Below are 69990 nucleotides of genomic sequence, written 5' to 3' on the forward strand. Positions count from 1 at the left end.
TAGTCTCATTTAGTTTAGAAAGGAACAAAACCTATTGCTGTTAGTTCTCAATCTGTATAACTCCCAAGAATTGTTGGAATTACAGGACTAAATAGCACTACTCCTATTTAAAGGACACTGGGATCTTTTTGATGAATGGGTGAGACTGAGCGGACAGACAGTATAGTAGTTAAGATTTTTGTTCCCTTCCTGATTTCCTATAGACTGTGGCCCTAAGCTTTAAACAAGACATCCTGATAGTCTTAAACTCTCAGGTTTTATAGAGCTCTGACAGCTCATCTCAGAGAAAATAGGCCATTTGTGGACATCATGTGCCACGTAAGTCATAGATGGGGTGTCGAGAGGCACTTCAGGCTGGCTACACAGGCCTATTCCCTGCCTGCCCTATTCCCTGCTAGATGCTCACTTTTTCTTTAATACTTACCAAGAGTTTTCTAGGCCCTCACCTTACCCTGGGAAAGCGAGTGGCTCTTTGCCATTATCTACAGTAGCCAGACCTATCTCCAGAGATATACCCTTTCCCACCCTCTCATTTCCCAGCTGCCCTAAATCAATACCGTGGCATGAAGTCCTGTTGTGAGGCCAGACTCATACTTCTGCCTCTTAGTGCCCTTGTGGCCTGGGGTAAATTAGAAACGGTAGCTACATGCAGAGTGGTGCTTTTGGTGATGAACATTCTTCTGGGACAGTTCTTTGGCTTCTCAGCTTTTCTTTGTCACTTAAAATTGAGAGTAAACTAAGCTCCTGAGTGTTAGTCTATTCCTTTTTCCCTCACATTATCATGGATTAAGCATATGCCCCCTCAAACAGATTCTAATAATTCTTACATTGTAGAAGCAAGTTTTATATTTGAAGTGCCATTCTATTAGCTTGCCTTCATGAATGTACCTTTAATACAGAAGGTGGGTATTGCTTTGCAATTTTTAAAATGTTTCCAAAGATTCACAAACTCATCCTAGTAAGTTAAAGATTCCTGAACAGCATTATAGCTGTGATGTTGATTCTGCACCTGTTGGAACACACCAGCTGCTGGAATTAAACGAGATCTTTAATTTGGTGGACTGTTAGGACTGCATCCTGGTAATAATGAAGTAATGGTAATGCCAAGTTTAGACTGGATCTAGCTGAAGAAGGCAGCTAGTAGCAGTCACAATGAGCATGTGACTCAGGGCAGGCAGATATTCCAAACGACATGGTCTCTTAGTTTGCTTACACAGTGGCCATCCTATAGTTTGTTTACTGATCCCAAGGTAAATTAAGAAACGAGGTAGGTTACCTAGACTCTTAATAGGTCAAGTTATACAGATATAGGAAGTGACTTCCATGAATTAAGAACAGAGAGAGCAGCTGACCTCTTTTTTTTTTTTTTTTTTAGCAGCTGACCTCTTGATCTGAGCACTGTTCACCTTAGCCATGGCCAAAGAAGTGCATTTATCTTTTAAAGCTCTTTTTTAAAAAAAAAAAAAAAAAAAAAAAAAAAAAAAGATTTTATTTATTCATTAGAGACACAGGCAGAGGGAGAAGCAGGCTTTATGCAGGGAGCCTGATGCAGGACTCGATCCCAGGACCCTGGGATCATAGCCTGAGCCGAAGGCAGACGCTCAACTGCTGAGCCACCCAGGCGTCCCTTAAAGCATAACTTCTGCCACTTCTTGTGAGAAGAAACTAATTTGGTTTCAGAAGTCATTTTGGTTTTGGTTGGGAATGGAGGAATGCCAAGGTGAGGGGGGAAGCAGTTCTCAGTCTGGAACTGCCAGCAAAAAGTTGAGTATCAGTCGGTTGGCTATAGAATATAGGCTGGAATGAAATAGTGCTGGATTAGTGATAGAATTTTAGTGATGGTCCAGGAAGAGAGTTCATCAATCCCATGTCAGGCAGTGCAGTTCTTGAATGGTTGAACGAAAACATTTTTTAGTATTCTGCTAAAGGACTGTGATAGGGGGTTTTATAGTTGGAGTTCTAATTGATGCTTTTGTTTACTCTTGTTAAAAATCACTCTCTAGGAGTGCCTGGGTGGCTCAATTGGTTAAGTGTCTACCTTAGGCTCAGATCATGATTCTGGGGTCCTGGGATTGAGCCCCTTGTAGGGCACCCTGCTCAGCAAGGAGTCTGCTTCTCACTCACTCTCTGTCAAAGAAATAAAATAGAAAATCTTTTAAAAAAAGAAATCACTCTAAAAGGCAGAATGAGTAAGAGAACTGGATGTGCATATCAAGACAAATGATGTGAGAAGTTTAGAACATATCCTTTGGCCCAGCATTGAACCTTTTGGCCACCTAAGCAGAATGGACTGAATGCTGTCCTTACTTTTGAGTGGTCAGTGGATATGAACATTATTGTTGGCATAAAGGTGTTGGTTAGGGTGCTCTCGTTTGATCGATTTCCATTGTGGGACTTGAGTGATAGTTTAACTCATGGATGACATACATACTTGCTGCCTTGTGGCATCTTACACTGTTGGCTACATCTGGTCTGCATGCCAATACCGAGAGGCATTTTGTGGGAGGAATATAGAATATAGTTGCTTACAACAATATCTGTCTGTACATTCTGTGGTTCTCATGACCTTCTGACACTGCTTAACTTGAAATTTTCAGAAGTATTTACTAGGCACTTGACCTATATGCCAGTTCCCTCTTCTTTCTCTCTGAGGATCAGTCTAGTCCATAAAAGTGCTCTCAATTTCAGCACTTATCTCATATATTGTACAAATTAACATTTGTCATTGTGCTGAGTGTGCTCTTTTACAACTTCTCTTACCTACTTCACATGCTTTGCAGATACTTCTGCTCCAGGAGTCTTATAGGATGGGTGGGACTACAGAGCAGCATGGTCAGAAAACTGCGTTCAAGAGGAGTTTCCAGAAGTCTTCGCTGGCTTCCTTTCTTTGTTCCTTTGACCTAATTCCTCCTCCTCCATTTTTCTCCCCTTTCTATCCCCTGCCTATTGACCACATACTTTTTTTTTTTTTTTTAATTTTTATTTACTTATGATAGTCACAGAGAGAGAGGCAGAGACATAGGCAGAGGGAGAAGCAGCCTCCATGCACCGGGAGCCCGATGTGGGACTCGATCCCGGGTCTCCAGGATCGCGCCCTGGGCCAAAGGCAGGCGCCAAACCGCTGTGCCACCCAGGGATCCCTGACCACATACTTTAAATAAGTCTTCAGATAAAGGAAAGAACACCTGAATGAAAAAAGGAAGATCTGTTCCAAAGCCCCAGGTGAACTTAAAAGAAGTATCAGCTTGAACTAATAACTATTTCTTAATGTAATTTATAGCTGATGAAATACCTCTTACCTTGTCTGACTGAACTCCTGAGAACTGCTAGAGATAGGATAGTTCTACCACTAGGACAGAATGTGCTTTGTCTTATTACATCTGTGCCTGATTTCACATTGTTGTTAACTTTGAAATCTCTCGTGAGGTGAGCTGAGCTAGGCTTTTATTCTGGCCAACAGACTGGGAATGTCCCCATCTATGCCTCCTGCTGTTTAAGTTAGGACTGGTCTCAGACCCCTATGGCCCATTGTGGGCAGGTAGACAAAGATCCATTAGCTGCTCTGGGCCAGTAGAGAGCCCAAGAGCCTGAGTTAGAGATCTGGGACACAGGGGATTGGAATAATTGGCATTGAGGGAGCCTAGGAACCAGGGTTTGCTTGAGTGGTCAGCTGTCTTTCAGGGGCCCTTGGTGAACTTTTTTTTTTTTTTTTTTAAAGATTTTATTTATTCATGAGAGACACACAGAGGCAGACACACAGGCAGAGGGAGAAGCAGGCTCCATGCCGGGAGCCCGATGTGGAACTCAATCTCGGGTCCCCAGGATCACACCCCGGGCTGAAGGCAGCGCTAAACTACGGAGCCACCTGGGTTGCCCACCCTTGGTGAACTCTTAAAGCTCTGTGTAGAAAGTAATGATAAAGTAGGCTTTGTAACTTCAAAGCCCAAATCAGCTTTTTTATATAAGGAATTGTTCTTGTCCTCAAATCTTCTACTTTGACAAGTCTTGATTACCCTTGCCCTTTCTAGGCTGTTTTTCTAAAAATGTGTGCAGAAACCTATTTCATTTCTTTTTTGGAAAAATAAAAAGAATCAGCCTGTTTCCTGGCACCTGTGGCCTTCCTTGCCAGACTTAAACCGTACACTCAGTAGAAGCTGGGCAGCAGTGCTTTGGGGCAGCAGTGCTTTGGGGCAGCAGTGCTTTGGGGACATTCCTATTTTGTGAAAAATAGTCACAGCTAGAAAAGAGGTTAGCCACAGGGCTTCTTACATAAAAAGGGGAAACATGTTCAAACTGAGAGACTTGGCAGGCCTTGCCAGCTGGTGAGCTGCGTCCTCACCATATTTCTAAGCCCAGGAGGAGCAGCTGCAACACGGATGCCAAGTCAGTTTGCCTGTTTTCTGGGAATGTGGAAGGGAGGTTGGGATATCTTGTCTCATGAGGTCTTAGAAACAGGGCTAGATCTTGGCTTGTAGTAAGGTGGGACTGGTGTGCTATTTGAAGTTGAATTTGGGCCTTCACTCAAGTCACCTGTGGCCTGAGGAATGTGCAGGTTTGACCTGGGAGGATTCGAGTTTCATCTTTGAAGTTACCTTTTTAAGAGGCTGGTTGAATTTTAACGAAGTTGCCAGAGCCCCCCTCTTTACCCTCACATACACAAAGGGTGCATTGTTCCTGTACCCAGTGTGCTCTGAATTAGACACCAAATCAGATGCAGCAACCCATTCTTGCATGAGCCTTAAAGTGTAGTTTTTGAAACATCTAGGCCAGTAGCCAGAGTGGAATTCTTTAAATGGGACAGATGTCGAGAGAATGGTCTCCTCTTGTACCCTTCCAGAAAAAAAGCAAGTCTAGGATTACAGCTTGCAGTGGCCTACTTTAAATAGGCACTACTCTGGAAGATGACTTTATTTATAAATATTTTCCAACATAAAATCCCAAAAATATAACTCAGTGAAAATTACAGTGCATGATGGTGAGTGACCCAGTGGCTGGCTGTTGTAATTTTTTTCTTGCCCAGCATTTGTATCTAATGTTTGACCTATTGAAGTGGCCTTACACCTTTTACATTCATGATGGGTTTGAGGAGTTAACGCTATTAAACATGATGGAAACCCCTGTGTAAAAAGTAGCCTGCAGACTGAACTGGAGAGGATTTACATAAAAATAATGAAGATACTTCACCTAATTAATTAGCTTTTGGGAGGAAAGAGCACTATTAAAATGCCCTTTCGAATTTTCTGACACCACATACCAAAAAACTCCAGTTTGCTCGTTTTTTTCAAAATAGGATGTACACCAGAGTGTTTGGTCTTTTCTCTCTGTGGAAGGATAGTGGAGGGGAAGATGGAGCCTAGTGGTCTTGTGCCCATTCTCATATGCAGGCAGCCTAGCCCTGCATCAGTTGTGAGGTCCCACAATTTGGGACTTAGGTGCAAAGCTTGGAATGGGAGTTTACACATAGAATGAGCTTAGTTCTTGTGGTTGGAGCAAGGCCTAAGCCCCCCTGTGGGAAAAGTGAGGAAAGTAATCTTTGGCTTCTGTAGATTGAGTCTCAGGAATGTGTCCCATGATAGAGAATAAGCCCCAAGTTCTAAGCTGTGGATAAGAAAAGGAGAGTGTAATGCTCCATTACTGAAACAGCTTATTCCTCAGGGTCAAGTTTTAAAAAAGAAACCCAGTAAAAAGTATCTTTATTCTCATGTTAAAAAAAGTTTTTGTATGATGATGCATTAACAATACAAAAATATTTTGAATACTACAATAGTCTTTTCTTTCTCTCAAGACTTCTTGCAACACTAAACTAGAATATATGTTCTTTGGATTCTGAGAAGCCAGTGGCTAAAGTAGGAACTAAAGGCTTTTGTTGTTGAGGGGTACATGGGTACATGGGTATAGGAACAGCCTTTTTTCTTTGGAGTTAGGCAATGTACAGTGAGGAATAGGCAAAAAAAATTTTTTTTAAATAAAAAAAAGTTTGTTTTTTAAGGCTCAGGGTTGAAGCTTGGCTCAGAAATGGGTTAAAATAGGCTGTGGTGAAAACCCACTGACTACCACTGGAGGTTCTCTGGACTCCTTGCTTTGATGGTGATGGTACCTTCCTGCAGCCCCATCAGGGAAAGGAAGCTGACCTGTTTCATGCTGGAAGGTAGGCACTGGCTGTTGTGAGGTTTGGGCTCCCTCTCACAACTGCCCAAGGGCTGCCTAGACTGATACGGCTAAGCAGGAAATGGAGCTGTGGCAAAGGCTCTGGGACTGGGGAGGGATGCACACCAGGTTTGGGGACATCGTTTCTCTCAGCTGTTAAGTTCAGCCACTAGAGACAGACTTGGGACCTTGGTATCACCTTTTGGGAAGGTTGGGTTTCTCTTGGAAACAATTCTAAGTAATGTGAACTAGAGCCAGGTACCTCTCACTGCCCATTCTTGCCTGATAAGGTAGTGTCAGGTTATTCCTGTTACCTACGGTGATAGGCCTAGATTTAGCCTGTTCCATTCCCTCCTTATCTTACAAGCTCTTGAGAACATGGTAAGAGGCTTTCTTCTGGTCTAGTTTATGAATAGTTATTGCATTCTATCAACAGGGCTTCTCCAGCCCCTTTTGAGAGCATGTGGTTGTGACCATGCTCACATGTTGTTTCATAAACTAGCTCATTCTTGGTCCATGAAGTGTCTGGTATGGGGAGGGCATGGCAGTGGTGGGGCTAGGGAGGTGTAGGGTAGGGCAGGCAGCTGGGCTGAGTCCAGCCCCTCTGTGACCTATAGCAGAAAAGCAAGGGAGGCCGGGACATCTGGCCAGCAAGACAGGTGGTAAAAAGAGTCAATGCAGGCTGCTGTAGGCACAAGGGATGCCCTTAATCAGACACAACACAGATCTGAGTCCCACCACTTGGAGCGCTTGGAATTGATGGCTCCAGGTTCAGGCAGAAGTTGTACAGCCTCGGAAGTCTCCCGGGCCTGGTCCCTGAGCGGGAGGTAATGGGGCCCCTGGCCAGTTTCCACGTGCTTTGGGGCTCTGTCGCTTCCTTTCAGAGGATGGGCCCCTGGAGGTAGCCAGGTGTCCCGTGCATGCTAGGTTGCCTGTCTCTGAGATTGCTGTTGTTGCACTTGTGTACTCTGCAGGGCGCTGGGGGGGATCTGGGGGGGTCCAGGGGGCTGGGAGGCTGAGAGTGGCTGAAAGACCTGGTGATGTAGGCGCCGGCTCCGCGGGGCTGGCAAGCAGTTCTGTGGGGAAGTGGGGCAGCAGGAGGTATGAGGGCGAGTCCTGGGGGGCTGGGGACCCGGGGCAGCCTAGAGCACTGTCATCGGAAGGAACGGGGCTGGGGCAGCGGCCTTCTCCGGGTAAGTACCGAATGCATTTCTTTTTCCTCCTAGGAATAGTGAAGAGAGTTATCTGTAAACAGAGGGTGAATTCATAGTCATACACCACAACCAGAAAATGCTGTCCTTGTACAGGCCTAGCTGACCTCTTGTTCCCTTCTCCCCAGGACTTGAGTGGTGGGCCTGTGCCCTCAAACCTAGCCTTGCAATTCTGCTGGGCCGGCCCAGACCTGGATCAGGTGCAGTTCCCCGCACAGCCAGCGGGTGGCACAGGAACCGCTTGCAGGCTAGCCCTGTGGGCCACCTCGTTTTCCAGAGGGGCCATCTCCTAATTTGGGCCTCTGAGCCGGTTTCATGTGTTTGGGGAGGGGCTCCTATTTGCTTTAAGGCGAAGGGCTGCAATGCCTGTGGCTTGGCCAAGAGGTGCTTGGGCAGAGTAACATGAATATGCTCTCCCCACGTGTATGCACACACTTACATGCTACCCAAATGCCCTTGTCCTTGGAGAGGGAACATGGTGGACACTCTTTATGGGCTGGACAGTATTCCTTAGAGTCTGAGTTACTGCCTGAAGTTAGTTACTGCCTTCTCCTCACATACACATTTCTCTGTTGTACAGGGAGACGCACCAGTTTAGTGCCATAGAGCCTAAGTATGGCCCTTTCGCTAGGACAGCTCAGGGATACCACCGGTTCCTGTCTACCTCTGCAGTCTCCTGGTCTCAGGTACAAGATAAGATACATGGACACTTGGCATCGAGGTTATTCTCTACCCTAGGGCACCTTGGTTTTAGATTCAAAGGTTCAGGATAATACAGGTAGGGATCCTAACTTGAAGTGAGTGAACTGGTGGATCATCATGAGTTCTAGGCCTGGTAGCAGGGGCTCAGGCCACTGACTGGGATGCACAAAGACTGGTCGGCTGAGAGTCTGCTAACCTTAACATCAGACTATCCTTAACAGAGGACCCTAGGCACCAGAACTACCTTATTTTGAGTCTGCTTTTCTTCCTTTCTAGAACATCCTTCCTCCACTTCATTCTTAGGAGGCATGGGCTCCCTGATCTGTGGGTATGCTATGGGGCTGGGAGACCAGAGGAGGGCTACAGGCCCAGCAGAACATGTGCAGAGTCAGGGAAGCAGCTTGAAGCAAAGGGAGGATGGTGGTGGGGACAAACCCACCTGCACGGACCACACCAATCCGTCTGCTGGTTGAGGCCAAAGCGAGCACGGCATTTCTTAGGCGAGCCAGGGTCTGCTCACAGCCATGCCAGAGGGGCAGAGCAGGGCAGAGGGCGAGCAGGCAGGCAGCAGGGCAGAGCAGGGCCCAGAAAGAAGAGGTAATGTCAGTGTCAGCCAGTCACAGATACCCCATAGGCCCCATAGGCAGAGGGCCTTTCTGTGGCACAGCCAGCCCCACTGGAGCCCCAGGACCCAGAGCCAAGTTCTCAGGAAAGGCGGGCACCTAGCTAGCAGGAGAGGCAGTGGGAAAGAGTGGGGGACGGAGGAAGGGAGGGGATCCCATCATGTTACGTCCTCCATCGGGTTGCCCCACGGAGCTGTGGGGCCCACAGGGATCCAGCCCACTTCATCCAGTTTTTCTTCTTTTGCCAGTGCCCAATCTGCCTGACCCCTAACCCCATCATGCTGTAGCTTAAACCAGGTAGACGGTGGAGTCCACACTTCAACCTCAGAAAAAGGGCTAAGGATTCTGCTCGGCCTCAGTCCCAGCCTCAAGATTTGGGGGGGGGTGGGGGGCAACGTGGCTGAGATGGTCATGGACGTGGAGTCTGAAGTATCAGACGTGGAGGCAAGAATTCACCTACAGGAAGGAGACCTGAAGCGGTGTGGCTTTCTCGGGTCCTCCATCCGAGCACTCTGCACTACTGAGCTAAGGGGGCGGGGGTGACTGAGGGATGGTCAGGCAGCAGCCAGCAGGCTACATGACTTCGGGCCGAGGTGGCCCCACCTGCAGGGCCCATGTGCCTGTCTCCACGCAGCACCTGGCTGGCTACATGACTTCGGGCCGAGGTGGCCCCACCTGCAGGGCCCATGTGCCTGTCTTCACGCAGCACAGGGGCAGCTTCCCTGGCAGAGGCTGAGCTCGGGGAGGGCACAGGAGGCAGCACACCAACACAGTGTTACACTGTGGACACTTGCAGCACCATGTGAACGCGACTTAGGAGGGCCAAGCCCCAAGGTCCTGGGGCTGAGGGTTCTACCCTCCCTTGGGGCCAGAGCAACGTGCTCATGACCACTGCTGAGAAGGCCTCACCTGTGGTAGATTCCTGGTGCTTTTCCCGTGACCGCCTTTTCTTTTTCCCCTGCAGGGAACAAAGGGAGGGAGGCTCAGATCTGGGATGTGGCCCCTTGGTTAATTCCAGTGACTGAATGGTTGGGAGACCTGCAGCCTAGCCTGGCTGTTGCTGAGATTCTGGGTACACTGTTCCCTCCTCCTCCCAAGGCCTAGTGTTTCCTGATGGCAGTTTTTGCCAGAGTACCTACCACGGGGCAGTTTGAATGGAGGAGATGTACAAGGCCCCGCACTCCCTTTCCACTTAGGTGGCCAAATATCAGGCGCCAACCCTGAGGGGGGAGCACATCTCAGGTGGAAAAGAGGACGTGGGCCTACCGTGGGGGCAGATTCCCTTGCTTAGCTCTCTCCAGGCTAGCCCTGTGAGGCCTTGGGCCCTTCATGCCACCACCTGGCCACCTCATTTCTGCCTTCAGGATGGTGGTCTGGGGCATGGCATCTTAAAGGTTCCCCTACTCGTCCCTACTGTGTCATTGGCAACTCACATAGTTGTCCCGCGCCGACCAGCCTGGGTACAGCTGCATGTGCAACTGCCTCTCTTTTCGGGCCAGCTCGTAATACTTGGCCTGCTCTTCCCGAGATAGGGCATGCCACTGCAGTGGGGAAGAAGGGATAGATGGGGGGCATCGGGGAGTCAACAAGCACCACTGGGGTGAAGCTGGCCAGGGACCCCCCCACACACACCAGCCCACCTGCCCCTGGCCTCACCCTACGGCCCAGGATCTGGTTGATAGCAGCACTCTCCTTGAGTGTGCACTCTGCAATGACCTTGGCTCTCATCTCCTTCATATACAGCATGAAGGCGTTGAGGGGCTTCTTGATGGTTGGCTTCTTGGCCTCCTTCTCCACCTTGGATTCTGCCTGTGTCTTCCTGCGGGGCACAAATCCAGGTCACTCAGTAGCCCTCCAGTATGCACCTAATGCTACTACCTTCTAGTGTGTTTGCAGTGGGTGTGTAAATGCATGGAAACTAGGGTTTTATAAATGGTATCTTCTTAAGCTGGCTGGCTCAGCTGGAGGAGGGTACAGCTTTTGATGATGTTGGGGTTGTGAGTTCGAGCCCCACACTGGGTGAAGAGATTGCTTAAATAAGGAAAAAAATAGAATAAAACACCGGTCAGTCAGTGGCAAGAATCACAAGATGGCTTGACCGGAGGCTGCCCCTGGTAGTCCCTTGAGTTTCTAGGCAGCAGGGGTAGAGCCTGAGGGGAGGAATGCAGATCTGGCTGAGGGGATCCTGAGGTCTCCTCACTGGTTCCCCTCCCTCTTCCACATTGTGTGCCCTTTCACTCACAGGCTGCGATCATATGGCTGCAGCTCCTGCTTCCCCGAGGGAGGTACGATGGCCGGGTGGGGGATGGCTGCGGGGTGACCAGGTACACCAGAGCCCAGCATCAGGGATGGATGGGTGAACCTGAAGGCAGAAGGAGAGTTAACATTGAGCCAGGAAGGTACAGGCCAAAGCCCTGGACACGTGGAGGCTCCAGCACAGTACACGAAGACAGGTGAGGACAGCCCACCCCCAGTGGTTTGCACACAGGTACACAGATACACACAAATACCTGCACCCAACATACTACACAGACACACTGCAAAAATCTACATCCATGTCCCTCAGGTGCTACTAACTCAAATAGCTTTTGTTTTTGTCTTTAAAGATTTTGTTTATTCATGAGAGACACAGAGAGAGAGGCAGAGGGAGAAACAGGCTCCATGCACAGAGTACGACGCGGGACTCGATCCCAGGACCCCAGGACCACACCCTGGGTCAAAGGCAGGCGTTAAAAGGCTGAGCCACCCAGGGATATAACAGCTTTTGAATCTGTCCCCTTACCTTATGCTTTTATCAGCTCAGCCTCCTGAGCCTGTGCCTCTGCCCTGGGAGCTTCCTTCCTCTCCTGCTTGAGCCCTTCAGGCCTCTCTCCACACAACACCCAGAGGGACATTTTAAAAACTCCTGAGTGCTCTTGGCCACTCCTGCTGAAATTCCCCCAGAGCCCACAGAATAAAACCCAGGCTCCTCCATGGGACTTGCCCCACCCTGCAGGAACATCCCTGCTGATTCCATATTTTCCCCTGTGCTCCATCACTTGACCCCCCTAGCCGTTTCCAACTAGTGCTGCTCCCCTTTACTCTGGACATGTTTCTCTTTTTGGGAAGTTCTCCCTGGCCAAGATCTGATTAGGGCTTTCCCATCACCCCAGATAGCCCATTGGCCTGTTAGTGTTTTGTCCATACCTCCCACCCTGGGCTGTGAACTCCAGTTGGGCTGGAAATGTCTGCTGAGGTCCTTCTTCCATCCCTGGCTTGGGTCTGTCCCCTCTGAGGGCGTGAGTGAAGGGAAGGGACACAAACGTAATACACACACCCGTCACTTCGCTTTTCTGTTCTGTGGAAACCACCATGCCCTTGCTCCTTTCTCTGAGCAGGCAGTCCCCAAGGGTCCAAGGTTGGAGACGCATGTAAAGGGATGATGCCTCAGCTTGGGCAGAGCTCACGGGATGCCCAGGCAAGCGAGTATGCCTGACTCACCCTTCGGCAGGGATGCACAACAGAGGCGAGTACACACACACCTGCATGTGCACAGGCAGGAGCACAAGCATGCGTGTGCATGCGCTGTCCCTGGCTGCTCTAGGGTACTTGGCTGCACGGTATGGCCTGGGCCTCTCGTTCTCCCACTGGCTTCATTCTCAGGCACAGAGCAGCAAGGGGCTGCAGAATGACAGACGGACGGATGGACAAACAACTAGCACAGGGCAAGCACTGGCCTGGGCAAGGCCTCGTGTGGGCACTGAAGCCTGGGCAACAGGAAGCAGGAGCCTGGCTGCAGGGTATGGGACTCACCTGGGGTAGGGGGCGCCAGGGGCTGCAGTGGGGGCAGGGAAGTGCTGTCTATATCCGCAGGAAGGGGACAAGGGGTAGAGAGGAGGACTGGGCCTGTGGTTGGGAGAGACAGCCGTTAGCAGTCTGGCTACTGGCCAGATGTGGGGAAGGACTTCCCCACCTTGCTTGGGCCTGACCCATAGTGTGCAGGGTATCAGCCTCTGCTAGGACGCCTTCAGTGTCTGTACTCGGCCTCCGCCACCAGAGGGCAACCTGTGCTGCTCCTATTTCCCTCTGCAGCCTTCTGGCACTTCAGGAGCAGAAATAGCAGCATTCTCCTAGGACTCAGCTTAGGAAGCCCCAGCCCATCCCGCTCACTCCAGCCTGAAATTCCTGAAATTTCCTGGTCAATACAGGCTGGACACCTCTCTTAGGGCTTCTGCATACACTGTCAGGAAGACTGGGTGGTTCTGTTCCTTTTCATTCTTCGTCTTCCTTCAGGCCTTGCTTGGCTACACCACCTTTTCTCATGGAAGCCCTTGAAATCCCAAGCAGGACGAGGCACCCCTCTGAATCTGTACAGTACCCAGTGCTAACGCTGTCCTGTGCCTGTCAGGCCTCTGGCCTGGGGAGCACACCAGGTGGATCAGGTCCCGAGAGGGCGGTGGCCTGAGGGCTGGCCAGCGTCAGCAGTGCCATGCCACTCTGCTGTCCAGAACCCTGCCTACCCAACTTCAAACCTGAGGGCATTAAGAGGTACAGCCCTGACTGGTATTCAGAATGGTGCACTGCCCAGGGAGAATCTGGAAATGGAGGCATGAGTTGAACGTGGCTAAAGAGCACGTAGAAGAGGGCAGGCCTCTGGGCTTCCCTGCTGGGGGGTGACTGCCCCAGCTCAGAGGCCACACACCTGTCCAGATCACACTGTGGCTGATGGGCCAAGGGCCGACTAGCCCGCTGCGACCTAGCTCCAGCTGAAGATGGGCCCTCCGGCCTACAGTTGGGCCTACTGACTTCACGTTCAGGCTGGCTCTTGCTGGCCCAGCCTTCACAGACTTGCAGCAGGCAGCGGGCCAGGGGCCTGAGCTCAAGCAGGCATGGAGGGGGCACAGAACTCTGCTCCTCGGGGAGCGCAGCCAAGGGACTAGTCAGCAGTAGGCACTGCGAGGAGCAGGAAGTGTTCCCCTGCCTACCATGTGGCCGGGAGGCAAATAGCCATTCACACATACTGTCCCCTCCCTGCTCAGGCAGGTCTAGCTCTTCCTTACACGCTCATGACCCTGGGCAGCTCGGTGTCCCCCACCCCCAAGCCATCCAGATCTCTCACACTGGGGCAGAGTTCAGGTGCCGTGGGGCTAAGGCCAGGAGCCAAGGGGAGCGTGATGGGCTGGCTACCTGGGGAACGGACCGAGCTGCTGGGCGGCCCGTGGGACTGACACGGCTGGCGGCAGAATGCTGAGCAGAGTAGGCTGGAGTGCAAAGTGCCACGGCAGGTATGGGTCTCATGAGCGCAAGGTGCCCTCTTCCCAAGGGGCCCACACTCACCAGCTCACGGTGTGGGGGAGTTGTCCCATACTGCCTGAGGTCAGAGAGTAGAAGCCGGAGAGGTCAGGGGTCTGCAGAGGCCTGTGAACGCCTACAGGAGAGGGGGCTGCGTGAGGGATCCAGCCTGACCTGGAAGCCACTGCGGCTGGTTACTGCATCCTAGCGCCTCCTGTGGGGCCTCTTCGACCTCACCTCCATCAGCTAGAGGACCAGACATACTGGTTTGTTCAGGACCGTGCCAGCGTAAGAACAGTGCCCCACTTCCAGGCTAGGAAACCGAGGGCAGAGAGGCTGGGTAGGACAGCCTTAAGGATACCTGCTGGCCAAGGGCAGAGGTGGAGTCATTCAAGATGGGGAAGGCCGGCCCCACCATGCCCGGGTCCACCACCAGTCTTCAGCTGGGGTCTCTCAGCTGGGGGTTCTGGCCTGGCCTGGGCAGCCCGGGTTCCACCCACCCCCTCTGCCTCCCCACGGTTGAGTCAGCAGGTTTCCCACAGCCGATAATGGCTGATTTCAGAATGACTTTCCCTGAGGCTGAGGTGAATCAGCCATCACAACCACCACTTTCCATTTTCTCACTGGGGGGAGGGAAAGGATACAAGTTTTATTGTCCTCAGCTTTACACAGATGCCTGCTCCCACATACTGGCCCTGGGAGGCCATTCAGGAGTAGGGTCCGGCCTCGACCTGAAGCCTTCCAATCTGACCTGGCACCACCTGCCCTCAGGCTCCCCATCCACCCTTCTGGCATTGTCTTTGGGGTTGGATTTTGCGCAGCCCCAGGTTCTCCGGCTGCGAAAAGGGCCTAGCCCCCTGGACTCAGAACCCCTCTGGGGCTGTCAGGTCCCTCCCCTTCCCCCGATCCATACCTTGCTTCTGGCTGATGTCGGCTGGTGCAGATGTAGGGTGTGGGCTGCTGAAATGTTCATAGAGAGGAGAGAGTTGTGGGACACTGTGGGCTGGCTGACTGGCTTTGTTGTGCTGAAAAATGAGGGGTGGGGTGTGAATGTGGGGAGACCCGAAGGAGGAAGGCCCGGGGCTAGGGGCATACATGAAGACAGAGCCTCTTTTAGCTGTGTGGGTAGCCCAAATGTCAAAGCGAAGTGGGGGTGGTTAAAAACCACAGGCCTCTGGGAGGGGGCACTACTCGACCATCCTATGTGCAGTCAGCGGCCCTGCCCACAGCCTCCCAGACTTGGCTCAAGCAGCCCTACCGCCTCGAGAGCCTCTTGGTTTCTGTACACTCAATTCCAGGAGGCACCTCTCCCTCCCCTGTCCAGGAAATTCTTTCTGCCTCTGGATCTGAGACACTCCTGCCCCCTCCTCCCGGATTTCTCTGTGGCCTCTGTGGAGGCCCTGTGGCTTGTCTGGGGGGGGGGGGGGCTGGTCAAGGCTTCCAGCCGTGGACAGCAGGTAATGGTCAGAAGACCAGGCTTACTCCAGGACAGCCTAGAGTTTTCTTTCCTCCTCCAGCCCCCAGACTCAGGGTCCTGCATCTGACCCACTATTTCACCTCAGACTTTACAGGATTTGTGGGGACAGGGAAAGTTCCCATCAGCCCTTTAACTCAGAGCAGGTGGGCTAGATGGGGCCAGGGTTTCTCTAGGGCCAACCCACCCAGTGCCCCCACTTCCTGTTTCCTCAGCAACACAGGACTCTTACTTTTCACACTGGTCACATGGATCTGTCATGAGATGACTCATGCTGGGAAGGGGGCTCCCCATATGACCCGGCCACAGGGAGGTGCTGCTTGGGGCCAAGGCACAGCTCTGCACATCCCCAGCGCACACCTGCACAGGCCAGGATCCTGGGAACACCATCTACCACTGAGGTTCAGCTTCCACTTGGGAAGTTCACCTGTGGGGATTCTGATGCTAGGAGCACAGATAAGTGACTTTTGACTCATGCACAGAAGAAATAGGACATTCTTTGGAGGACAGCAATGAGAGGTGGTGACTTGGGTTCCATCCCACCCTGTGGGTGAAATTTCCCACTGGGTGAATTGAGCCAGACTCCCTAACATCTCTGGGCTTCAGTTTCCTCTCTTGTGTAATAGGTGGGGTTCATGATTCCTTCATCACCAGGCCTGGGGAAGCTCAGGGTAGCTCATGGTGAGGCCTGGCACAGGTCCCTTGGGATTGGCTGTTTGGGGTCCAGGGTGAGCCGAGAGGGAAGGCCAGGTAGGAGCTGCTACTTAGCCACAGTGTGAGGCTCACAGCAGCAGCCCTTGCTGCCCTCTGCCCCACACTCCTGCCTCCAGAGGGGCTTGAGGCTGGGCTATTAGCTGCAGCACCTTCCCCGGGGGTGTGGGGCAGGTGCTGACACTGCCACCTGTCCAGTCCCCTGCCCATTCATCTGCCCACTGGGAAGAATCTCACAGACCAGGACTCATGAGCCTTCCCTCAGGCAGACGAGGTTCATGTCCCAGTGGCAGTGGCTCCTTTGTGGCTAGCATGGATTTGTGAGCACCTCTAACCGGAGCCCTCCCTTGGCCTCCTGGGGCAGCCCAGAGGGTGCTCTTCTGTGAACCCGACGAGGAGTTGGCTGGCCCGTTCAGGTCCTGATTCTGACGTGTGTGGCCTCTAAGAACTACTACAGGATCTGAGCATCTGTTTCCTTGTCAAATGGAGAGGACAATGGGGTTGTTGTAAGGGTACAGCCACACAGCACCCAAGAGCTCAAGGACTCAGGTGTTGAGTTGGGAAGAAGGGACATGCAGAAAGGCCCTCCCGTGCACCGAGGCAATGCTATCGGAGTCCCCGCCTGGCAATGGACTTGCCGCAGAGGATTTGCCTAGACGGGGAAGACCCATGTCCGGCAGCCCACTGGCAACATCAGCCCAGAAGGCTGGTGACCGGGCCATGGTGTCTCCAAGCCTTGGGTGCTGCTGACTTTCCCGCTGCTGTTCTGAGGCCAGGCTTTGTGAGCAAGCTGGGGGCCCATGCTGCACTCTGGCTTTCTCTACCCCCAGACTGACCCCAGACACCTCTGGGACAGAATCAGGGTGCGTGTGGGAACGAAGGATAGAATGTAGGATCCTCAGGCTTGCAGAGGAAGTGGGGTGGGACAGCCATGGGGGGTGTGGACACCTGTGGAATCCTTCACGTACTGAGCGCCTGCCGTGGGCCCAGCCGCGTCTCCAGCAGGGAACCAGTAGGCTGCCATTTCTCCCCCTTATAATCCTCCTCGGCCACCACCTCTTGTCTCTCTCAACTCCCCTTTGCTGCACACCTCAGCAGAGCCGTCCTTGCTACCATTACTTCGCCAGATGGCCCTGCTCAAGGTCCCCGGTGCCTGCCACACCACAGAGCTCAAAGCTTAGGCAGGAGTGGACACAACTCATTCCTCCGTCCACCTGGAAATAGTTTCTTCGCTTTGCTTCCAGAATGCCACACTGGCCTGGTCTGCCTCCAGGCTCACAGGCCGCTCTGTCGGCCTACCTTCTGGTGCTCATCTTCCTGACCTGACCCAAAACGGGCCACTGGCTTTCCACCTGCCCTCACGCCCAGAGTGCTCCCATCTGGGGGCACAGCTCTCCATGTCTTGATCTGATGACTGCCATTTGTTTCCACGTCAGCCCCTGCTTCCTCTGGGAAACTCCACTCCCCCAGTGTATATTCACCATGTCTACCCAGAAGTCTGAAATGCTGCCCAAACTCAACACGTCCAAAGCAGAGCCTCTGGTTTTCTGCCCCAAATGCTCTTCTCTTTCAGTTGCTCAAATACCTTGGAGTAACCCTAGACTCTTCTCTCATATCCCACCTCCAATTTATCAGGCTCTACTTTCAAAATGATCTAGAGGGCGCTCCACCGCTTCTTTCTCCCTGTCCCTGACTCCGTCCAAGCCACAGTCGCCTCTCACCTGGACAACTCCAGGGGCCCCCCTGTTCCTCCACCAGGCCTCCAGCCAGCAAGAGTGTAAATCAGATCACAGCTCTCCTCTGCTTGGAGCTGCCAACACCCTTAGAGAGCCTGCAAAGCACTGTGTGGTCAGGCCCCACTCCCCCCACTGCTGCCCCCCTCTCCCCGCCCCCTGCTGCCCCCCTCTCCCCCTCTCCTCCCAGCTCACAGCCAGCACCTCCCATGTGTGTCTGGCCTCCTCCTCCAGGTAGTCTAGTGGGAACTTTCAAGTGTGCCACTGTGAAGCAGGCTTGGAAGCCCAGCTCCAAGGCTCTCTGACCTTTACATGAACCTTCTCATTACAGGATGCTGGGCCAGTTTGCCCCTTGAATAAAGAGGATGAGAAAAGCAGCCCTGACTACCTCAATGATCACAGATCCAAAAATTCTGCCTCATGTCAGAGTTTTGGGGAGCAGTGGCTGACGGCCTAGGAAGCTTCCTGGAGGTCTCTGGGGCCTTTTTATTCTGATAGATCCCCAAAACAGTGAAAGGCAGACATCAGCCCTGACCAGGCCTTGTGACAGGGCCACGGCCTCAAGAACCTGGGACTCTGGTGGAAAGCATCCCACCATTTGCCACCTAAGGGTACAAATGCTTGGAGCCCTTGCCCAGTGGGTGGAATGAGCACCCTCCACAGGTCCCTCCAGCCTAGGGACTTTTGAATGTAAACCCCCGCTTCAGAGAAGGCCTTGCCATCTGAGCCCTGACTCTGGCTCTTGGGCCCCTAAGACTATAAGCCTGGCTGGCGGGGCAGGGGGGGATACCCTTGGAAGGAAGTCTTAGAACCAGAGCCTGGGCTCCAATGTGCCAGGTACAGGAAGATGGTCTCAGAGTCCTACTCTGCCCAGGAAGGGGGTAGGGTGGGTTTGCTCTGAGGGAAGGGAGGGTGGCTCCACAGTATATTTCCCAGCAAACCTCCCATCCCTGCAAAGGGCTAGCTTTGGCCCTTTGGGAACCAGGGAGAACCCTCTGACCTGATGGGAGGACCAGAGCTGACTGTCGTAGGCCAGGCTGGCGCTAAGCCCCAGGGTATAGCAAAGCCAGGCCCAGGAAGCCCCAGAACCAGCTCGGCCTACAGCCCGTGGCCTGGGATGCATGTGTGGAACAAGGTATTGAGGGGGTGGGAGGTAGAAGGCACCACCCGGTGGTCAGAGGGCTCATCCTGTCCACCAGCCCTCCCTGGGAAATGGAGGAAAGCCTCTAATTAAACCGGAATCTGCAGCCAAACCACAGGAGAGGTGCCAGGTGGGCAGGGGTGGGACAGAGAGCCCGCCGTTCACTGGAGGCCCTGGGTGGCCAGGGCTCCAGGGCAGGGCACTGAGGACTTGGCCAGTCCTTCCCACGTTTTATGCAGGCTGCCCCTCAGCCTCGTGCCCCTGCCCCCCTCCACGTCTGCGATGGTAGCCAGGGGGAACCGTCTGGCGGAGGGCCCAGTGCCCCACACGCCCCTCAGCCAGGGGAACGTCCCGCTCCACGGCCTCAGCACAAGGCTGTCCCAGGGCCAGGCTGCCCAGACAGCAAGCTGGGGTTGCCTGGGGCCTGGCATGTGTACGGGGAGCCCAGTGACTGGAGCTACCCCTCTCCTCTCCTCTGATGATGACCGCCGGCCTCCAAGGCAAGGGGCAGGCCTGGGTTGACCGTCCTCATCAGGCTCTCAGGATCTCCACGGCACATCCGTGATCGCCTCTCCTACCTGGGGGCAGAGTGCCAAGCACAGAGCTGGGCCCTGCGTTCCCGGCGTGGTGGAACGCACACAATCAGAAGGCTCAACAGCAGTCCATACTCTTCGGTCAGGACACCCCAGGATCCCGTCCCTCTGCCTCCGCCCGGATGCCCCCCGCCCCGGGGCTACAGCACCAGAGGCAGGGCCAGGACTCAGAGACCCTGGGGCCGGGAGGCCATCCTTCCTGCCGGTGCATGGCTTTTACTGCTCTTCACCTTCCGACTCAAAATGCCCCATCCCAGAGGTGGTCGGTGGCCTTCCGGACACTTTCGTTAGCCTACGGCCAGAAACTGCTCACTGAGCTGCCCTAGCACCGCTCCTCTCCTCCGGAGCCTGGAGCCAGTAGAAGGTGGTGGAAATGAGGGGCTCCGGGGCAGGTCTCCTCTGCTCCTAGGCTGGGCCCGGCAGGGCTGGGCTGCCCTCCCTCACCCCCTCGCCCCCCTACTTCCTGCGGGCTCCGGTGAAAAATAAACACCGTCTGCATTTTCCCTGCAGACCGCAGCAGGCCTGTGGGTCCGCTCACAGGCCCTGTGCGCCCTCAGAGCCCTCGCCGCCACCGGCAGACAAAACTCCCTCGCCTCTGACGGTTGACTGAAAACCCCCACACGCGCTAGCCTCTCACAACACTTTCCCAGCGAAGAAAGTTGCCGCTTCCTCTGGCCTCACACGTGGGGGTGGGGGGAGTGCGTGAGGCCAGGCCAGGCCCCCCCAAAGCGGCCTCCCTGTGGCAGGGGCTGTGCCAGGAAGGACATGTCCCTGGCGCCCCCAGTCCCCGGCCCCCACATCCAGATTCTCTGTTGATCACCAGCGACAGACATGGTCAGTCAGCTTGGGTCACTGAGCGCCTGGGTGCCAGGCCAAAATGTTTCGAGGGGAGAGAAAAGCATTTCCTAATGATAAGTGGGGGGTTACCATGTGTCAGGCCCAGTTCTGAGTACCTTCCAGAGGGTAACTCCTATGCTCCTCAGCGAGAGGCAGAAATACTCTCTCCATCTGATAGAAGAGCAGACGGGCACGCAGAGGTGGTACTGCTTGCGCAAAACACACAGTAAGTAGCTGAGCTGTGATGCTACCCACTCTTCCCGAGGCCTATGGTGGTCATGGATGGAACCAGAGGGTGCATGTGAGGGGATACCTGTCCACCCCAGCTTCCCTTCCTCACACTGGTGGCTCAGGTATCCAAGCCAGCACTTCCCTGACTCTAAAAATGCTTCAGCAGGTTCCAGGGCCCCTAGGATTGGGGTTCTGGCCACACCAGCTGCCTGCCTGCCTGATGGCCCCACCACACAGGCCCACCCCTCTTCCTTCCCTCACCTGCCTCAGTGCCTAGCTCTTCTGGAGCCTAGCTTTTCTCAGCCTCAGCACCTTTGCCCACCCCTCCTCTGTCCTCTCAGAACTTTCCCTGCTTCCTCTTGCTCTTTGCATGCCTTGTTCCTTCTCATTCTGACCTCAGTCTAAGGGTCACTTCCCAGGAAGGGACTGTGACCTGACTGGGGCTCCCCAGCCCAGCAAGCACAGGTGCCCACCTGGTGCAGAGGTCAGCCTGGGGATCCTAGAGAGCACAACGGGCTTGTAGTCCTCTAGGCCTGGCTGGGTTCTGTACTCGGCACATTCACAAAGACTTGCTAAGGGGAGACCTCCAGAATCCCTGGTGCCCCAGAACCTCTGCACACCCCACTCCCTCATCCACCATGGATCGGACTCCCGTCTCTGCTTCCTGGCTCCCCTGTTCCCTCTGGCCTGTGCCGAAGCTGGAGAGAGCCCCATGGGGACGAGCAGATCCATACCCCGAGCCTCATGTTTCTTCCAGGGCAGGAAGGTGGGCTATTGGCACAGTTACTGTTTGCTGCTGGCAGGTGCAAAGAGGGGATGCAAAGTACTTACTGTAAAAGTCACCTGTGACAACCCATTTGAGAAAAGCATTCTCCCCACTTTGCACACGAGGCAGATGAGGCTGAGGTTGAGAAGATTGCCTGTGGCCATGCAGCCCTCTAACAGGTCCGTGCTGGGACCCCTTGGTGGGCTCTCTGGGTCTTTGGTGACACCGGACAGCCACATCTCTTCTCCCCTCCTCTCCCGCTATGCTCCAGCCATGGGAGGGCCCACTAAATCTACCTCTAGAAATCCCCCCCTACCTGGCTTGGCCAATTTCCATCCATCTCCCAGGCATCATCATAAATGAGACTTCGCCCTGGAAGCCCTTCCTACCCTCCCCATGTGAGCAGGGGTCCCCTACTGTGGCCCATCGACCGCAGCACGCAGACCGACCCTACTGCACTGAAGTGTCTGTTCACTTGTCTGTCTTCTCTCCCTCCCTGAGATCTGGGATTGCACCCTGCACGGTTTCTGTTGCCTGAGTGAAAGCTGGGCCCTCCAAGTTGGGTCTCTAGCAGGAATGAGGAGGGATCCCAGCATGAGACAGTGTTTAGGGAGAATGTGGCAGTGCTGGACAAAGCACCCTGGCTGGAGCTGGACCTAAGGTCACAGCAGCACTCGGGAAGCTGGAAAGAGCAGGGGCCACTGCCTAGAGTCAGGGACATCCTGCCTGACATCTGAGACCCCACGTCGCCTCCGACCCACCCTCCCCCCAAGTCTCTTCCTGTCTGCAGTACTTTGGCAGTCAGAATAACCAGAAAGCCAAAGCCAGGGCTGCTGCTAATTCATATGGAGCCTTTGTACTAATTAGAAGAAGTACATCTTTCTGTGGACAGACATCTGGACCCACACAAGGGCACACAGCTTGGGCTGCATGAGTATGGGCTGAGCTTCAGCTCCCAGGCTCAGCACCCCCACATAACCCCCCATATTGGCCATGCTCAACAGTCCCCTCTGGTTCTCACTTCTCTTCTCCCCACTCTTGCCAAGAGCCAGGCTCCATGCACGGACTGGTCCTGAGCATCCACTCTGGCCTGGATCAGTCCCTTGTGGTTCCTCTCCCACCTCTAGGGCCCACCAGGTAGCCCCACAGCTCCCCCAGACCTGTGTCCAGAACTGGGACCCACTGTCCAGCAACAGTGGTTGCTTAAGCACCAAGGAGTCTGGCCAGTTGCTGAGTGGGAAGCTGCCCCAAGGCCTGGGACGCCAGGGAGGAGTTTCCGAGAAGAAAGCAAGCCCTCCAAAGCCCTTCCAATTGGGACTTGACTGCGTATCAAATGGGCCTAGATTTGGCGATCCTGGCGGACCCTACCTCTGCAGACATACCCTAGCAGGGCTTGTGCCATATTATCCTCAGCCCCCGCTCTGGGCCCTACTGCCCAGGACACGGTGCTCTCCAGAGGACGGCCCGAGAGCACCCCACCCACAGCGTGCCGGACGCCTTGTGCCCGCCACCCACCGCAGAGCACGGAGCCGTGGCTGTGTGGCTGGCCGAGCTGGAGGCCTGGGGGATGGCTGGGCCACACCCTGTGGACCAGGAGGCTTCGGTCCCACCTGCCAGCAGAGGACTGTTGCCGTGGTTGCACAGAGCCCTGCCAGGTGCGTGTGGCCAGTCTACCAGCTGCCTGGCCTCAACATCAGATAACGGGGCCCTGCCACAGCAGAGGTGAGGACCAGACCCCCTGCAGGAGGCCTTGGCAAACCACAGGCCTGCTCTAGACCCAGCCTGGCCCCAAGGCACCCTCCGAGCTAGCTGAACCTCACTGAGCTGAGTGGCCTGGCCCACAGCCTCCAGTGGTTTCTGTGCATTCGTTTACTTGTGTTTTCCTTCCTCCTCTTTGAGGTGAACGCCCCTCAGGACAGGATGTTTTTAGAGGAAAATAGAAGCTTCCGGGAGCTGCTGCAGCTGAGCTGCTAGTTGATGCTGCTGACACACCGGGTGGGGATTCTGCAGCAGCCCTGTGGCAGGGCACCCCTGCCCCCTCCACCTTCCCAGCACAGGTGGTCTTGGTTGGCTCCTCCTCGGTGCCCGGCCGTTCAGGAGCCTGCCGTAAGCCGAGTAGGCCAGGACGGCTTCGGAGCTCAGCCTGTCTTTGGCAGGAGGGAGAGCAGGCTCTGCAGATGGGGGGATTCAGGGAAGTTCAGAGATTTGGTTCCCCAGAGGAAAGACAACAGGCTCTGTAGGAAAGGCAGGAAGAGCCGGCAGCCTGGGCTGCTAACAGCCCGCTGTGTCCCCAGGCACGCACGGCAGACCACCCCCTGCCAGGATCTGACCAGTCTTCCCCTGTCACCTGATGACCTGTGCAGACTTTGCAGACAGGGAATGGGAAACCCAGAGAGATTAAATAGTGTGCCCAAGGGCTCATGGCAAGTAGCAACAGATTGGGATTGGAATCCAGCCCTGTGGGGGTCCTGGCCAGAGATCTTCACCACTCAGGGACAGACCTCAGACCAGCATGGAGATCATGCATGCGAAGCCAGGGCTTCCCAGGTTCCCCTTCCCTCTCTCTGAGCCTCCCCACTCAGACCTCCAGCTCGCCAGGGACCCAGAACCCCTGACTTGACCAATGACCCCTGTTGAGCACCTTTCTGACTGACCAGCAGTGTGCCTTCGCCCTGTCCTCACAAGTGACTCAGTTTCTCCGTCATCAATGACTAAAGGAAACGTGATGGGTCATCCTTCCCATGGGTTCTGGCCTGTGCTCACCCCTTCACAGGCGACGAGGGCTCGGGACAGCAGCTGGCAACAGGGGTGGCTTTCACTGGGGCCTGTCTAGACGAGTAAGCAGGCTGCCTAGGAAGGAGAGCCCAGAGAGCCCAGGCAGAGCCTAGAAAGGCAGGGGGCTGATGGGACTCCTGGGGCCGGGTGGGGGACACCTGAAGATCTCAGCACTGCACTTCAACCCTGATCAATCCGAGCCAACTTCTGAGAAGCAAAGACAAGACGGGTGTCTCTGGTAAGGTGTCTGTACTAGACCCAGAAGGACCGTCCCTCCCTGGGGCCGTGGTCAGGAAACTCACTTGGGTCTCACCTTCATAGTTCCCACCACTTGAGGCCCTTGGGGCTCTGCGTGGACTGAGCCCAGCAGTTTACACCAAGGCAGACAGGGCACAGAGCGGAAAGGAGCCGACCCAGGCTTCAGCGCCCTCACCAAGCCTTTCAGACCCGATGTCCACAGAGAGAGGAGCGCAGGGCTGCTCCACCTGCTACAGGGGCCCTCCAAAGAGAGCCCCCTGAGGAAGCTGAGTTAGGGGGTTCCAAAAACCACACCAGACAGCTGTTGCAGACAGATACTCACCTAGGTTTACCAGTATAAAAACACAAGGGAGAGGGGGAAATCCCAAACTCTTGGGGGGTAAGGAGTGGGGACGGAGGTGTAAGGGGTTCCCAGGGGGACCCAGCTGGGGCTACAAAACCCACGTTTTTAATAAGGAGTATATAGGCATGTTGTCTGAGGCAAGGAAGCTTGGTGGTAAGGGCAGAAAACACAGAGGCCTGGGTTCAAACCACTCCTCCAGCATTTGGAAGGTATAGGTCTCCCCAAGCCTTGTTGGGCTCCCAATCCAGGTATGACTGTCATATCTCAGGAGGTTGATGTTGGGGTTAAATTAATGAAGAACAAAATAAAGGGGAAAAAAGAAGACAAAAGCAAGCCCGTCCCTAAACCAGGCTTTTCAGGAAAGCCGGATTTTGGGTCAGGCTAGGTCCACTGGCCCTTGATTTTTCCTTTGGACTCCTGCCTGACTGCTATCAGGCCCGACGGCCAAGCTCTTGACTGGCCTTCAGTGACCAGAGCCAGAGGATGGGAGGCAAAGGAGGGCAGCTGTATAAGGAAACACTGCTCTCAAAATGCCCCAGCCGGACTTGCCCACAGGGGAGGGGAGCGACACAATGCCAACAGACATGATACACCATGCCTGGGGACACGGCCATTCCCAGTGACTCGGGGCGTAGGACAACCTCCAGCCCAGCCCCACAGCACACAGAGGAGGGCACCTGCTCCAGAGAGGCCCCACACTGAGCTCCAAGCCAAACCACGACCAGAGCTAGAAAGAGCAAAGGGTCCACTAACAGACTGTGCTTCCGTCAGCCGCCAGCCCTGATCTATCTTAAACGTTATTTGGAAACATGTTCCAGGGCAACATTTATTCTGGAAACCCTGAGCTCCTGCTTCCAACCACAAAACACAACCCTGACTTGTCAGATGTCCAGGGAGGAAAGTATCCAGCCCTAACCTAGGCCCAGAGCTGTGAGGTCATGCCCAGGAGGGGCACTGAGGGTCAAGAGTGTCCTCGGGCCCAGAGCACCCAGCTGGTTCCAGCTCACGAACTCAACAGGCATGAGGGTACCACTCAGCATTAAGGCCTGCAAACACTTAAGAACAAAGGGGCAGAGCCACAAGGAGCATGATCTTGGGACAAAAGAAACCTCAGTGCAAGCCCTACTCTTCCAGGTCCTAGCACATTCTTCACCTCTCTGAGCCTCAGCTTCCTCATCTGTAAAATGAGAGCAGTAACAGTAACCACTTTCTCAGCGTCCTATAAGGATCCCAACTCTGGGACTCTAAGTTCCGGGCACAGTCCCGGCACTTGGGAAGTTCTCCACACATCCACCACTAAAGCTGCTGTTTGTTTCTTTCTTTCTTTCTTTCTCTCTTTCTCTCTCTCTCTCTCTCTCTTTCTCCTCGCTGAGCCTGGAGCTGGACGTGGGGCTCCATCCCAGGACACTGGGATTGACCTGAGCTGATGGCAGACGCCTACCCCACTGAGCCACCCAGGCACCCCTGCTGTCACTCTTTCAACAACGGTTTGCTGAGCACCTGCTCTACAGGGCTGTGCAGGGCACTAAGATGCCAGCAGTGAAGAGGACAGATGTGGCCCTGGCCCCATAGGTCTCCTCCAGCCCTTTCTAACCCAAACCACCAGCCCTGAAAACCTACCTCAACACAGCCATCAACCCTTGTGGCCTTGGCAATCCTGGCCTCATCTGCCCCTACTCCCTGCAGACTGGGGTCGCCCCCAAGCCCCACCCCTGGAGCTACCCACCACAGCTGGGCGGTTCCCACCAGCACACTGCTTCAAGCCGGCCAGCAAGCTGTGGGGTGGCTGCCACAGCCTGGCACACACTAAGCAGCCGCCCCGCCTGGACCCCAACTGTACCAGCAGTGACATCGCTGCTGCTGCCACAGAGCTCTCTGCAGGCTGTCCCTCGGTGTCCCCGAGGGCCCACCCACCCTCTGCCCGCCTGGCCACTGGGCCAGCCACAGAGCCATCTGATTTGAATGAAACTTCAAACTTAATGACTTTCATGCTGGTTATTTAAAACGCAATGTAATTTTCTTAAACACCCTATTATTTCCTTTGATAGCTACAAAGCTTCCCCCAATCCCATAAGCATGTTTATTTTTAGGGAAAAGAGTGGTTTGCAGTTGGTCATACAGACCATAGGGAGAGGGAACCCACAGAAAAGCAGGGCAAAGAGTCAACCCCAGCAGCCTGGAGATGCACAGCTGCCCTGCCTTCCTGCCAGGGCTGGCATTCCACCAACACCGTGGGGCCCTGGGCAGGCCCCCTGCCCTTCTCAGGCCACCACATCAGCCAGTGGCCAGCTGCCCCCCTATAGGGCCCCAGTCTTCTCATCCGTAAAATGGTTCCACTAGCCTCCCAATCCGTGTCCCACAGACACTCCAGACATGTATGGAGCTGGGAAAGGGGTCCTGGGACCACCGACACACCCTGAGCTGCCTCCCGCCTGTTCCTTCAGACATTCTGCTCTGGGGAAAGCCTTGCAGCCTGAAGCTTTGACCAGCTGGATGAGATCTGTGCCCAGATAAAGTGACTCCAGGCAGTGGCTGCCCACACTGGGAGGGTGGGTGGGTGTGGCCCTGCCAGTCGGGGCTCCCCATCAAGGGAGGTGGCCTGGTGGTGGGTGTGCGTGCAGAGGTCAGCTGAGCCCCGCCAATGCGGGGCGTCCTCTGGGAGTGGCTATTTTTAGATTCTAGGCTTTCATGTGGCCAAATGATGTGGAGTTTACAAAGCATCAGTAATGCGTTTCAGATGGCGGCCCAGCAGACCGGGAGGCTGGGCCTCTGCCACCAGAGCCAGGTCAGAGTTAGTCAGAATGCCCTCTGCCTGGATTCCCATCACCTGTCCCTCCATCCCATCTCCCTTGCCTGATGGGGAGGCTGGCCCTGGAGCAGTCCTGGCAATGCCCAACAAGAGCCACCTGAGGCCCACAGGAGCTGCAGGTGTCTCCAGCCAACACTTACCTGAACCTCAGAAATCCTCCCTGGCCAGGGATTCCCCACTCCCAATTTACTGAAGGAAACCAAGCCCCAGAGAGGTTAACAGATTTGCTAGAGATCACATAGCCAGGGAAGAAAGTGGCCCTGCCCTCTGGCTTCCTTCTCCATCACAGCTCCCTGCCCTCATGGGCCTAGTGGGCTGTTTCATGCCAACCCTGGCTAGGCCAGCCCAGATACTGTGGGGAGGGGGCCCTCTAACTATGCAAATCCCCAAAGCCCAAGTTCCTGGGGTGGGCCATGTCCTGCCTGTCTGTGCCTTAGCCATACACTCATCATTTAGAAGCACATAGTGTAGTGCTCCGACAACTCTCCTGTCTCTAGAGAGGGAAACAACTGATCATTTTAATGAGAGAGGTAGGGGAAGCTTATTTGGCAGAACGTCTGCCTCTTCTGGCCTCCAGGGAGCTCTGGCTCTGGAGTTGGCTATGGCACAAAAGCTATGTCTGTTGGCAAAAACCAGGCATCAGGCTCCATGGGACAAGCTACGTGGGCAGCCTCCCCACAGGAGGGGGCCCAACTCACACCCATGTTGGCCGTACCCCAGGCCATGGCCCCTACCCAGCAGGGACCCATGCACGAGGGGACTGCAGCATGGGGAGCCCAAGGTTCTAGCAGGACCAGAATGGGCCAAACCCTATGACCAAGACACACCCACCTGGGACACCCCTGAGAGACTCTGCATGCTAAGGCCACATCTTTGTAAGGCGGGGTGGTGGTGCCCAGACCAAACCCCAAGCATCACAGATCTGTAAGAGGAGGCCCCAAACTGCCTGAAGGCAGAAGCTAACAATGTCCTAGGTTCTCAGAGACTCTCCCCAGACTCCAGTCCTGCTGAAGACAGTGCTGGTAAGAGGCCCTGACTAAATCACTGCTGGGCCGAGGGACTCAACCTCTGGGGGTGCAATTCCTTTCAGTAAACAGGAGGCCAAGACCCTGAATGCATGACCCTAGAGACAGACTGAGCATCAAATAACATGGAAATGCAAACCTCCACCTCTGAGGTTCTCTTGCCTGGCCTGTGCCAGGCGTCTCCCCTGCCCAAAGTCCACCCCCTCCCTCAGCCTTGCTCGTGCTCCTCCCACCAGCTCTGGGCCTCCCAGCATCCACCCTGCCCCAGCTGCTGGCCCTGTCTGCCTCTCCCTCCGTGTCCAACTCAAACCATCTGCCGATGGTCACCACCTGGTCCTTCGTGTGCTCGCCAGCCACTGCCAGGCTCTAGGACTAGTGCCACCAGCCTATCGAGGTCACGTGCTGGGCCCTCCCTGCTGGCTCTTCCCCAGCCTCACCTGGTACTCCTTGCAGGCCCTGGGCTTCGGGCTGCCCTTCTAGTGACCAAGAATATACTCATTTCTGCTTTTCTCTGCTCAAACTGCCCCTGCCCCCTCAGAGCGTTCCCCCATTTCACCTGTGCAGGGTTCCAGCTGGTCCTTTCAGGAAGCTTTTCTGGCTGCCCGCCACTTGCCTCTCCTTCCTTACTGCCCTTGACCAACTTGGACAGAACCTCAAAGCTAACTGTGAGCCTCCAGGAGTCTTTGCATCAAGAGAACTGAGCTCCGGGAGGCAATGACTACCACCCCCCTGTGCCGAGCCAAGGCTAAGCTAGGAAATGCCAGTAGGGGCCTGGAACCAGGGTTCTAGATACAGCAGCCACTCTGTCACCAGCCATGTGAGGCCCTGGGGCCAGGCAGGCTGGACAGCTTGGCTCCACGCCGCTGAGGGGAGCGCCGGCTGAGGAGGAACAGGTGTCGTGGTCGCATCTCAGTCCAGCTTCAGGAGCACCCAACCACCTTCTGAAGGAGCTCTTTCACCCTAGTGTTAGCAACCCGCCCCCAGTGCTTGTACTCACAGCATGTGCCGTGGACCATGGACCCCAGACACACTGCCTCCTTCCATGCCCCAGGAACCCAAAGAGGTCGGAGTCCTCCTTCTCATTTCTAGATGAGAAAACAGCCTCCCAGCAGTTAAGGAACTCACTCGGGGCCTCTCAGCCCAGGAGAGGCAGATATGGTATTCGAGGGTGGATCTTCCTCCCTTTCCGTGCCTCGAAGGGGCCTTGGAAAGATCCCTTCCCTGACCTGGCCTTCCTGTCCCCACTGGTGGAAGGAAGGTGATTACCCAAAGATCTATGCACTGTACTGCTGAGGAAGGGAGGCCCTGTGACCTGATAAAACACCTGTTTCCTCCACGAGAGTCTTGTTTGTACACAGTGGCAGGAAGCAGCCAGTCACAGGCATGAGGGAGTGTGACTGTACGGCTCCAGGACCACAGGCCCCTGAGGAGGCTCACGGGGAGGAGGAGGCCAGGCACCACCTGCCCCTCCCTGCAGCCAGACCTACCCTAATCCAGCCTGACCTCAGCAGTCACGACGAGAAACCCAGGCCCCCAGAGCCCATTCTCATAGCTCAGCTACAGCTCCTTTGCTGCCGGGGCAAGTGGTGGGGGGGTAGCCTCAAGAAACCCAGGAGGCCATGGGCTGCTGGCAGCCTCGGGAAGTAACTACCAAGCTCTCTCCTCTTCAACCCTACTCAGTCTCAGGGTACCTGGGGAGATGGATAGAGCTATGGAAGCTGGTCCAATGAAACCCTGATACATTTGAGGGAGGAACACCTGGCCCTTGGTGACCTCAGCCCACTGAGCTAGAGGAATGGGCAGGGGTCCTGGAACTGCAGCCCCTGGGGATAGGGTGGGGCAGGGCCGGCAGGATGAGCCTCCTTTGTGGTATTTCCCTGGCCCTGAAAGGCAGCAAGAGGATAGTCTGAAGGTTAAGATGCACCTTGGGGGCCACAGATTTTCCAAATACCACAGCCAATGCCATACAGCCTTCAAAGTCAGGAAGGAATACAAGTCAAAATAACTTTTAAGTCCTATTTCTCACCATGAACCTATTAAATGAACCAAAAAGAAACTCCATGTTGGAGTTTGCATGCAAGGAACCCGCAGTAAACAGGGTTCACGGGGGAGCAAAATGCTATGATTCTTCCTACTATTTTAAGATTTTATTTTTGTGGGACGCCTGGGTGGCTCAGCGGTTGAGTGTCTGCCTTCAGCCCAGGGAATGATCCTGCAGTCCCAGGATCGAGTCCCACATTGGGCTCCCTGCATGGAGCCTGCTTCTCCCTCTGCCTTTGTCTCTGCCTCTCTCTCTGTGTGTCTCTCGGGAATAAATAAATAAAATCTTAAAAAAAAAAAAGATTTGATTTTTTTAATGTAGTCTCCACCCCCAGTATGGCGCTCGAACTCACCACCCCAAGATCAAGAGTTGTACGCTCTACTGACTGAGCCAGCCAAGTGCTCCTGATTCTTCCTTTTAACCTCATAATTCTCCTCAAGCATATTGCTCCAAGAAAATAATCGAAAAGGAACCTGAGGAGTCATTTGTACATAGCATCACTCCCACTGGCAACAAAGGCAACCCATGAGCAAACTAGAAGCTATACGAGAGAGAATAAAGAGGCTTTATTTAGGCACCCTCTTGGGGCCTGCAAACATGCACCTCCACAGCAGGGGAAGAACCAGGGCAAGGCACAATGGGGTGCATGCATGGGGTGACCATGTGAGCAAAGGTCTGAGAATGGTATGGAAGCCAACAACCAAATGGGTCTTTTCCCTAGCTTTTCTTACAAAACAGCTTCAGCCCCACACTTCTTACATAAAGGGCTTCTACATGGCTAGGGAAGGGGGACTTCTTTCAGATAAATCTTTGGGGGTGGTAGGACAGGATCTTAGGATGGAGTGAATAGTGAAGTCTCCCATCCTGGCTCGAAGAATAGTACTTCCCCTCCCAAGAATCCCTAGGTGAAGTCCGGCAGCAAGAAAGGAGCCATGGGGGGGGGGGGGGGGCACCTGGTGGCTCAGATGGCTGAGTGTCTGACTCTTGATTTCGGCTCGGGTCATAAACTCGGGGTCTTGGGATCAAGCCCTGTCTGGGCTCCCCACTCAGTGGGGAGTCTGCTTGAGATTCTCTCTCCTTCTCCCCTGCTCTTTTGCTTGCTCTGCTTCTGAGAATAAATAAATCTTCAAAAAAAAAAGGGGGGGGGGGAAGGGGCCTGTACACTTGTGTCCCTGCCCCAGAGCTGGCCCCCAGGGTTCAGACCTCCAGACTCCAGTCGCCCAAAGCAGAGACACAACCCTCCAGATGGGAGTCTACGTGGGGTCTACCATTGAGCCACCACCAGCCTCAAAAAAGCCAGAACAAGGGAGAAGGGATCAATTATGGCCAACCCCCCACCTCCCAAGCCCAGGACAAGCTGGCACCTTCCTGGGCACCTCGCTGGCACTGCTGCCTCTCATCCACACTCCCAACTCTGGTAGGGGGGTGCTTACCACTTGGATAAACAAATGAGGAGACTAAGGTAGAGAGATACTTTTGACAAACGGGCAGCCTTTGGTCTCAGCATAGTGAGTACATCATAAAGCAGTGCCACCCACCATGGTGAGAGCCACCAAGGTGGGTGAGGCAGCAGAGGCCTGGGGGAATGACAGAGGGCCCCACTTGGATGTTCATAGGAGGTGTCTCTGGGGAAGCGATATTTTAATAAAGCACTGAATGAGGGCAGCCCCGGTGGCTCAGCGGTTTAGCGCTGCCTTCAGCCCAGGGCGTGATCCTGGAGACCTGGGATCGAGTCCCACATCAGGCTCCCTGCATGGAACCTGCTTCTCTCTCTGCCTGGGTCTCTGCCCCTCTCTCTCTCTCTCTCATAAATGAATAAATAAAATCTTTAAAAAAATAAAATAAAGCACTGAATGACAAAGGAGAAGGTGTCAGCTATATGAGAGCTGGAGAAGAGAATTCCAAACTGAAAGAACAAGTGCAAAGGTCCTGAGGTGGAAAAGAATGGGATGAGTGTAAAACAGATCGGGACACTGCAGTAGCTGCTATTCAGGGAGAGAGGAAGAGGATGGTACAGACGAGGAGGGGCTGTCAGCAGGGGCCGGCCACCCAGGCTCTTGGGCTGTGGTGAGTGGTTTGGAGCTTACTCCAAAAGCAAGGGGAAGCCACTGCAGGGTTTCAGCACGCAAGAGAAGAGATCTGATTGATGCTGGGCTGCTATGTGGAGTGTGGATCGGGGGTCAGAGCAGGGGTTCAGGTAGGGGCCAAGAAGGCAGCCAAAAGGGAGCCTAGAGGCGGCCCTTACTACCTTCTGGGTGAGGGATGGCGGAGGCCTGGGCTTTAGACGTAGAGAAGTGGGAGATGTGGCATGTGTGCAGGGGAGCTCTGGTACTCTTTGTCCTCATCTGCTGGCCAACTCTATACCTTCAAGAAGCTGCTCGGCGGACCCTCCTCCATAGCCCACATGGGGGCCAGCTCCAACCAGGATGCCCCAGCAGGGCTTGCTGTGACTGCACTTGTCCAACCAGGACCTGGTTCCAGCCTGTTCATTTGTCTCCTCCACTCAGCTAGGCACTCCCAGAGGCAGAGACTGGTCATGCTCTGTCCAGTGCCCAGCCTGGTGCCAGACCCCTCCCAGCAGGGTTGGTGATCAACCCTCACTAACCCTCCCCAGCAAGCCCTGGCTGCTCCCTCTCTCTGAAGCTACAGAGGGCTGGGTGGATGCATCTCTGCAGAGCTTCCCTGGACATGGTGGCCGGGTGTCAGCAGCACTTCCTTCCTCTGCTCAAGTCTTGCTCATACCTGTACCTCCTGCCTCCCACAGAGCTCGTTAGTACAGCCCTCATCTATCTCAGACCTTGGAGTCCAGGAATGTGAGCTCAAGCAAGGGTCTACCGCCTCAATTGGGATCCCCCACATTGAAACTGATGCCTGGGTCCTGGCTTGAGGGCATGCACACACACCAGGACGGCTGTGGAGGTCAGGCACTGGGGAACGGCCCCAAGTCCCTGCAAGAGCCAAAAGGCTCAGCCTTTTTATTTTTTTCAATTGAGATGTAATTTGCACATCATAAAATTCACTATTACAAAGTATACAATTCAGCGGCTTTAGTATATTCACGAGATTGTACAACCATCACCACTGTCTGGTTCCAGAACACATCCATCACCCCAAAAAGAAGCCCCATACCCATTAGCAATCACTCCCCATTCCCCTCTTCTCTTAGCCCCTGGCAACTGCTCATCTATATTCCCTCTCCATAGATTTGCCTATTCTGGACAGTTCATCTAAATGGCAAAAGGCACAGCAACCTTCCAGGCCAAAGACTCCAAGTGGAACTCACAGAAGGGGCCACTAGAACACATCCAAGAATTTGAGTTTCCCTAGGGAGCAATGCCTTACTCATCCCAGAATTTCCTCAAAGTCAGGCCAGGACCAGCTCACTGGCCCTTCCACCCTAACCCTCACCCCCAATCTCAGAGCAGAACAGAGCAAACAAGAGATAAGCAGTGGCTACTGGCCCAGGCCAGGAACTATCTGCAAGCCTATATTAGATGCCTTACAAACATCAAAGATAAACTTTGACCTAATTCTTCCTTCCCAAAACAGAGTTCACTAGAAGCCATGTACCAAAAAGAAGCACCCTTATAGGGGAAAAAAAATCTCCCTCTATCCCCTGGCAGATGGCTGTGAGGTGGTCATTTGGTCCATTGACCCTGGCAAGGTTTGAGTCGGCCTGCTTTGAGGCATCCAACATGGTAGCCACATGGGCATTCCACCCACATGTGGGCAGAGGAGGATCCCAATATGCGCCTTCCCCGCTGTCTGGGGGAAGTTAAGCGACTGGCCTTAAAAGCTCTTCAGCACAACTGTTGACTGCCTAAATTCTCTCAGAGGGCCGTGGGGGCAGGCGGGCTAGTTCTAAGGCCCGTGGGCAGCAACTGGGCAGCATGTCTTCTGTCCCCTGAAGATGGGCTCAGGAAAGCAGAGCTTGGGAGGAAACCTCCAAAAGGAGTTTATCCTCAGAGCCTCTACAATGGACTCCTGACCCACTGTGAGTTTCTTTTCTAATGAAATGTGGTCCCAAAACTTGGAGTCAACCAATTTTGCTTTTTAAAACCAACTGTATTTTTTAATATCCACGCAACAGCAATTACTCCTATTTTCTATTCATTTTTTAACTATCAGGTTTGCTTAAAAGAGGCTCCTCTATATTCCTGTACATCTTCCTCACCCTTTGTCACCCCAACTTAGGCCCTTGCCTCTGTCCCCAGCCTTGCAGAACAGCTGGTTCCAGCACACCGAACATCAGCTCCAGAACTGGTCCTTCCTCCTCCTGTGTTCCCAGAAGCCAGACAGTGGGAGGCTGCAGCTGGGTGGGGAGTAGGACAAGGGGGGTTACCTCTATAGGAGAGGATGTGACATACAGTAGCTTGAGAAAGATGCCGAAGTTGAAAAAACAAACGACCCAGGCCAGGGGAACAATGGTGTGCCTGCCCTCAGCCCCTACTCCCAATGCTGACGGTTGGAGTTGGCCAGCTAGCCATTCGCCTACACTCTGACCAGTGTGAGCTTAAGGACACCAAATGGTCCCATCACCACACCCTTAAAGAGAACGAGGCCCTCCCACTCTGGGCATTCTCTCTGGGCCATGAAGGAATGCAGAAACCCTGCCTTTTCCCTGCACCACTGTGAAGATCACAAGAGGATGGAGGGAAGCCTGCCCTCCTGGGACTGTTCTTGGGCCTGGGCCTTTTGTCAAGTCCTGACTGTCACAGTGACCCCAGCGTTCCGTGCAAGCAGCTCACCTGCCAGCAGTTTGGAAGTGAAGGGTTATGCCAAGTTGGACCAAAAAGCATCTGTGTTAAGCATCTGCTACTGCAGGGCAGAGGTCTCTGGGGAGAGGTGCTGCACCAGGTGGCCAGGCCAGAGGGCAAGCCCCCTGACCCACAGCCTTGAAAGAAGCAAACACCTCATAGATGGAGCCACCCTAGAGCAGAAAAACTACTCAGCCAACATGCTCCTTCTGTCTATGAGGAAATGGGGAGTCCAAGGGACAAGGGGCTCATTTCTATAGTCAACAGTTTACCAGGTTTTCCATTCTGAGGTTTCTAGAGAGAAGCCTCAGTCTGTCTTCTCACCTCCCACTGGCTTCAGTATGAAAACAGCTTTCAGAACCAACTCCCCTCACTCCTGGTCTGAGACAGCCTGGCAGTTACCATCCTCCCTCGGGGAGACTCCCCAGCTAGCCGCGTGAACCATCTACCTGCTGGCCTCTCTTGCACTGGGCCTCCATTTGGAGCCATCAGAGTTCTCCAAACACTTTGTGTACTCTAAGAGCTCTGAAGTCCCCCTTGATTTAGGCCAGCTGAGGACAGTCTGAAACACTAATCTCAATTTTTTCTAAGTGCAGCTGTACTGCCCCAATGCACTCAGAATAGACTCTTCACCCTTTAGATCATCTGTGCCAATGAGGGAGAAAAGCAGGGTTTATAAAGACCGTGGGATCTTTTCAAAGTGCCTGAACATATTTAATTAGCAAAATGATTCAACGGGCCCCTTACCCACACCGCTGATTTCAAACACCTCTGCAAACCCTTCCTGGTGCATGTGAGAGCAAACCAGCCTCAGAAAAACCTACTCTCTACACATTGCTTTCGGGGTCTTTCTCTGGCAAGAGTGCACTGGTGCCAATAAGAATAAAGTAGAGCAGGTTTCTCCCCCACACCCAGGAGCTCTGAAGCACACTAGTGTTTCTGCCCTTTCCTCCAAACACCTAGGCTTGGGGCGAAGGCTAACTGCAAAGCTTCACAGCTCAGACCACACTGCGAACAGCATCCTTAGGAAGGGAGCGGATGGTGTCAGCTCAAAAAACTCTGGTAACAGACTGTATGTACCCTGGCATTCCCTAGCACCAGGACAGGGCCTGCACCTGCTTGTGAGCCAGCTAGGAGGACAAAAGCCAACAGCTGGAGGAAAGGAGCGGTGCCTGGGGCCCTCTCTCCTGCCTTCAGCAAAGTTCTCCCGGTTCAGATCCCACTGGGTGTGTGTGTGGAGGGGGGGGGACGCCAGTATCTATCTCGTTGTAAGCGAAAGCCACTTGTTGCCCGCCCACGCCTCCCCTACCTGGTCAAGGCGGTGGCAGGCCCAAGGGTGCCGGGTGCCGGGTGCCGGGCGCCGGGGCCACTTACCAGCGGAGGCTGAGGCTGGGGGTGCTGCCCTGCTCCCGACGGGGGTGGGTAGTGCATGAGCAGATTGAAGGCCGAGTAGACCGTGTCTTTGTACATGCCGCTGGCGCACTCCGGGGCCTTCAGGCCTGAAAAACCACAGCTGGGTCAGCCGCGCCGGGCCGGGAGGCTCCCCAGAGCACGAAGAGTTGCCAAGGGGTCCCGCTCGGGCGTGCGGCCGCGGAAGGCACGGGCCGGGGTGCCTCAGCTCGGATGAAGGACCCCCGGGCCCAGGCTCCCCTCGGCGGCCCCTGCGTGACCCCCAGCCCGCCCTGCGGCCACGGGACCTGGGCCAACGCTTCCCCCTCTAGGACCGGGGATCAGTCAGTCACCTGGGCAGGAGGGAGGCGGAGATGGCGGGGGTCTGTTTACTCCTATAAAGGTCAGGGCACCGGAAGTGACTCGGGCCGGCGGCGCCCGGGAAACCCGCCCCCCGCCCCCCGCTCCCCCGCTCCCCCCGCCCGGGCTGCGCGGCTCCTGCAGCCCCGGGAGGCGGGGGGAGGGGGGGAGGCCCCCACCGCCACCCCACCCCCACCCCACCCCCACCCCCACCGGCCCGCAGCGGGGGCAGGCGGGGCGGGCCGAAGCTCACCGTCCTCCAGGGACTCTGGAAGTTTGTCGGGGAAAAGTCTCTGCGAAGCGTGCTCCCGCCCGAGCGCCTGCGGAGAGATCCAGAGGGGCCGTGAGGGGCGCCGGGCCAGCGGCCCCGGGCGGGGCGGGGCGCGGGGACGGGGGCCCCGGGGGCCCGGGGGCGGCGCGGGGCGCGGGCCGGCGCTCACCTCGGCCCCGACCTCCGCTCCGCCGCGGGCCCCGGCGCCGGCCCCCGGGACCCCCGCGCCGCCCGCCGCGCCCTCGGACTCATTGACCAGCGACGACTTGAGCTCGGCCAGGTCGCGCTCGGGGCCCGCGGCGCTGTCGCGGCTCTTGTCGTCCTGCTCCTCGCCCTCGTCCTGGAAGGCCAGCAGCTCGTCGGGCGCGCCCAGGTCGTCGCCCCCGCCCGCGCCGCCCCCGCCCGCGTCCAGCTGCGGCATGGTGCGCTCCGCCCGCCGGGGCGCGGGGCGCGGGGCGCGGGGCGCGGGGCGCGGGGGTGCGGGGCGCCGAGCCGGCCCGGCAGGCGGCGAGCCCGGAGTCCGGACCTCCGAGCCCGAGGCGCGGCGGGCGGAGCGCGGGCCGACTCCGCCTGGGCGGGCTGCGGGCGCGGGGCGCGGGCGCCAGGCTGCGCGGCTCCGGGAGCTGGCGGGTCCGAACATCAAAGGCGCCGCCGGCCGAGTGCGGGGGGCGGGGCGGGGGCGGGGCGGGCCCGGCGGGGGCGGGGCCTGGCCGCCCCGCCCCCTCCCGCCTCCCCGCCGCGGGGCTGGGGCGAGGGCAGCGCGCACAGTCTTAAAGGGCTCGCTCCCCGCGGCGTCCCTGCGAGGCGTCCGCCTAGCTTGAAAAGCATCACCCTTCTGGAGTGTGGGGCCAATAAACGAGGCCCCTGACCCCGCTTCCTCCCCTACAATGAGAGATTCCCGCTCTGCGTCCAGGCTTCTCCCCCGAGTGCACTAGGCCCCGGGGCGGGGCGGGGTAGGAGGGCCCTGGAAGGCAAGCCGAGGTGTAAATGCGTCGGCGCCCCGGGCCATTAGTACAGCGAGGGCTTGAGACTGGGGACTTCTTAGAGGGTGGAGGCTGTCGAGGCTGCGCGCGAACCCCGGCTGGCAGGGTTAGGAGTCCTCAAATCCCCATTCTCCGCTCAGTTCTCCAACCCTAGGCTGGCCTGGGACCTCCTTCCAGGCCGCCCTCGTGCAGCGCCAACCCAAGCATATTGCCCTCACACGTTTATTGAGCGCCTGTTTGCATGCGGGGCTCATGCATCACACGTCTGTGACGTGCCTCTCGGCCGTTGTGGCATCTCCAGGGCGCGGAAGGAGGGGTCCCACCCTTCAGCCACCCGCGCATCCTCTACCGCCCTCCGCACCCTCCCAACTCAGGACACGCGGCCCAGGGATGCGAGCCTTTGGGCAGCCACGTGGGCCGCGGGATTCCGACGAGGGGTGGGTGGTCAGAAGCAACTCTACACGGGAAGTCGCATTCGCATGGAGCCAACTGACGCTGAGCCTGACACCCGCGGACTCCGGCGAGATCCAGGCTGCCGGCGCTCTTAGAGCCGGAGGAGCGCGCGGGAACCTGAGCCGGCTTCCAAGGCCGTTACAAGGCACCCGGGGTCGTGCCCACGCAGGCCTCCGCAGCGCGCCTGGCCTCGACTCTAGCACTGCATCTGGGAAAGACACAGGTCCTTCAGAAGCGCGGTGCAGGGAGCCGCAGCAGCCCCAGCAGGTTTCAGGGTTGGAGTCACTGCAGACTTTCCCGGCTCTCCGGAGAGCACAGGGACAGAGGGTATTTGGAAAGGAGGGTGTCTTGGACGCCGCTCCGGCTCAGAGCCCCAAGGGACCCCTGGCAGCGGCGCAAATCCGGGCCGGAAGAGGGCCGCGCCGCCCCTCCGGGTCCAGGCCCAGCCCGGCTGGCTGCGGATCAAAGAGCCAGGGCCGTCCTTCTCCGCGTTCAGATCCTATCTGCGCCCGCGCAGCGGGGCGGCTCGGCCTCCTACCTCACGGCTGGAGTGCCCACTTTTCCTCCCTTCCGGGGGCTGGGAAGGGGGATGAGGGCTACTAGTGCTCAGTCTGGCGATGGAGAAGTGGAGAAGATCCTGCACGTTAGGTTCCCCCAGTCTCCTTTTCTGGGTGTGAGCTGAGTCTCACTTGATCCCCACTGGACAGTGGGTGTGTGTGTGTGTGGAGGGGGGTGTGGTGGGGCGAATCCAGCAAATCTTAGCCCAGTAAAGAGGGGAGAGGGTACACGAGGAGGGGCCCATGCCCCCCTCCTCCTCAGCCCTGAGGTTATAAGATCTGACTTGGGGGGATCCCTGGGTGGCTCAGCGGTTTTGCGCCTGCCTTTGGCCCAGGGCACCATCCTGGGGTCCCGGGATCAAGTCCTGTGTTGGGCTCCCAGCATGGAACCTGTTTCTCCCTCTGCCTGTGTCTCTGCCTCTCTCTCTCTCTCTCTCCCTCTCTATGTCTATCATACATAAATAAGAATAAATCTTAAAAAAAAAAAAATCTGACTTGGGATGAACCTCTTCTGGGAAAGCTGAATGGGAAGATGATCTGCCTAACTCACAGGCTTTGGGGGTCCCCTTGTGTCTCAGGGTGATCCCAGTTTATGAGGAGCCTCCTCCAGGATAAAGGTCCCTACACCCATTGAGTAGACACAGGACAGTGGGGGTTGTGTTCTCCAGTCCATGGAGAAAGCAGAGAAGTCAGGGCAACAGTGAGGTGGTTTGTTTTTCTCAATAAGGTTGGATTTTTTTTCAGCCTAAAGTATTAGCCTATAATCAGAGATTATGGATTTTCTGCTTTATTGTTATAAAAACAGCCTTTCTTTACTAAAGTAATGGTGGAAATTGATTTTTTTTTAAATGTTCTTATTTGGCAAAAGAAAAAGTTGGCCATTCTACTCACTCCCCCACTCCCAAATCTCTTTGCACATTTTATAGGGCTGTGAAATCCCAAAGTCTGGGAACCACTACCCTACAGGATCAAGCCCTGCTGGGTGGAACCAGGGGAGGAGGCAGGTGAAGCAAAGAGAACAGGGGTGTGAGGAGGAGCAATAAGGGAGGGAGAATCAAGCTGAGTATCAGACATCTATCTACAGCCACACTGAAATCAGCTTGGATACCTGCTAGGGAGAGTCTACTGTGTACCTACCCCTTGACTCAGGCTGTAGAGAGGGGAGAGGCAGTGGTGGGGTTCCTCTTCCCCAGGAGGTATTGTCTGCTTGAGAAGCAGAGAGGTTATTAGAACTATATTTGTTAGTTATTAATCTATTCAGACCATGGGCAGAAGGAGCTCAGATATGGTGAGATGAATGTGGCTGGAGTGGTCAGGTGGGCTTCCTGGAGGAGGCAAACTTCATCTGGACCTGGAAGCCTCTGGAAGGCTTGGAGAGATAGGAAAAGGAGCTTGGGCTTGCAGGCATGGCCCTGCAGCAGCCCCTTGTCTGGCCAACACTGATTCCATCATCATCATCATCATCAACATCATCATTACCATCTGCACAATGACTTCCTATTACTGAGTGATTGCTATGTGCCAGGCATCAAATCAAGAGCTTCAAACACACATCATTTCATTTAATCATCCTACCAATTCTGTGACATAGGGACTATTATCCCCATTCACAAATGAGGAAACCAAAGCTTAGAGAGGGTGAACAAGTCACCCAGGATCTCACAGCTTGGAAGTGAGAGTATCAGAATTCCAAAAGCCTGACAGTCTGACTCTGGAATCCTCACCCTAACTACCACACTGTAGTGTTCTATCATGATCTTTAAGTTCCAGAGGAGTGCTCTTATCTGGTTTGTGGTCTCTGCAGACAAATGCTGATGAATGAGCTGTGACTAATTGAATCCTGACTTTCAGGGTGGCTGATGTTGCTTGGAGAGACCACCAGGAGGACGGGGGAATCTCTCTGGTTGGTCTGCATAGGGTGGCTCAAGCTCTTTGCTAGCTAGATAGGAGGGCCCAGTGTTTCCCTTGAGTCAGACCTCAGTCTGTACCATCTCTGGGTCCACCCTACACTACCCACTCTGGGCACTGACTCAGAGCCCATAAGGGAACAATGGCCCTGGGGTTCTTCCACAGGGTGGTGTGAGTGGGATCTGCTATGGCTCCCCCTCTAGTGGTGACCAGGGAGTTTCAGGATGAGGGCCAGAGTCTTCTGCAGGGAGGCCCTGGAGCCTTCTGGACACATGAAATCCAGAACAGAGCTGAGGATTTATTTATTTATTTGAGAGAGAGAATGTGTGTGTGCGTGCGCGCGCACGCCCATGATGGGCACGTGCACATGGGGGGAGGGGCAGAAGGAGAGAATCTTCAGGCACACTCCATGCCTAGTATGTAGTTGGGAGCTCCACCTGGGGCTCAATCTCTGGACCAAGGAGATCACCACATGAGCTGAAACCAAGTGTTGGAGTTACTTAACTGAGTCACCCAGGTGCCCCCAGACCTGAAGATTTAGTGAGGCTTCATCAACGTGCACGTGAGCTAGGTGGACATGTGCTGTCCTCAGAGGCTGAATGTAGGACACAGTCAGAGCTCACAAGGGTTGAGGGGTCTGATCAAGGGAGCTCCAGCTTTGGATTTGGGCAGACCTGAGTTTGCATCCCTGCCCTACCTTTGATGAGCTGGGGGATTCCAGACAAATCACTGATCCTCTCTGAGCCTCAGCTTCCTCCTGGGTAAAATGGGTATCAGCCCCCAAGGCTGCCTTGTGCTGCAGGAGTGATACGGAGCTGATTTCCGTATCCTAGGAAAGAGCTTAGTGCAAGGCCTGGCACATTCCAAGCGCTCTAATAAATGGGTGCTCCTGAGCTAGATAGTCTTCGGAAGTTGTTAGGTTAATTGGCTCTTCGTGTAACGTCATGTAAGCCCTCTAAGTGTTCTCATGACCTGGGCCCACCTCATCACAGCTAAGGCTGAAAATGTGCTTTTCCTTTCCTTTTCTTTCAAGTTCCTTAACATGAAAGGCCTGTGTGAACTCCTTGACCTTTTCTAATGGGGAGACCCTAGAAATGTGGCATTTCCAGAAAACAACTCAAAGGAGCCCCAGATGGGTTTGGTAAATTACAACAGGGAGAGGTTCGGATAGGCATCTCTTCCTGCCCGTCAGCCCGCCTGGCATCCTGTCGGGACTTGCCGAGAACAGCCTGGAGGCCTGGCTGCCGGCTCTGGGCAGGAACACTTCCCGTGCGAGCCTTCTCTCTCGGGCAGAGCCTGGCCACACGTCCTAGAGGCAGACTGTGGTTTGTTACTAGAAACACAGTTTGCTCTTTGGAAACTGTGTAGTTTCACTGTATGTTCATGTGTGTGTGTGTGTGTGTGTGTGTGTGTGTGTGTGTGTTTGCATGTAGGTGGCTGTGGCCTGCAGGATGGCAGACACACAATTGCTGTAATGTGACTGCCCTGGGTCAGATACCAGGCAGCTGCCTTCAAAATGAAGCAATGGACAAGGCACACCTTGCTGGCTCAGTCAGTAGAGCGTACAAACTTTTGCTCTTGGGTTCCTGAGTTCAAGTCCCATATTGGGTGTAGAGATTACTTAAATAAATAGATATGTAAAAAAATAAAATGAAGCAAGAAGGATTTGGGGTCATGTCTTCCTTCCTTTTTTTTTTATGTCTTCTTTCTTTATAATTTTCTGTGGGTTCTCCTCCACCCCACTCTCCAGACTTTATGCAATAACCGAGAGTTGCTCTTAAAAGTAAAAATGTAACGAAAAAGATTAATGATAAAACTAGGTATTAGTTATTCCTGATGAAAGCCCAAGGAAATTTGGCCAAATTGGTTTGTAGAGTGGTGGTGGTGAGGCTACAAAGAGCTGCCCCTCAACTTCAGAGGGCTTGCGATGACAGTTTCCCACAGGCTAATTTCCCACACCGTGCCAGCCACAGTCCCCAGGGAATAGAGCTGGGATTCGCTCACCAGGAAAAAGAAATCACCCAGGGTTTCCACAGGAAGGGGTCTGGACTCAGAGACACCAATGTGTCAGCCCCAAAGGCAAGCCAGGAGGAGCTGCCAAATGCCACACACTGTGCTGTCAGAGTGCGTAGGTCTCCAAAGAGCTCGGTAGTGGGAGGTCTGTGTTCCGGTCCCTGCATGACTCCTTGACCTACTGGATGAACACGGGTAAGTCCTCTGCCTTCTTTGGGCTCAGGGCCCCTTACCTAGTACCAGGGATACAGCGAGGAGCCCACAACCATGAGATCAGAGGTGAGGCAAGAATCATCACAAATGCAACAGGAAATGAGGAGGACAGACCCAGTGTCCACGTGGGAGTTGCCTGCAGCTTCACAAGGAATGTGCCCATACCCACTCATGTTTGGATTGTGGGAACAGCCGCAGACACATGGATGCAGGAATGTCTTACAAGAAAAGTACCACTAGATATTTAGTTTTGAGACAGGGTTGTAAGGGCTTTGCTGCCTGATACAGGGCTTGTTATAGGGCTGGCAAAGTGCAGTGTTCAGAAATTTTTGGCCTGAATGATTGGATGGGTGGATAGATAGATGGATGGATGGATGAATCATTCACAGCAGTGATCACTAAATCTGGGGAGGAAGTATTAGGTCTTGTACCTGCTTTCAAGGAACTCTTGTGGGACACATTAGGATAGAGAGAATTTCCAGGAACCAGGGGTTCAGAAACATGACTGTTGTTATATGTCTTGGCACACAACGTGGCAGGCAAGGGGGGCTTCCTGGAGGAAGAATGTCAGCCTAGGAGGTAAGTAGGACTAAAGAGAACAGGGCTAGGGTGCCTACCTGGCTCAGTTGGTAGAGCATGTAACTCTTGATCTGGGGATTGTGAGTTCAAGCCCCATGTTGGGTGTAGAGCCTAAAAAAAAAGAGGACAGAGCTCTGATCAGGTGGGGTAGTAACCACATTCTAGATTATGGTTGACTTTAACCCCATAGGATCTCTGGGTCTAGGTGAGCCAGGATCCTTAGGGAGTTTGGCCATCTGTTGAACATTGCCCAGAATGGCGCATCTTCATGTCCGAGGTCCTCTGATCTCCCTACCTCCACCACCTAGGACAGTTCCTCTCCTCCCCAGATCCTAGCTCTCCCTGATTGTCCCCTCTCCTAGGACAGATTCGTGGGTGCATAATCTACCATCTTCCATGTGGAGATTGCCCCCTTTTATTCCCAGCAGCTCATGTGTTGCAAGAAGGACCGACAGGGGGACGCTTGGGTGGTTCAGTGTTAAGCATCTGCCTTGGACTCAGGGCATGATCTGGAGTCCCAGGATCAAGTCCCACATCGGGCTCCCTGCATGGAGCCTGCTTCTCCCTCTGCCTTTGTCTCTGCCTCTCTCTGTGTGTATGTCTCATGAATAAATAAATAAATAAAATCTTTTTAAAAAAATACCAACAGGACGTGCTGAGCATGGGGTACCTGAGGCTAGCTTGTGCCAGACCCTATAGTCATGGCCAGTCCCAATGTGCACAGCCAGGAAAGACTCCAGAAGCCCTGTACCGGAGATGTCCTGTCTAGCCTTCTTCAGCCAAGTGTCTCCCAAACTTATTTGACCATAAAACTGTTTTTCGGGATCCCCGGGTGGCTCAGCAGTTTAGCGCCTGCCTTCAGCCCAGGGTGTGATCCTGGAGACCTGGAATCGAGTCCCATATCAAGCTTCTTGCATGGAGCCTGCTCCTCCCTCTGCCTGTGTCTCTGCCTCTCTCTGTGTCTCTCATGAATAAATAAATAAAATCTTTAAAACAAACAAAAACCTGTTTTTCCATGTATGATTTTCCAAAGAACAGGATTCCTCTGGAAGTCTTTTGGAAAATGCTGGTATCCTTGCTTTTGGAAGGCAGGAAGGGGCACTCCTTATCCAAAACACATTCCCAATTCATGTCCCTGATCTGGAGGAAATGAGCAATAGCTGAACCCCAAACTGGTCATCACAACTCTAACCAGGCTTCACTCCTGCCCTACTGGCTCATTACCTTCTTGGCATCATGGACCTTTCATCATCCCACCTGCTCCTGACCACAGGGATCTCTCTCCCTTCCAGATTCCCATGGCCTTTAGGATTGGAGTCATTCAACTTCTCCTGAGCAGTTCGGTCTGTGTGCTTTGAGTGGGTCTCCCACGTCTCCACTGCTGTCTTTGTCACCCGGCAGTCAGGAGCCGGGCTGGAAGCTCATGGCCTGTGTGTAAACTGGGGCTTCATCACCTATTCATTGTGTGTGGGAGCTTGAGCCAGCCACCTCCCTCTGAGAGCCCTCATTTGCATACCTGTTCAGTGGGTGACAATAATAATATTTGTCTCAAAAAGCTGGAAAGATGAGATAAATTCTTGCCTGTAAAGTACTTAGCACAGTGTAGTCTAATGAAGAGCAGGGACTTGCTAAGTGGTGTCCAGTGCCACTATTACTGCTCCCAGCCAGCAGCGCTGTGCTCAGGACCAGGCCCTTAGAGGAGCCTGTCCCTGTAACCCCACGGTCCTGCTAATCATGGGTGGAAAGCGCAGACCAAGGTAAGAAAGGCACTAGGAGCCCTGCCTTCTGAGGCCAGCCTGAGTGGAGGCTCCGCCTGCCAAAAGATGGCCATCTCCAGACGTCTACGGGCTGGAGGGAGCCGGCTGGCCTGTGGGGCCCGAGGGCAGAGACAGGACTAATGGGAGGAAATTACATGGAGAGATTTCATCTCAGCTTGAGGAAACACGTCTACCAGTCAGAGCTGGCCAACCATGGCCTGCCCAGGCTGCCAACAGAGGCAGTGAGCTCCCTGTCACCAGAGGTGTGCGAGCAGAGTTCCCTTCCTTCCCAAGGGAGGGAAGCTGTAGAGGAGGGTTTTTACCCATGAGGCCCCTTGGAGGCTGTGGGCAGTTCCTTCTGCTTCCATGCCGCTCTCCTCCTCACATGGCTTGGTGGAGTCCACTGCAGGCATGGGAGCTACGGCCGCCTCGGAGGTAAGAGCAAACCTTGCACATCTCCAGCTCCAAACAGGGGGTGGAGGCTGGAAGGGAGTGCTCCTATAGGAGGCCCATTTTAAGGGAGAGTAATGACAGTAGCACCTTTTGGGGGAGGCGGCTTAACGCAGTGGCTGGCAGCCACAGGAAGCCTGAGCCAAATCTGTGCCCAGGCACCACCCACCACCCTCTCAGGCCTGCTGGGGCTGGGGACATCAGACTAGGCAATGGGAGGGGGCTTGGTTGGGTTTTTTTTAAGATTTTTTAAAATTTGTTTATTCATGAGAGAGAGAGAGAGGCACAGGCACAGGCAGAGGGAGAAGCAGCATGCAGGGAGCCTGATGTGGGACTCCATTCCGGGACTCCAGAATCACACCCTGGGCTGAAGGCGGCGTTAAACTGCTGAGCCACCTGGACTGCCCTGGGGCTTGTTTTTAAATCAGTTTCCCCTCACTTGCTTTAACTTCTAAAACCACAGGCTGGAAGGAGAGAGGTGGGAAGAAGCAGAAGAGGAGAGAACCTGGGTTTCAATTCTGGCTCTGCCACTAGCTAGCTCTGTGACTTTGGGAAGTCACTCAGCCTCCCTGTGTTTCAGTCTTCTAATCTGTAAGATGGAATGATAATAATACCTATCTCGGGCAGCCGCCTTCGGCCCAGGGCCTGATCCTGGAGACATGGCATCGGGATCGAGTCCCGCGTTGGGCTCCCTGTATGGAGCCGGCTTCTCCCTCTGCCTGTGTCTCTGCCTCTCTCTCTCTCTCTCTCTCTCTCTCTCTCTGTGTGTCTCATGAATAAATAAATAAAATCTTTAAAAAAAAATACCCATCTAAGTCCTTATAAGAATTAAGTGAGTTGTTATTGGTAGAGTACTTGAAATAGTTTGGAGTCCATATTAAATACCATATAAATATTCGTTAAATAGATCAAAATTAATTGAGCAACTCATATAAGCCTAGCCTAGTAACATACAAGGGGCTTCACAGTGGTCATCTCATTTACTCTTTACCATACCCTAATGAAGTTGAAAATACTATTATTAGGGAAAGTGAACTTGAGAAGGTCAAGTTCCTTGCCCAAGGTCACACAACTGGTAAGAGGCAGAGCTAAGATTTAAAGTCAGGATCTTCTGTCTCCCGGACCAGGGCTAGCAACCACTCAGCTCTGTCGCCCCAGGAGTTTGCTGCCACTTTAAGGGAGGTCAAGTGCCCACAGGAGCAGGATAGCAGATCAGCAGGCAGGAAGGGGTCAGAGAAGTATCCCCCAAGCCGGAAATTCCCCTTCCTCACTGCTGCCTAGGGGAGATTTTTCCAACTAATTGGTGGCAACATTGCTGGGTGACTCCATTTACAAATTGCAGCTCTGCTTCCTCCAGCTGAGTAATCTCCATCATGGGGTCCCCAAAGCAGTCAGAGCTCCAGGCTGGTGGTGTTAGCTTTGGCGGTGACACTGCTGAGGCAGATGGACCACCTCCCACAGCCTCTAGGAACAGGGACAGGATCTGGGAGACCTGGGGTTCCCTAGACAGCCTCCCTGGGTGTAAGCGAGGCTATGGGCAAGGGGTGTCCTGCTCACTCCCCTTCTCTCTGCTGTCTCAAAGACAGAGATTTTACTCAAGACTGTTGTCCTAGGCTATAGCAGGGCCTGGCAGAGAGCAGATGTCCAGTAAATATGTATTAGACCCAAGCATATCTCCAGACACCTGCACTGCACTTTACTGTTTACAAAACTCCTTCCTATCTGTTATCTCATCTGATCCTCCCAACAGCCCCAAGAGGTAGGTCTTTTAACCCCATTTTACGGATGAGGAAACTGTGGCTCCCAGAAAGGAAGTGACTCACCCAAGGTTACAGAACTCAAACCCTGATCTCTGTCTCCAGGCTCTAAATTCACTCTAGCTCTGTGCCCCATGGAGATGTCTTCCCTTTCTTTGTGTGAGGACTGTGAGGAACAGAAGGGACCCCTAGTTGGTGTTGGCTTTTTCAGAAGGCTCCTCAGAAATGGGAGATGGGGTTATTGGCTCCCAGGGAATGGGCTCCAGGGCTTCTGATGGGGGAGGGGGTGCTCAGGGCGCCAAGGGTCATTTGTTCATGTACCAAGTGCTTCCTCCGCCTCTCCTGGGCACCAGGACAGGCAAGTCCATGCTCTCAGGCTTTCTGGCAGGGAGGTAGGGCCAAGTCACCATCCAAAAGGGTAGCATCAGAGCTTTGCCTCATTGAGGGGGAGCAATGCTCTGTTTTCTGGAGACAGAGCCCCAGGAAACCTTTTGGGATCCCCCCCCCTCACAGAGCTGTGCTAGGGCCTAGGGGTGGGAGGCCAGCTCTTTGGAGCCAGCCTCTTTACTGTGAGGTGAAAGTGTATCTTTTTCAGCTTTGGGTCACTGGTGGGCCCCTGCTGACTGCTGTGGTTTTCCTTGTCAGCTTTGCTGTTTTTACTTTTTGTTCAATGCTCTATTATTACTGACATCTTAAAGGGTTTCCCCTCTGGTCAAGCTTGGTCTTTGCTTTTATAATTTGAGAATTTCTCTTTTCTCCTTTCTAGTAGAGAAAAGAGAAAAGAATTTCTCTTTTCTTTCCCTTCTCAGCTCAGCTCATGGTTTTGAAAGCTGCTGAAGCAGGAGGTAGGTAGGGAACTGGTTTATTTATTTATTTATTTATTTATTTATCTATTTAATTTATTTATTCATGAGAGACCCAGAGAGAGGCAGAGACACAGGCAGAAGGAGAAGCAGGCTCCCTGCAGGGAGCCCGATGTGGGACTTGATCCCAGGACTCCGGGCTCATGACCTGAGCTGAAGGTAGATGCTCAACCGCTGAGCCACCCAGGAGACCCTGGGGGGCTGATTTAAAAGCCGCTTCCCTTGGGCAGCCCCGGTGGCCCAGTGGTTTAGCGCTGCCTTCAGCCCAGGGTGTGACCCTGGAGACCCTGAAGACCCTGGAGACCCTGGAGACCCTGGAGACCCTGGATCGAGTCCCACGATCTCTGCCTGTGTCTCTGCCTCTCTCTCTCTGTGCCTCTCATGAATAAATAAAATCTTTAAAAAAAATAAAAAATAAAAATAAAAGCGGCTTCCCCCTCTATCTGGTATCTCCCTGCTCCTGTCCTCAACAGGCCTAAAGTGCCCCCACCCTCACACACAACAGGTAGACCCTGCTCTTTGAAATGTGGATTCTTTTTCCTTTTTCTGAGTGGAACCTTTCATGCCTGTAGCCCCCTTTTGGTCCTGACCCATCCATTCTCTTTCTCTTCAACTGTCACTCCTCTCAGGGCTGCCCTCCCTGCTTGGGGAAGTTTCTGACACATCTGAGCCCATTGACCATAATAAGCAAGTCACCTTGCTCCTTGGGGTCTATGGTGCCCTGAGAAAATGGGCACATGGCAGAAAATGGGCAGAAGACTTTCATGGGGCCCTTCTCACACTGATTCAGAGTAGGACTACGTCTGTGACCAAAAACCCCCCTTCTTGATTGGGTCTGGGTGGGGGTTGCTTCTGCAGCAACAGGTTGGACCACAACAACTGGCCTGATGCACTGGATTTCTGGCTATAGTCCAGGGGCTGGGACAGACTTTCCATCCTGACCGGAGGCAGGAGTGGAGGGGGCAGGGGGGGCAGGGGTTTGTGGGGTGGGGAGTGGGGGGGAGTACTTGGCAGCTGGTTTCTGAGAGCCCAGGACTGCAGACCTGAGAACCACCTGTCTATGTCTGCCTTGGAGCCAGAGAAATGCTCCCTGTCTCCTGCTAAGCCCTGTATCTAGGGCCCCAAGCTGGGGAGGAATAGGAGTCCCAACGCTTTTTATTCTGGCTGGAACACAATACTCTGGGTGGGACCTGGCTGGTCCCTGAACGACTCCAGCTTGTAGGGCTGAACTCGAACATTTGTGTTCAAAGGTGAGACTCAGGTCTACAGGGGGAAAGCACTTAAAACCCATTTGGTTGCTGGGACTTCTACACGAGACAAACCCGCAGTGCACCTGCATCCCAGCATGGAAAATGCCGTCCTGGCCTTTCCTTTGCACCCACAGAAAGTCCCAGAGGTACCTTGGGTTCCAGGTTGCAGTACAAGTCAGGGAGCTGCCCTCTGATGCCAGCCTAGATGAGGGTAGGCCTTTCTTATTCACTGTGGTTCCAAAGCTCCCAGAGGATGGGCAGGTGTCAGTGGGAGGTTAGAGTCCACCCTGTGTACACAAGGGCCGGGTGTAATGAAGTGCACCGGCTGGCAGAGGAGAGCAGTGCAGACCAGAGTGGTCAGGAGGGTCCCCCGAGGAGGGGCCAGGGCTGCGCAATGAAGAGCCAGTGAGATGGGAGGCAGGGAGTTGGGGGCCTTGTGGAGTAGGGTTGGGTGGTGAACCTCCCCTGTCCTACCTTCCTTGGACCAACCCGGAACACTGAGGAAAGCCAGGCTGTTAGACCTCAGAGAGATATAGCAGATTGCCAGTACCCCAAACATGCACACAGGGGAAACTGAGGCCCAGAAGGGGCAGGGACCTGCCTGGGTCTCACAGGCCATTGGGAGGCTTCCCTCTACTACATAGCCCAAAAAGAGCCATCTGCCTTAAGTGCAAGAAATCTTGAAACACGCAGCAAAAACAGAACAAAAACCCAAAGAAGCCATTTCACGTGTTGAGCATGAGTTGCTTTAGTGATAAAAAATAAACGATTTAATGTTATTTAAAAATGCCGGTGGACATGAGAACATTAGGGGTAGGGTGGGGACTTGGGACTTGCTCCCTGGAAGCTGCTCACTAGCTCAGGGTGACCAGGTGGCTCCTTCCACAGCCTCTGGGTCCCCTGGAGACTGTGATTCCGCTGGAGAGCACCCCCTGGTGGCTGGCTCTGGAAGAGGCTGCGTCTGAACCGAAGGGATGGGAAGGGAAGTAAGGAGCGTGACATTTGGGCACGGAGCCCCTGCCTCCCCCGCAGCTGTCACCCCTGCATACCAGAGGCTGGCACTGGATTCACTGGTAGAATTCACCTCCCTCACGAAGGAGCCATGGCGGGGTTCTCACCTTGGCTCTGGAGTAGGCCTGATGGCCAGGAGTTCTGATTTCAACTGAATCCCAGAAGGGGGTCTTTTAGAAGAAAGTTGCTCACATGGGGCATAAAGGTCTGTGTGTGTGTGTGTGTGTGACACTTCATGACTGAGCCCTGCCTTCACTGATGGTGACAGAGCCGTGACTCACAGCTGGTGAGGTCCCACAATGAGGGGCAGAGCAAGGTGTCACTGGGAGAGGATGGGATGGGGGGTGGTCAGGAGTGCTGGCACTTCCCTGGCTCACCTGCTCAGGCTGGCAGGATCATGACAAGGATAATGGCAGTGACGGTGCTTCCTGTGGCCAGCACCACTGGGGAGGCCTCACAACGGCTCTGTGAGTCAGGTGGTCTTTTGTTGTTGTTGTCTTAATGAAAAATGTCAAAGGTAGAGAGAATAGATCCACATACATCCCCTCATCCCAAATGCATGATTATCAAGATTTTGTCACACTTGTTTTTTCTCGGTTTTTTCCTTCTGTCTCTTTTAAATCAAGTATGTTAAAGCAAATCGCAGACATTATGTCATTTCACCCTTGTGTGCTTTAGCATACATTTCTCTTTTTTTTTTTTCAAATATTTTGTTTATTCATAAGAGACACAGCAAGAGAGAGGCAGAGATATGGGCAGAGGGAGAAGCAGGCTCCATGCCGGGAGCCCGATGTGGGACTCAGTCCGGGGCTCCAACATCACTCCCTGTGCCGAAGGCAGGCGCTCAACCGCTGAGCCACCCAGGTGTCCCTAGCATATATTTCTAAAAATAAGGACACATTCTTAGATAACCACAAAAGCCATTATCACATCCAAAAAAAAAAAAAAAAGTGACTGACAATTCCTCAGTGCTATCTAATACTTGGCCCATGACATGGTTACTCTTCTTGCCTCTATTTTAGGGAGGAGGACATGGAGACTGAGGGGACAAAGAACTTGGTCCAAGGTCACACAGCTTCATAGTGATGGGGATGGAATTTGAACCCCGGGGAGACTGAGACGGATTTAGGAGCTTACCACTACCTCCCTCTCTCTGGGTCTTAGCTTCTCTCTCTGTAAAGTGGAGGATTCATGGGGATAATGCATGAGTGTACCACATTGTTCTTGCTTTGGACAATAACAATGAAAATGATGATGAAACAAAGCAATCGAAGTATCACTGGAATGTTGGCAAAATTGTAAAGGAATATGACCATTAAAGTGGTGCTTGAATCCCCACTCATATGTCAGCTCTCCCTCATCTCATTTACCCCAATCCTGTTTCCTAATCACCAGCTTCTTTTACAGGTGAGGGAACCAGAGACTCAGAGGGAGGAAGTGCCTCCCCCAGGTCAGGTACTGGCAGCTGGCAGGAGCAGGATCCAGGGCCAGGCTGGTCTGCTGGGGGTGACAGAAAAGCCCAAGGTTTGTCAGGAGCTGAAAGTGGCCTTTGCTAAAGGCTTTGAAGCATCCTACCTTCATGGGGAATGTGCCCATTGAGATTACAGCTCGCAAGCCATACACTAAAGCCCCTTTAGTGTAGTCCGAGGCAGAGCAGCAGTTTACTGCAAGGATATGGGGTGGCTCACGGAATGGAATGTAAGGAGGAAGCCAAGCTGGGACAAAGATGACCATGGAGCACCCCTGGGCTTGGAAGGCAAAACTGCTCAGAGGACCCATCTGGTCTCTCCCCGCCCCGGGATGAATCCACTTCTGACTCTCTCTGCTTTCCAAGACCTAGAACCCTGAGACAGAACGTCGGGGTGCCCGGCAAGGCGCCCAGCATGGGTAGCCTGGCCCCTACCCACTATGGCTGGAGAGCGTGGCATGGTCCTGGAAGGTCTGAGTGCAGGGCAATGCCTGGATTTTTAAAAGGAGTGAATTGGGGAGGGAGCTCAAGGGGATTCCCCAGAGAACACTCAGCCAGCTCTGGTTTTCACACGTAATTTTGCTTCTGATCCTGGGAGTGTGAGTCACATGTGAAAGTCTCTTGTTTTTCGAGGCCTATGTCTGTTGCTGTCACCACCTTCACAGCAGCTGCCACCTCAAGGCAGGAGGCCCAGGTAACGGGCAGGACTCCCTGTCTGCCACCAGTGCTGCAGCCATGGGAGCAAAGCATTAGGGACTGTAACTTTTGGGCCCAGTTGCCGAGGGGGATTTTCCATCCTATGCATTACATGAAAATAGAATGCAAATGATATGTAAATGAGAGAGTGCCCTAGAAGCTCTTCTGCTGGGTAAGATGTGAAGGGGATGGGGCTCTGCCCCATCTGGCCTCTGCCTTCCAGAAAATGCTCAATCCACTTACCCCCAGGGAGAGCCACAGCCTCTGGCGTATCCACTGCCACCTACTCTGCCTCCAAAGGGAAACCTGCCTAGCTATTGCAAAGATCTGTCCCCTTGGGCACTTAGTACTCCTCAGGGGCCTCAAATCCTTAGAAGTAGGTGGGGCATAACTAAATTAACAAATAAAAAGCATCCTGCTGCTTCTGTTTTCTCCACCTGTGGCACATGCACAGGCCTGGCCACACAGGGCCTACTGGATTGACCCAGGGCCAGCCAAGAGGCCAGGCTGCACCAGCAAGGCATGAGAAATGTGGGACAGCCCTCTCCCCTTTCAGCCTCAACCCTTGGGTCTGGCCCACAGATTCTGGTGAGATAAGGAAGGTGGTTAGAAAGGCTGACTCCAGGGCGGGGTATAGGGCTGTTTAATAGCTGGCCAGAGACCCAGCAGACTCCCCAGACATGATGTCTCGCTTCACCAAGACTGTGCCAGGCTGCTCAGATGGGAAGGTGAGCCACCGGGGGATGTGGAGAGGCATACAGTGAGAGGGACCTCATCCATGGGCCCCGGCCTCCTCACCATATATCTGAAGGCAGTCTTCAGGGCCCTGAGAATCGGGAGCATTTTAATTTTTGGTAAGTCAAAAGGCAGGTCCCATCGAAGGTTAATTCTGTGGCAACCAGAGGGCAGGCCGGAATAGTCCATCCCCCAAGCCCAGCCCAGCCAGATATTGGCTTTTTCTAGTAGCCCAAATTATAGTCCTCCAAAAAGCCCTTCTTCTCAGAGTCTGGGATGCTCAGCATGAAGCACCCCAGGCCCTGAGCTGCTTAGTTTCAATGAGTTCCATCTTTCCTGCCTGTAGTTCTACTCCCCCTCCTCCTCTCTCTTCCCTCCCACCATCTTCTCTTCATGAAGCTCTGTTCCTCCTCTGTCTCCGGGTCTTCCCCCCATGCCCCGCCCCGCACAGTGCACCCCACCCAGTACCACCTGACCTCCTTGTTCATCAGGCTGCAGGATCTGAGCCTGGGATCCAGCCTGGCTCGCTCGCTGCTCTTGCATAGACTTAGACACAAGCATCACAACTTTAAATCCAGGGCAGCCTGGCTGTTGGGTCATTTTCCTGTCATGGACTAAACCATGGCCCTTTTGGCCTTTGCTCCCTCCCAATGGAGGGCCTCCATCCCTCTATCTGAGCCTTGGGGGTGAGGGTAGGCACTGGGCTGGCCCTGGTTACCATGACATTATCCGCTACTTGTGCAGGCTGCAGACAGCTCCAATGACACAATCAGGCCAAGCTCATGCAGAAAGCTTCAGGAGCCTAGAGCCAAGGATCTTCCTGTGACGAAGATAGGGTTAGTAGTCAGGGCCATGCAGGATATCACCATCATGCAAAGGGCTGCAGGGTAAGGAGGGGCGTGCTGGCAGAGGTTGGTGGAGGATTGGCCTGAGAGAAAGAACTCCCGGTGTTGGCCAGACCTGTCCTGTTTGGGTCCCCATGGGAAAGCCCCCAGGAACCTGGGCCACAGTTGCAGGGAAAATGTGACAGTTGCCTCCTATGGCACACCACTGCTCCTGTGCTCCCCCCTTCCCAGCTTAGAGGAGTGCCTGAAGAGTTCTAGAAGCTGCAACTGGAAACACACCCTCACCACTTCATCATCCGATTATTTTTTTTTAAGATTTTATTATTTATTTACTAATGAGAGACATGGAGAGAGAGGCAGAGACACAGCAGGCTCCATGCAGGGAGCCAGATGCAGGACTCGATCCTGGGTCTCTAGGATCACACCCTGGGCTGAAGGCGGCGCTAAACCCCTGAGCCACCCAGGCTGCCCACGACGTTTTTTCTTTTTTTCTTTTTTTGTTAAGAGTTTTGTGTTGTGGCTGTTCTGGGTGAAGTCTTGGCGATCTGATTTTAAAAGCCTCCCCCCCTTCCGTGAGTTACCATAGAGATACTTCAGAGGCAAAGCAGAGTTAATGAGCTCGGTTGGGCCTTTTGTGTTCCTGAATGTTTTCCATTTCTGAGCCCTTAACATATAATTAGAGAGATTATTTAGCATAGACGTTTTCTTTTATTGTAAATTAATTTCAAAACCAAGTTCTGAGGTTAAATAATGATTGTATTTGTTAATCAATCCAACCTGGATTTCCTTCCAAAAGAAAACAGGATGCCATTGTCAAAATTTTGGGAACAGGATGTTTGAGAATTTAGGGGTTTCATTGATTGCAGGGATGTGAAGGGTCCTGGCAGTCAGTACTAATCGGTGCTGACATCTTTTTATTAGACAGGGATGTGGTCTGGGAGGAGGTGAAACTGGAGATGCTTTTGGGGAAAGGGTCCTGGGGGTATGGTGACCCTCTAGCTATAGGCTGTGCTCCAGGAGAGTCACAGCTTCCAGAGAGGGGCGGCCAGCTTCTTGGACAGGCCTCGGGGTTGCCTGGGGGAGAGCCCACAAAGGTCTTAACCAAACACTGTAGGTGGATGAGAAGGGCTTGCCTTGGAGGCCGTGGGACGGGTTCAATGGGCTCAAGGGCCTCACACCTTTCCAGCCTTGCTTCCCTGTCAGAATAAGTTCCACTGTTTGTCTCAGGGTTTCTCAGTCTTGGTACTACTGACATTTCTGGTGAGATAATTCTCTCTTGTGGAGGCTGTCATGTGCATTGTATGATATTTAGCAACATTGTTGGCCTCTACTCACTAGATGCCAGGAGCACAGAGGCTGTACCCCCTCCCTCACTGTTGTGACACCAAAAGTATCTTCGCATGTTGCCAAATGCCCTTTTTGGGACAGATTTACCCCCAATTAAGAACCACTGAATCAGGGACACCTGGGTGGCTCAGCAGTTGGGGGTCTGCCTTCGGTTCAGGGCCTGATCTCAGTCAGAGGATCAAGTCCCACATCAGCCTCCCTGCCAGGAGCCTGCTTCTCCCTCTGCCTGTGTCTCTGCCTCTCTCTGTGTCTCTCATGAATAAATAAATAAAATCTTTTTTTTTATTTTTTATTTTTATTTTTATTTTTTTTAATCTTTTTTTTTTAAAAAAAAAAGGACCACTGAGTCAAAAAAAAAATATTGTAGAAAATGAGATAGAAATAATCTGTAATTTCAGTATCCAGAGTTAACCCCTGTTAAGACTTTGGTGTACCTTTTTTTTTTAAAAGATTTTATTTATTTATTCATGAGAGACACACAGAGAGAGACAGGCAAAGACACAGGCAGAGGGAGAAGCAGGCTCCTGGCAGGGAGCCTGACGTGGGACTCGATCTCGGGTCTCCAGGATCACACCCTGGGCTGAAGGCGGCGCTAAACCACTGAACCACCCGGGCTGCCCAAGATGTTGATGTACTTCTTTCCAGACTTTCTTTTCCATGCATATATGCATTTTTTTTTTCTTTTTCACGAAGCAGAGGCCACAGAGGGTGCTGCTGTGTAACTTGATGAGGCACAGGATTCATGGTGGAGATCCCCCTTGTGACCCCACCTACCCTGCTACACCTTCCTTTTGAGCTCCGTCAGAAGCACCCTCTTCAGTAATGGCTGGCTGGAGAGCCTGGAAGGGTGGTGTGCAGCTCAACAGGACCTCATCATAAGCTTTAGGGGTCCCAGGACCAATGTGATCATTCATTCAGAGCTGATCTGCGAGAACAGATGCACACTCACACTAGTGCACCGCTTACAATCAAGTCACCCCAGCCCCATTCCGCCTGGCCTGGCTCCATGCGGCCTTGTATCTAGTGGTCAGGCCTGGCAGAGAGCCCACCTCATAAGGAGGGGGATTCAGGGTGGACCAAGGCCACCGGGGCTCCCAGGTGCCAGGCAGCAGGGGGAGGAGGGTTTTGACCATGGGTTGGATTGTGGCCACTCTGAGGGTCTGACGGAAGCGGGAGCCTTTCTCAGGGGAAACACCCACCTCTGCTCAGCTCTACAGGCAATTCCATAGATCCCAAGGTAGGAACTTCAGAGGGAGGGATCTTCCTGGGGTCATGGGGTAGAATCTTAACCTCCCTCTTCCAGGAATATTTGTCAAGGCCCTGGGAAGGCTCTGACCTTGCACAGGGCTGGGCCTCCATCCCAGACAGGCAGCATCAGTCACAGGCAATAGACGGGTAGATGGGTAAAGGACAGGTGTGCAGATGCCTGCGTCCTGAGAACAGGGGCTAAGGGCCGAGTTTCTCCCATGAACATGGTGACCAAAGCCAGCCCAAGCTGAGCCTATACTATGGGCTGAGCTACTCACCTCATGTGCTCCCCACCTCCCTCCATCCGATGGGGAGAAAGGTATCATTATCTTGAGCGAGTTGCCATTTTATTGAGCTGGAAACAGGCTGAGACTCGTTTAAGAGCATACATACAGCTTTGTGAATGGAAAGCCGGAATGTTCACGCTCCCAACCCTGAAGCTATGCTGTCTCCAAGGAGGGTGGGATGGAGCTGCGTGTGCTGTGAAGGACAGGTGCACACCCTGCCAGGACCCTCTGGGACCTCTGGCCCTGGGCCTATATTCCAAGCCAGGATCAAGAATGCTTCAGGCAGAGAAGCAGAATGGAGGAAGCTGGTTGCCAAGGGCTAGAGGAGAGGAGGGGAATCAGAATGTTGGGCATTGAGTTTCACTGCTACAGAATGAAAAAGCCCTCTAGATCTGTCGCACCACAATGTCAACATACCTAACACTACCAACCTGCACACTTAAAATGCTTAATATGCTCAATTTTTTTCATATGCTCAATTTTATGTTTTTTGTTTTAAAAGATTTTGTTTATTTATTCATGAGACACACAGAGAGACGCAGAGACCTAGAGAGAAGCAGGCTCCCTGTGGGGAGCCCAAGGTAGGACTCGATCTCAGAACTGGAATCACACCCTGAGCCAAAGGCAGATGCTCAACCACTGAGCCACCCAGACGCCCCTGTTATGTTTTTTATACTACAATTTAAAAATGTGGAAAAAGGTTATTTATGGAACTCTGAATACTGGAAGAAAAGAAAAAAGAATGCTTATGGTTTTTGGCCTCTTCACTGTCCCCCGCTCCCCACCCCGAAGGTGGGCAACACCCCCTTACACTCCCCATCTGACTCCCTCCCACCCTGCAACCACTGCCCTGCGGGGTGCTTCTGGAAGATGCTGAGCTTCTGGGGCTGTCTCCAAGTCACCTGCAAGGGTCTTCTGGGGCCAGAGAGAAACACGCAGTGTGGGGAGAAGTCTATAAGAGGGTGGAGCTTAGACCAGCCTAGGGGCAGGAAAATGGGAAATGAGTGCCTTAAGGAGGTTTTCTTACATTTTATTTCATTTCACTTTTGAAAAGACTACATAGGGAGGCTCAGTGGTTGAGCCTCTGCCTTCAGCTCAAGTCCTGATCCTAGGGTCCTAGAAATGAGTCCCGCATCAAGATCCCTGCAGGGAGCCTGCTTCTCACTCTGCCTATGTCTCTGCCTCTCTTTGTGTGTCTCTCATGAATAAATAAATAAAATCTGAAAAGACTACATAGGTAATGGGTCAAACTTCAAAAGGTACATGGAAAAAAAAGGTACAAACAATTATGCAGTGAAAATTGTTTCCTTTCTACCCTCTTGCCCGCCCCACCCCTTCCCTGAGGCAGCCACTCTCACTACTTGTCTGTGTATCTTTTTTTTTTTTTTTTTTTATGATAGTCACAGAGAGAGAGAGAGAGAGGCAGAGACACAGGCAGAGGGAGAAACAGGCTCCATGCACTGGGAGGCCCGACATGGGATTCGAGCCCGGGTCTCCAGGATCGCGCCCTGGGCCAAAGGCAGGCACCAAACCACTGCGCCACCCAGGGATCCCATTGCCTGTGTATCTTTTCAGAGACAGTTCGTGCATCTGCAAGCATCTATGTCTGCATTGTGTGCAACCTTTTTTTTCCTGCCACAAATGGCAAATCAAACTTACTGTCCTGTGGTTTGTTTTTTTTTTCACTTAACAACACACCTCGGAGATCCCGTCCTATCTGTATATAGAGATGGCTGTCAATCTACTTTAGAAGTGGGAAAGAAAAAAAAAAGAAGAAGAAGAAGAAGTGGGAAAGCATTCCATTGTGTCTGTGAACCTTCCATTAATGAATCAGGCCTCTTTGGGTCATCACATGGGTTGTTTCTGAGATGTATGGTGATAAGCAACACTGATGTGGATCGTCTTGTCCATTCACACCATTTCACACACGTGCAAGTACATCTGGAGGCTAACTGCCACCTGTGGGAAAGCCAACTCACAGAAGTTGTATGCTTCTAGCTGTGATGGCAATGATCAAGTTGTCCTCCACAGGCGTGGTTCACACTTAGGATGATCCCTGGCTTGGGCACCCAGGTGGCTCAGTTGGTTGAGCATCTGCCTTGGGCCCAGGTCGTGATCCCAGGGTCCTGGGATTGAGTCCCGCAACGGGTTCCCCCCACAGGGAGCCTGCTTCTCCAGAACTCTCATGAATAAATAAATGAAATCTTAAAAAAAAAAAGAAGAGAGAGAGAGAGAGAAGAAAAGAAATGGCTTTTTAGAGCATGAGCCACAGAACCCTGAGGTTTCAGGCCTGTGTCCCACCCCTGACTCTCTGCTGAAGGCTTCTGCTAAGGGCTCATTGAAGAAATGGATGAGGCCCCGAGACTGGACCCTGGGTGGGACTGCCTGCTCTAAGGCTGGACTGGAGATTAAAACAGCCACTCTTAGGGAGAAAGGTCAAACTTGCCGTCATGTAGCCATTATGTAGCACAGATGGCAAGCCTACTTTTGGGGTTGCTGTATATGGCACAACTCCAGGAGTGTCATTTATATGGACTGTAGTGTGAATGGTACCCCCTGGAGTTATGTGACATGATGGCACTGTTGGGTCCAAATCAAGCAAGCTATGGGCAGCTAGAACTGGTCTCTGCTTACTTTTTACTGGGTAGGCCCTGTAACTTTTGGAGTACCTAGTTCCAGCCAGGGCAAGTTTATATTCATGGGTGCATTGACCCATATCTCGGCAGAACAGGACAGCTACATGGAGTGTCTCTGTTGCTGCGGGCTTGGCTTCCTACAGAGATTAGCTTCTCAGTGTAGCCAGTTCACCTGGTGAGGAATGCCCAAGATCCCTTTTCCTGGGGCAGGGCAGAAAGAAGCCTTAGGGAAGCCTTGAGACCTGAGGACAGGCAGAAAGGGCCTGGGTAGGTCTGACAGCTGCTCTGGGCACTGTATGTGGCCCAAGTCTACAGAGAGCTGACAAGTAGGGGCAGCTTGTCCAGTCTTGGGTCCAGAGAATCCCTCAGCAGAAGCCCTCAGTGGTGCCTGGGCTTATAGCCAGTTGTGCAGAGGAAGCAGTGGACACGGGTCTTTGGCAGTGTCTTGCTAGAGACCAGCCCCCTAGCCAGCTCCCCAGCCACCTGGCCGGCCAGTCTAAGAGCAAGACTGGCCTGGGCGGCAAGCAGTCCAGGATTCCAGACTGCTTGGAGGGAGGCCTTTGGCATCTGCCTGGAGGAAGTCTGGGGCATGGAAACAGAGTATCCTTGGTTGTCAGAATGAAGGAGAGACAAACGGCCCACAACCCCCCTGCACACCACTCCTACACCCCTGCCCACCCCCCAGACTTGGGGTTTCATAATGCTGAGAGTCCTGGCAGAGGCAGCTTCTGGAACCTGCCTCAAATCCTGAAGCTCGGGTTGCTCTGTGGAGCTGTAGACCTGGAGGCAGAGGCCACATGTTAGGTGCCTTGTCGCCTGACATGGAGAATGAGGGCACCATGGGACTGGTATTCCTCTGGGAGCACAGGCATGGAAGGGGGCAGGGAGTGCAGTGGCTCCTTCCCCAGGCAGTCGGTGAGGCCTAGGAGGGCCTGGGAAGGAACCAGAGTGTGGGAGTCAGGCCCTGGAGGCAGGAATGGTGCACCTTGCTGAAATCCCAGGGAAAATCCTCTGTTCCATTTGGTAGAGACTGACTCTGTAGCTGGTGCCCTGTAGCCGCATGGCTCAAGGGAGGCTGGTGGTTAGATTACCCGGCAGGGGCAGAAGGCCAGGGCTGCTCTGGGTCTTTCTTAGAATTACTGTGTAGCTCTGTGCTTGTGTCTCAGGCTCTCTGCCACTCTCATCAGCACTGTCTGAAAGAACTTTCTGCAGAGATGGAAACATTCTCTGTGTAGTCTGGCATGGTAGCCACCAGCCACACGTGCCTTCTGAGCACTTAAAATGGGGCTGGCGTGACGGAGGAGGTGGTAAATTACACTTAACTGTAATCCGCTTCAGTGTAAATAGCTGCGTGTGTCTAGTGGCTCCTGGTCCGAAACAGCGTAGCTCCAGTCCCTGCGCCTCACCAGCCTCCCCCTGCACGCTGGGGCCCTAGGAGAGTGGGAAAGGGTGGTAACATCGCGTAGAGGAGCATGTCCCCTGGTGATTTTGATAAATTCCAGTCTTGTGATAAAGTCCAAGTGAGAAAGGTCAGAAGTAATCCGGGAAATAGCCTACTTCATCCTTTGACTTTTGAGATGCATATAGCATGTTAAATACATGTTCTGAGATGTTTTGCTCCTAAGAGACCCATTTGGTTTTATTTAAGCCCAAATTTTCCAATTGTATTTGACTACAGTTCTTTTTTTTTTTTTTTGCTACGGTACATTCTTACATGGCATATCTATCCATGTTCTGTGAAGGCCTTGGAGATGCTGGGGAAGGCGGGACTCCTGGAAGAACTGATGCTCCCACATGGGGCTACCTGGTTCCTGCAGCCTGTGTAAGGAAACCCCAGAGCTCTTGGTTAAGGCTATAGACATTGCCTTGGATTGCCACAGCCCTTCCCGGCCTGGCCGGGAACCCAGCAGCGGCCTCAGGAGGCCCAGTCACCATGTGCTCTGCCCTGGACAAGGCAGCTGTGGGGCTTGGGGCGGCTCCATCCCACTCTGTCCTCTGGCCTTAGTGTGCGGGGATAGGGGTGTCGTGGGGGGGGTGGCACAGAGGCAGCTGTCCTGTTTTATGTCTTTTCGGTCCCACCACTCTGGACACAGAGATTGGACTGAGAGAAGCTCTATCATTGTTCTAGTATCTGAGCCTGTGGGAGCTGATTAGAAAAGAGGAAAGCAGGCTAGGTATATGTTAGGTGCTCCCTCCCTTTGCCCAGGAAGGCATGTTGGAGGTCGAGTCCCAGAGCAGATGGGACTTGTACCCTGGCACCTCTGCCGGGAGACTCCAAGAGCTCCTCCTGGAAATGCTTCACACCTGCTGGGGTGAGGTGGTGCCCAGCCCTGTTGACTTTGCTTTAAATTGAGCAGCAGGGCAGCTGCAACTTCCACTGCCTCCGCCACTCTCCACCCCACCCCACCCCATGGCCCTGCTGGCCCCGTGGTCTGGGATCACACGGCCCTGATCTCTGGGCCACCTCGGTGGGCTTGGAGCTTCGGATTACAGGAAAGTAACAGTTACTTTCAGATGCAGCAAGGGCTTCCAGCTAGGGGTCATTAAAAGGTTTCCCACCAGAACAGGGAATGACCAGGAGAGGGGTTGCTGTGGCCACTTTCTATCTGTCCCTGGAGGGTTGAAGTCTAGCAGCCGTCTCTCCCTCAGGGGCAACTCCAGTCTCCTCCAGGCAGAGGGAAGAATGCCCTTAGCCTTACTCTACCTAGAACTCTGTGGACACAGGTCTCTGCCCTGCACAGAGGCCTATTCTCCTCTGCCCACCCCAAAGCTCTGAGCCTGATGTGGGGGGCATTAATGGGAATTCTGGAATGAAGGCACATCCAGAAGACCTGGTCAGGCCCTCTGGGCAATTACAGGCCTGTAGGGCTTTGATCCACGTGGGATTCTCAGCTCTGCCTTGCATAGGGCCAGCCTGGCCCAGCCTGGAGCCCCTTGGCCTGACCTGTCTCCCCATGGACACACGGTACACACATACAGGGCTACTGTGGCACAGTTCTGTGGGTCCTGCTCACAAGGACACACATGGCCATGCTCAGGACACACACACATGCATATACGTGCCAGTCTTGTCACTGTGTACACCTTCCTCACTCTACCTTAGTATTTTGGATATGTGGAAGCCCAGCCTGATTATAAATAGGCAGTGATCTTACCCACTGCAGAAGGGAATGGCTTCTCCTAGGGCATTTTTTTTAAAAAGATTTTATTCATTTATTTGTGAGAGACACAGAGAGAGAGGCAGAGACACAGACAGAGGGAGAAGCAGGCCCCTGTGGGGAGCCCAGTGTGGGAACTCGATCCCATGACCCTGGGATCATGACCTAAGCCAAAGGCAGATGCTCAACCACTGAGCTACCGAGGTGCCCCCAGAACCTTAGCCGGTTCCATTCACATCTAACTTCACAGGACCATATCCAGCTCTGTTGAGTGAGGTGCACCTGTGCACCAATGACTCATACATGTCCTCAGGTTTGCCAGGGGTGGTGGCAGCTGCCATTCCCAAACACAGCAGATCGCTAGTAGATTTATGACTCAGGGTTGAGAATCCATAAATCACCTTTATCCCCTGGAAAGATGATTGGGTGTGAGCTTGAAAGAGGCCTTTGCTCCAGATGGTTTTGGCAAGCCCCAGTCAAATCTGTGAACCAGCCGACAGGGAAATTCCATTAGATCTGCTGGGTTTTGAGAAGAGGCAGAGGTTGCAACCAGGAAACAAGATTCGAATAAAAATCTCTGGTAACCTAAAGCCCCGTAGTGAATTTGCTGAACTGCACGTCCATGCTATCAGTATGGCATCTTTGTTCTTTCTCGGGGGGGTGGGGACATTGGGGATCGGTGAGGGGGACAGGCATACGTCATGAGATCTAGGGTCAGTGTTGGAAATCACCTTGACAGACCTGCACATCTTCTAGATGAGGACATGCATCCAGAAAGGTCAAGGCATGACCCCAGGAATGAACAGCATGGGAGAAGCAAAGCCAGGACCCCAACCTTGGTTGGGGCAAAGCCTGGCTCCGGTGCTGGAGCCTTCTACATACAACTTCCTCTCCAAAACAAAGAGAAGCCTAAGACAGTGATTCAGAGGCCCCTTTGTCAGTTTTGCTGATAAATTCTTTGTTTTGAAGTAAGATATTCTGGGACGCCTGGGTGGCTCAGTGGTTGAGCTTCTGCCTTCGGCTCAGGGTGTGTTCCTGGAGTCCTGGGATCAAGTCCCACATCAATCCCACGTCGGACTCCCTGCATGGAGCCTGCTTTTCTCTCTGCCTATGTCTCTGCCTCTCTCTCTCTCTCTCTCTGTGTCTCTCATGCATAAGTAAATAAAATCTTAAAAAAAAAAAAATGAAGATGCTCTGCATCCATTAAAGTCTTTAGGAAATTATAGTGATTTTGACTTTTTCAGACATGTTTGAATTACTCACAGTCTGGAATTCCCAGGCAGGAGGTGAAACCCAGAGAGGCTGCAGAGAAGTTAGGGGCACAGAATCTGGGGTCAGATAGACCTGTGTTCAGATCCCCGCTCTGTCACTTGCCAACTGTGTGAGTTAGCCTCTCTGAACTTGGGCTTCCTCGCATGGTTTTGTAACCAAAGGTTGCACTTAGTTCAAAGGTTGGTGGAGCATTAAATGAAGTCACAAGCAGAGAGGGCTTGGCCTGGAGGAGGCGTGGGTAAATGGGCACTGCGGTTGTTCCCTGGGCCCCGGATTGACCAGGAAGGCCAGGGTCTTGGTCAGCAAGCACAGAACCAGCCAGAATCACAGGGGCCTCAGGCAGAGTCTGCTGGGCCTTATCAATCAGAGGCCAGGTTGCCTGGCCTCAAATCCAGCTCTGTCGCTGACGTGGGGACAACCAGAGGACTCTTCCTTTCTGAGGCTGTTTCCCTGAAGGAAAAACGAATGTGAATAATGTTGCAGAGACCTGCGTGTTCAGGGCTCAGCACGGTGCCTGGCGTCCAGTTGGTGCTCATATATGATCGTTTTTGTCGCTGTCCTTTCACTTCACCCTGTCATTCTGCCTGTACCTGTGTTCTCTGCAGGGCAGCAATTGCTCCTGTGTCTATAGAGCTAGTGGAAGCATATTCATAGCTCTGTTTCAGCCGTGTGAATTTGCATTCTGCTTGTTCAGTATGTGTTGGAGCCTTTGCCCATGCTGTTCCTATGCCAGGAAATCCAACTTCTCCATCCCTACCTATCAGCGTCCTTCTAAGCCCCAGCCTGCAAGACTGTGGCAAGAACTTCCCTGATCTCTCCATTCAGAAACATTCATTAAAAGTCTACCAAAAAAAAAAAAAAGAAAGAAAGAAAGAAAGTCTAACAAATATTTGAGTTCCTACTTCTGTCCAACACTATGCTAACACTGGAGCGTCAACCTCTCCATTCTTTTTTTCTCGTCCATTTCTGTACTTGAGTCCATATTTATTTCACTCTATCCTAGCATTAATTTTTGTCTCTAGATTTTAGACAGAAGGGGCTCCCGGGTGGCTCAGCAGTTAAGCGTCTGTCTTCGGCCTAGGGTGTGATCTTGGAGATGGGGGGTCAAGTCCCACATCGGGCTCCCTGCATGGAGCCCATATTCTTCCTCTGTCTGTGTCTCTACCTCTCTCTGTGTGTGTCTCTCATGAATAAGTAAATAAAATCTTTAAAAAAAAAAGATTTTTAGACAGGAAAGGGCCTTATAAACTTGCATAATGTTTCATGGCCAGTTTGTGGCCAGGCAGCCTCTCAGTCCTGGACTTTGCTCCCTGAGCACAGACCCACCCGGGGCACAGATATGTTAGTCTCCCACCCACGAGCCAAGGGCAGATGGATGTGAGCATGCTCAGAAAGACCATGGGGGTACCACCATGCAGTTGGGGGTTCCAAGCCCTCGAGAGAGAGGTAGCCCCCAAAGAAAGATGAAAGCTGTAAACTGTTATTGTAAATGTGTCTTCTCCTCTGTGGGTTGCATGGGGATCAAAGTCTGAAGGAAGTGGAAGGTTGCTCTCTGACAAAAACACCGTATTTTTAGAAGTACTCGGTGGTTTAGGATGTTTGCCCCAGTGCTGCCTTTCAGTGGCAGGGGGTGGGGCTGGGGGTGGAGGCCCAGGGCTCCCACTTCGAGGTGAGACTTGGTGGGAGTGGGTTTCCTGGTAGAGGGCCTGAGAGTGGAGGCTGAGGGTGGGACAATAGACCATCATCACATTGCTTTCCTGAAGACCAGAACCTCCAGGCCGTACACTGGGTGGGGGGCTCTGGGGGCTATGAGACCTCTGGCTCCATTCTTCCTTCAGAGATGGGAACACGGAGGCTCAGAGAGGAGCAGAGGCTTGGCCAATGTCCACCCCCGCCCCCACTCCCATCTGGGGATTTGGGCCTTGCACACATGAAACCGTTAGAGAACAATGCATGTATTCTGCAATCAGGGCTAATTGGTGTGGTTCAGAGGAGGAGGAGGAATGATGCCAGGCGTTTGGGAGAAGGACATCAGTGGGTCTCTGAACTGAACATCCAGGAATAGTCCGTGGAGAATTGGACAAGCTCCCGGGGCATGGGAAGGGTCATAGCAGAGTAGGTGGGAGGACCGTGTGGCAAAGGCAGAGAGGTAGGAAGTAGTTGGGCGTGAACATGGGGTATGAGGGGAGGCATAGTGGGGCAGGAGGCAGGAGATGACCTGTCCATGCTCCCAGACCTCAGAGCCTGCCTCACTAACTCCTACTAAGCCTCGTTTTCAAAGAACACCAGGAGAGGTGAACTGGCTAAGCCTGGCACCAAGAGGGGAACAGAGAAATGCATGTTGGGGGGCTGCCCGGCCCGCCCACCCTCCCCAGTGCCTCTACCTTATAATCAGGGTGGCCCTTCCTTAGTGTTTATGCCAAACTCCCAAACAGCCAGGCTGGGATGGTGAACTATAATTTATATCATTTTTCATATGGGTTCTGGGCTCCAAAGGCTCAGACTCCTTCAAATGGGAACCACATTGGAGAAGGCTAAACCAAGAGGATGGAATGTTAAGAAATCTGGTCCCAGGAAACCACCTGCTTCTCATTTGGGACATGCTTGGGTTTATTGTTTGTTTCCAGAGCCCAGCTGGTTTTCAGAGGTGGCAGGGCAGCCGTGGATCACTGCCCTTGCCAGGCGTCTGTGCCGAGGCTGGGGCGAACCTCTGCTGTGAGTCCTCACAGCCTCCGGTGTCCCCCCATGGGAAGCTCTGCAGAGGAAATTGGGAACCCATTGCTCTTTGCCCCTGCCTGTCCTGGCAGAGCGAAGCCAGCTGGAGACAACTGAGTCTGGGCAAACCCCGACAGTCTGTGGGAGGCTGGCGCCGCAGGCTAGTCCCAGGGATTGAGGACTTTAGGCTCCTCCATGCACTGCTGGTTGCAAACCAGAGAGGCAGTGCACCAAAGTAGGCCAGGAGGCAGGCTGCAGTGACGATGAATGAACCAAAGCGACACACGACGCGGATGGATGTGAAACACGTGGTGTTGAACGAAAGAAGCTGAAAGAATGGGTATGTTTGATTCCATTCACATAAGGTTCACGACCAGGCAAAACTCTTGCACAGTGTTAGAGGAGGTAAGCTCATGGGGTAAAACTAAAGTTGGAAGTGATTGCCCTAAAAGTCGGGATAGAATGGTGACCTTTGAGGAAGAGAGAGGGGAAGGGGTCAGGTGGGGGCAGGCCACCTTCTAGTTCCTGATCCTAGAGGTGCCACAGAAGCATTCATTTGCATTCCTTATGCTATACATTTATGCTTCATGTCCTTTGCTGATTGTTATTTCTTACAATAAGAAAGCAGAAGCAGAAGCAAATGAAATGACCGAGCATGGCCCTCACTGTCCTCCCCAGGCTACCTCTCCTCTCCAATACACTTTCCCCCAAAGGTCCCCATGGCCCGTGGGGTCAGCACCCTCCCATGCACCCCACCCACACCAGCTCTGGCCCAGACTTTCCTTGGCACTGATGGGGTCACAGGCCAGCGGGCCTCCCTGACCTCCAGAGAGCCCAGAAACTCAGGAATTGTGGGGCCCCTTTCTGTGTAGTCCCCGGCCCACTCTGGAACTGTCTGGGGGCTGCATAAATGGGCCAGAGGACCTCTGTGAACGGCCAGTGAGGGGCCTCTGGAAGCAGGCCTGCCCTGACAAGTATCTGCTCTCTCTGAGGGATGCCCTGGAGTACCTCTACTGTGAATGAAGGCCATATCTATAGAGCATGCATGCTTTTTGAAAAACAAATCTCTGATCTTCAAAGTTCTGTTCGCTCTGTTTATTTTCTTCAAGGAGAACTATTGATAGATGAAGGCAGGTATTGCCTTTCAAAGGTAAAAGGAATCCCTTAGTGTTCATGTTGAAGAAACCATGCAAGAAAATGAATAGTGTTTGTGTGTGGAGGGGGGTGTTCCTGGGAGGGAGGGGGCTGGGTTCTGGGGGCTGGCTCCTTCCTCTTCCCTTGTTTCTGGGGGGCAGATGACTCTCCCCGGGGCACCTAGGCCTCCCTGCTCTTCCTCGGACCTTTCAGGTGAGAAACTTTCCATCGTTGCCTTATCTTGCGGCAGTCCGCCCAGCCGCCTTGCAGCGACCACAGGTGCGCACAGATCTGAGGCCCCGATCTGTTCCACTCTTTGTGCCAAGCAGAGCCGGGGACGCGAACCCCAGCATGAAACGGCGCCCACAACCACAAGGCCCGGTGTGCGCCCTCTGAAACTGTAGGTAAAGACAATTACCGGCAATTTCCATAGCATGGTTTGTTTTTTGTTCAAAGGCCATGGAGGTATTCTCAGCAGCAGGCCCAAAATATATAGTATTCCCACCGCATGCCGCCCTCGTAAGTGTGTGATAAAAGCTGTGGTTGCTTTGTCCCGGCTCTTCCTTTTAACAGTCAAACCTTCAAGTTTGATGGTGAAACTGCTTTTTTTCTTAATGTGTACTTTGATGGCTCAGATAACGCTCCATGATAAGGAGCTGCCTTCAAAACCGCTCACTGTACCTCGTGCTCACCATTAGGATGCGCGTCACAAGGGAAAATCAGGTGCCCAAACTTATGAGAAAAGGGATAGGAATGTGCTGAGTCTATGAATTCTCCTCATTGCTGCCTGTATTGGAGATTATGCAGAGAGAACGAATGAAAGAAAAAGAAAGGAAGGAAGGAAGGAGGGAATGAGGAAAGAAAGAGAAGAATCAGGCACTGATCAGAAGGGGATTTTATGAGAGGAAAAACCAGGGGCAAGTCCTAAAAAGAACTGTTTCCCCTCCACAAAAGTTGCCAAGAATCTGCACATTCATGCCCATCAATTTTCCCTAATTGCAAAGATTCCATGAGGCTGATGTTAAGTGGGTTTAGGGATGTCTGTGCTCTCCTGGGGAGGTCCTGAGGTTCTGGATTCATCAGCCACAGCATCTCCTGCCATTTGATTTGAACTTTTCTGTTAGTTCATCAATGTTTGGAATCTCCCAAGGGCTGCCCACACGGACAGTCATTACATCACAATAGGA

The 69990-nt window shown here is 53.5% G+C and overlaps 1 protein-coding gene across 6 annotated transcripts; it reads right to left on the minus strand.

Moving 5' to 3' along the window:
- Positions 1 to 4856: 4856 nt before the first annotated feature.
- TCF7 (transcription factor 7) lies at positions 4857 to 38074 on the minus strand. Of its 6 annotated transcripts, none has more exons than XM_041763768.1 (12): positions 37638 to 38074; positions 37451 to 37517; positions 36823 to 36947; positions 14868 to 14979; positions 14000 to 14090; positions 12476 to 12568; positions 10926 to 11045; positions 10340 to 10502; positions 10117 to 10224; positions 9593 to 9641; positions 8500 to 8572; positions 4857 to 7369 (listed from the first exon to the last, which is right to left on the minus strand). In XM_041763768.1, exons 1-12 carry the CDS (start codon positions 37887 to 37889, stop codon positions 6919 to 6921), a joined length of 1704 nt encoding a protein of 567 aa, XP_041619702.1. In that variant the 5' UTR covers positions 37890 to 38074; the 3' UTR covers positions 4857 to 6918. The 6 variants fall into 6 exon arrangements, with proteins under 6 accessions (XP_041619702.1, XP_041619703.1, XP_041619704.1 ...); XM_041763771.1 differs by having other exon boundaries at positions 7257 to 7392; XM_041763769.1 differs by lacking the exon at positions 12476 to 12568 and having other exon boundaries at positions 37638 to 38071.
- Positions 38075 to 69990: the final 31916 nt, after the last annotated feature.

The sequence above is a fragment of the Vulpes lagopus genome, chromosome 7 (assembly GCF_018345385.1).
Source record: "Vulpes lagopus strain Blue_001 chromosome 7, ASM1834538v1, whole genome shotgun sequence".
Classification (NCBI taxonomy): domain Eukaryota; kingdom Metazoa; phylum Chordata; class Mammalia; order Carnivora; family Canidae; genus Vulpes; species Vulpes lagopus.

Coding starts and splice junctions, on each gene's coding strand:
- TCF7 (XM_041763768.1), bottom strand. CDS start 37,889: ATGCCGCAGCTGGACGCGGGCGGGGGCGGCGCGGGCGGGGGCGACGAC. Junction 11,046..12,475: donor CCTGGCGCCCCCTACCCCAG/GTGAGTCCCATA, acceptor TTCTGCCTTCAG/GTTCACCCATCCATCCCTGA. Junction 8,573..9,592: donor GCACCAGGAATCTACCACAG/GTGAGGCCTTCT, acceptor GGCTGTGAGCAG/ACCCTGGCTCGCCTAAGAAA.